Raw genomic sequence first — 66,347 nt, 5'->3', positions numbered from 1 at the left:
GAAATAGCCTGTGAGATTAATCACGTTGTCAGCAATTAAGTTTCTCTTTGCAGTTAATCAGTTTTCAGTCTAAGAAAGTTTGAACACAAGTACGAAGGTAAATATTGAAAGCTGTAAATAACACAGAGATTTTTACGTGGTTCGAAAAATACTTCCTACATCCACAGTCAGTTGATCAGACCGATAATTTCACTGGGCATGTGCTTACGGGTGCACAGCAAACCTGGGCGTGTGCTTACGGGTGCCCAGCAAACCTGGACAACTGAAGATCCTATCTTCAGTACCAACACACCTGGTTGGATTTCTCACTCTTAGCGCACACTGGGCACTAAGATCTATTCGGAGACAGTGCACTGGTCTGAACTCTTTACAACTCAAACTCTCGATTCGGTCGATTGAAAAGAGGTTCGAAAACTTGCCAACTAGATTACAAAGAACAAGTTTTCTGTAATCAGTTATACCTAGGCTTTGGATATATAATATTTGCCTAAGTTCTAAGAGAATGTATGTAATCAGCAGTGACTGATTTTTGGCTTTCTGATTCTCTTCTTCGATTCAAACTTTGGAAGGGCTTTGAATGCTGAGTGACGAATTCGGCAGCGTTTCAGCTTATGTAGTTGAATCGGTGAAGATTGAAGTGATCCTCGAGCTCTATTTATAGGAGACGTCTGGAATAGATCCGTTGGCTGAAATGGTCTTCAAGAATTCTTCCGTTAGAGAGTAATTTGAACTTGGGCTGAGGCTTCAATCTTCGAAGTTCCTTTGTTTGGTGAGAACGGCTACTTTGAGGAGCAGAAGATAGGTCTCTGAAAAGGTAGTCACCAAAAGGAGTGGCCTCTACAGAGAAAGGACGACCCTTGAGATCTCTGCATTTAATGCGGCTGTACTTCTAGAGTGCGTGGCTTCCTTTAAACTTTAGAGGTTCAGTCCGAGGAAGAATGTTTAACTGATACTTGACTTTAGTATCAGTCCGCTGAATCTATGTGACTCGCATTAAATAATCAGTCGTAACTTGATGAGGAGTAATATATGCAGAGCAAGGGAATGAGCTTTATCAGAAGGACGAACCTCACCAGAGGAACGGACTTTGCCAGGGGAACGGGTGTCGTCAGAGAAATGAGCCTTATCAGAGAAACGGTCTGCACCAGAGAAGCCATTCTCACCAGAGAAATGGTCTTCGCCAGAGAAATCACCAAAAGAGCGGGAAAATCTCCCGCTTGAGGGCAAAATTACCATGATGCCCTCGATCACGCAAGGCGCATGTTCCAACAGTGAAATTACCATTTTACCCTTAACGTGTAATCTATAAATAGCCATGAGCTTGTACCTTGTAAACACACGCTTACCTCACTTGCAATACAACAACAATCAAATTCTGGTGTTCTCAATTTTACCTTTCTCTCTCGCTTTTCCAAATAACACTAGGTATAATTCGTAATTCGATAACAAATCATCGAGTAAATCCATATACGTTCAATTATAATTCACCAGCTGGCGCCGTCTGTGGGAAATCTGGGCTAGGACGTGAGTTTTAATTGCCCGCGCATGCAGATCCGTAATTACGGTCGGATTTGCGTGCGCAGGCACCGATTGAGCCGATAATCTGATTACCCAAGCGAATCTGAACCAATATTCATGTTGTTTCTACTAATCTAGCCACGAGCCTTTGAGATCTGTAACTTTTTACGTTTTTCCCTGCATGTGCATGTTGGGAAGGCGATAGGCGTGGACAATCGGGTGTTAATCTGTGTTTATTTTTACGTAATCCTGATAATTGTGTGTGGTTGTAATGTCCTCTCGCATAATTTACGTTTTTCTCACGAATCTAACGTATTTCACTAACGATCTGTTGATTGGTGCTCTATTTTTGTGTTTTTTGGGTTTTCACGGTTATTTTGCCGGATAAAACGCTTTCTCTCACAAGTTTGACTCTGAATCCATGGGAAATATCCATCGTTCTCTTTGCTCACGTTTTAAACCGTGTCCTGGGTTTATTTCCCAGTACACGGGGGTGTTTCTCTTGGGATTTCTTAATGGCTTTCGTGCCACTGTGCGGGATGTTCTACATTTCGTAGTTCTCTGATAACGGACGGTCCGATCTATTCTTTACTCGAAATATTTTCTCACATTTTCCTTGTGTAGGTACTATGGACTCTTCCGAAGCTCGCCGCACTCTTGAGAAGGAGTTTGACAACGCAGGGCTCAGATCTGTTGCCCACACTACTGAGGTTCCCGTTTCACTGATTAACGGTTTGCCGGCCAGCACCGTCTTCACTGCACCACCAGGCTTTCACACCATCTCTGCCACCCCGCTGACGGGTCTAAACGCTAACACCCAGAGATCTGCTCTGGTGACCCCGGGCTCCGATATGCCAAGCTTGGTCCCCACATCTAGTGGTGTACCGCTGAATTTTATGTTGTCAGAGTAGATGATGGCTCTGCTCAATTACGCCGCTGTGTGACAGACGATGGGAACTCCCCTGTTGTCCACCGTCCCCGCCACGACTCCCCTGCTGGGAGGGCTCAACCCCCAGGGCACTGAAGCCCCGTCTCCCGCTGCTCTGGAGGTGAACAATCAACTCGCCGATAAACAAACCCCGCTGCCTAAGGAGACACAGAGATTCCCCGCTGAGAGGGAATTGGAGAGACGCCCAGAAGGGAGCCGCGCCCGTCTAGGAAGCATTGTCAGAAGGGAGGGGGTGGACGAATCCGATAGCCACTCTATCACTCCTATGTTTGAGGAGGAAAGACCAAGGGAGACCGCAAAACTGAAGAATCAGGTATCACAGCTGAAACATCAACTCAGGGATCTGGAGGACAGTCTGAAGGAGAAATCTCAGAGGGATGATAGGGTACATAGGTCAGAGAAATCATACCGAGCAGAGAAATCGCACCGATCAGAGAAGTCGCGTCAGACTCGGGGGTCAGAAGGACGGGACCAGGAGTACTCCTCTGGGAGGCAGGAACACAGGACCCACAAGCGTCATCATGCCCACGACGCACCGAAAGAAAGAAGGGAGCATGGGAAATATAAGAAAGATAAGCGGGCCAGAGCGTCAAGGGTCCCCACCACTGCCAGCCGGGGCCCCTTTTTCGTGGACATTCTAGCGGATACTCTGCCACGAAGCTACAAGCCTATTTCTCTAGACTATGATGGTACCACCGACCCGGAGGTACACCTCAACCGGTTTGAGGGACTAGTCACACTCCACATGTACACTGAGGGCAACAAGTGCCGGATTTTCTCTACCACGCTAACTGGATCTGCCCAATTATGGTTTGGGACGCTCACCCCAAATTCCATTCACTCGTTTGATGACTTACAGACTCGTTTCTTAAGACAGTTCGCAAGTTCGCGAAGGGTTGGGAAGTCAGCTCTCTCATTGATGGATATCAAGCAAGACCAGACCGAAACATTGCGAGAATACACTGCTAGATTCAACCTCGCTGCTCTGGAGGTGCCAGAGTGATGCAGCCCAAGGTTCGTTGGTGCAAGACCCGGTGCATGTCCCTGTTGGTCCGGTTACAAGAGCACGAGCCAAGAAGTTCAAGGAGAGCTTGATGAGCTTAGTTCAAGAAGTGTGGGCTCAAGAGTTGATGAAGAGACCTATTGAAGATGGTGGAGTCGGCCCAAGTCTAATTAATCTCATTACATGCGAGTGGGCCGAAGCTTGAAGATTTGATTTATTTTGAAGACTTCATTTATTTATTTTAGCTTTGTTATTTTCGCAGCCCATGAGTTTAAAGGGCCTTGTTATTTTCGGATTTTAGTAGTAAGGGCCTTGTTTGGCTTATTAGGGCTTGTTTTTAAGTTGTTTCCTTATTAGACTAGGTTTAGTTGTGCCTATATATAAGGCTACTATGTGTTGGACGAATTGTCAGCCCACCTTTAATCAAATTGTGAGTTTTTATTCTCTCTTGAGAGTTTCGAATTCTTCTTGATTTTTCCAAGACGAATTCAATTTATCGACGTAACGGCGAGATCAACCAACCCTCGTCGGGTGTCATTCAGCGTCCCCGAGTTGCTGCGTCAACTGCACGTTGGGGTTTAGGGATCCGTTCGCCTAAATCATTCCGTGGGTTAGATTCAGAGGTTTTGGGATTTCCATCATTTCCGTTCAAGTTCAGTCTTCCGCGTGCGTAGTGTTCGATCGATCGGCAAGGATCGTATCATTTGGCACCAGAGCCGCGTTTCGTATCCAGGTTTCGTTTTCGTTTCTGTGTCAAGGGTAGAATTTTAGGGTTTCCGTTTTCTGCGTTTTTAGGGTTCTCTACGTCCGAGTTTTCTGTTCCGTTTTCTGCGTCTGATTTTCTTCTGCTGTGATTTCAATACCATAATATCTTTTGAATTCAGTTATCTGCGTGGTCTGATTTACTCATAAACATACACGCTTATACACATCCATCATCATACGACTTACACACATCCATATAAATCCATACGTCATAATTTTCGTTTGGTTCTTGAATTTTCTTTTTTTTTCAGAACCTATAGTCTGTTAGGGTCCGAAAAAAAAAAAAAAAAAAAATTTTTCTGGAGTCCTTGGGTAGTATAGAGCCTTTCGGGACAGTTTCGACGTACTTTTTGGGACAGTTTCGAAAATTTTCTTACAGCATCTTGTTCCCATAGTTCACTGGCATCGTATAGATCCTTTTGGGGCAGTTTCTGCGTACTTTTTTCCCGGTTTTTGCTTATTTCTCGTTGTGTTTTCTGGAGTCCTTGGGTAGTATAGAGCCTTTCGGGACAGTTTCGACGTACACTTTTTTCCAGTTTTCGATTATTTCTCGTTGTGTTTTCTGAAATCCTTGGGTAGAATAGAGCGTTTTGAGCCTGTTTCTGCGCAGTACTTTTTGGGTTGTTCAGTCTGCGTTTCTGGTAGTTTTCGTTTTCGTTGGGGGTTTCCCACCTTTTCGTATCCGTTTAGTGTTGTTGGTGTGGTCTCTTGTGGGACGTTTCATTGAGTGCTCTCGTTGAGACAGTTTGGCAATCTCGTTGGTGCAGTTGGTTTTTGAGTTCAGTTGGTAGATCGAGGGAATTTGATTCCTTGAGAGAGAAATTGAGTGGAAAAAGGCACGAGAGAGTGAGATTATTAGAGTGAAAAAAGCCGTTGAATTGTGTGATACACGAGCGCTGAGTGATTTCATCTTGAGTGATACACGAGTGTTTGTGAGGTGGTGAGGTCCTTTTATTTTGTTTCACTAACCGTTTCTTGTTTTCTTTGTCACTATGTCTAAGAAAGATGAACAGGGTGCGGATTTGAGCGATAGCCCTGTTATGGATCCACAGTTAAAACTTGTGGTGGAGGCACTTCGTTCAGAATTTGGCAAGATGCTACACTCAGAAATCGAGGGAGTGTACGACAAGATCGAGCTGATGGAGCAGTCTCATTCTCGAGAGACCACTTTCACACGAGGAGGCCGACGCGGGCGAGGAGGCCGTGGTGGTGGAGGAGGTCGATTCCACCGTCAGTATGAGGAGCATGTAGATGATACAGGATTTGACGAAGAGGATGATGGCGGCAGAACGTGGCAAGATAACAATCTGGGCAACATCAAGATGAACGTTCCTCCCTTCCAAGGGAAGAATGACCCAGAATTGTATCTTGATTGGGAGAGAAAGGTGGAGCTTATGTTCGATTGCCACAACTATTCAGAGCTCAAGAAGGTGAAGTTGGCAGCAATTGAGTTCTCCGATTATGCACTTGTTTGGTGGGATCAGATGGTGACGAGTAGGAGGAGAAACAGTGAGCCACCTATTCAGACTTGGCAGGAGATGAAGGCTGTGATGAGGAAGCGTTTTGTGCCGAATCATTACTACCGCGAGCTTTTCAACAAGTTGCAGACTTTGAGGCAAGGCAGTCGGAGTGTGGATGAATATTATAAGGAGATGGAGGTTGCCATGATTCGAGCGAATGTGGTGGAGGAGCGAGAGGCGACCATGGCTAGATTCTTGACTGGTTTGCATTGGGATATTCGTGATAAGGTGGAGTTGCAGCACTACGTTGAGTTGGAGGACATGGTTCACATGGCCATCAAGATCGAGAATCAACTCAAGAGGAGGGGCAACAACAGCAGCAGCCAGCGCCAGAATCAGGGCAATTGGAGGCAATCGCAACCAGTTTCTAATGGTTCCTCATCAAAAGGGAATCAATGGAAAAAGGAGGCACCGCCGAGAGAGGAGAAGAAGCCGTTCGTTAGGTCCCGACCCGAGGGATCCGGTGCAGCAAATCAGGGCAGTCCGGCCGTTTCTGATGGTCGAAATCGAGATAAGAAGTGCTTCAAGTGCCAAGGCTTCGGGCATATTATGAGTGACTGCCCGAACAGGAGAATTATGATCATGAGAGATGACGGCGAAGTCGTGACAGATGGTGATGAGACCGATCCTGATATGCCGAAATTGGAGGATGGAGATGGTACCGATGATGAGGAGGAGTGTGAGGAGATTTTCGCGCCCAATGGACAGCTTTTTGTAGCTAGGAGAGCCTTGAGTGTCCAAACTCAACCCAATGAGCGAGAGCAGCGGGAGAACCTCTTTCACACGAGATGTCTTGTTCAAGACAAGGTATGTAGTGTGATCATTGATGGTGGGAGTTGCACGAATGTGGCTAGTAGAGCCATGGTTGAGAGATTGGGGCTGACCACGGAGAAGCATTCCAAGCCGTATCGTTTGCAGTGGCTGAATGAGACAGGCGTCATCAAAGTGACGAAGCAAGTGAAGGTTCCGTTTCGCATTGGGAAGTATGAGGATGAGGTTGTGTGTGATGTGATCCCTATGCAAGCGAGCCACATCCTGTTGGGGCGACCGTGGCAGTTTGATCGCCGTGTTATTCATGATGGCTTCACCAACAAATATTCATTTGAATACAAGCAGAAAAAGGTGTCGCTTGTTCCTCTTACTCCTAAACAAGTTTATGAGGATCAAGTGCAATTGCAAAAGGAGGCGGACAAGGTGAAGTCAAAGGAGCAGCCCGTGGAGAAGAAGGAGAATGGGTTGATTTATAAGTCCTTTCTTGCTCGGGCTAGTGATTTGAAGTGGTGTGTACAGGAGGAGAGGCCGATCATGCTGTTGCGATATCAGGAGAACTTGGTTATTACTAACGATCTCTCTTCTCTACCCCCTTCTATTCGTTCTGTTTTGCAGGAGTTTGATGATGTTTTTCCCGACGATACACCTGCCGGTTTACCACCAATTCGAGGGATTGAGCATCAGATTGACTTTGTGCCCGGCGCTACACTGCCGAACCGACCAGCTTACCGAACCAATCCGGAGGAGACAAAGGAGTTGGAGAGGCAAATTGGCGAGTTATTGGCCAAAGGGCATGTGAGGGAGAGTTTGAGTCCTTGTGCGGTACCCGTTCTACTTGTACCAAAGAAGGACTCGTCTTTGAGGATGTGCTGTGATTGCCGAGCCATCAATAACATCACGGTAAAGTATCGCCATCCTATCCCTCGTTTAGATGATATGCTCGATGAGTTGCATGGTTCTTGTGTCTTTTCTAAGATCGATTTGCGTAGTGGATACCATCAAATTAGGATTAAGGAAGGTGATGAATGGAAAACTGCTTTTAAGACAAAACTTGGTTTGTATGAGTGGTTAGTTATGCCTTTTGGTTTGACTAATGCGCCTAGTATGTTCATGCGTCTTATGAATCATGTTTTGCGTGCTTTCATTGGCAGATTTGTTGTTGTCTACTTTGATGATATCCTCATTTATAGCCAGAATCATGATGAGCATGTTGAACATTTGAGGTCTGTTATGGATGTGCTTCGAAAGGAAAAGTTGTTTGCTAACCTTAAGAAGTGCATTTTTGGCACGGACAAGCTTGTGTTTCTTGGTTTTGTTGTTAGTGCACAGGGTGTACAGGTTGATGACGAGAAGATACGAGCTATCCAAGAGTGGCCAACGCCGACGAACGTTGCAGCAGTTCGAAGCTTTCATGGACTTGCTAGTTTCTACAGGCGATTCGTGCCTCATTTTAGCAGTGTTGCAGCACCATTGACGGAAGTCATCAAGAAGAATGTGGAGTTTAAGTGGGGCAAGGCGCAAGAGGAGGCATTTCAACAGTTGAAATACAAATTGACCCACGCCCCGGTATTATCTCTTCCTAATTTCTCCAAATCTTTTGAGATTGAATGTGATGCTTCTGGTGTTGGCATTGGTGCAGTGTTGATGCAAGAGAGACGACCCATTGCGTACTTCAACGAGAAGCTAAACGGGGCGACGTTGAGTTATCCCACGTATGATAAGGAGCTGTACGCATTGGTGAGAGCTTTGCAAACGTGGCAGCACTACTTGTGGCCCAATGAGTTCGTCATTCACACGGATCACGAGTCGTTGAAACACTTGAAGGGGCAGCACAAGTTGAACAAGCGGCATGCGAGGTGGATGGAATTCATTGAGACGTTTCCCTACGTCATCAAATACAAGCAAGGTAAAGAGAATGTGGTGGCTGACGCACTTTCTCGGAGGTATGCCTTGATCTCTACCTTAGATGCTAAGTTGCTTGGTTTTGAGTGTATCAAGAGTTTGTATGAGCATGATGCTGATTTTGGTGAGATTTATCTAGCATGTGCGAGAGCTGCGAGTGGAGAGTATTTTAGGCATGATGACTATCTTTTTAGGAAGAATAAGTTATGTGTTCCTAAATGTTCTTTACGTGAGTTGTTATTGCTTGAGTCTCATGGTGGGGGTTTGATGGGACATTTTGGCATTGCTAAGACTTTAGCTGTTCTGCATGAGCATTTCTTTTGGCCTCATATGAAACGTGATGTTGAGAGAATTTGTGGTCGATGTGTTACATGTAAACAAGCTAAGTCTAGGGTGAGTTCCCATGGATTGTATACACCATTGCCTATTCCTACAGCACCTTGGATTGATATTTCTATGGATTTTGTGTTAGGTTTGCGTAGGACTAAGCGTGGTCGAGATTCCATCTTTGTGGTTGTTGATCGATTTTCTAAGATGGCACATTTCATTCCATGTCATAAATCTGATGATGCATCTCATGTAGCTGATCTATTCTTTAGAGAGATTGTTAGATTGCATGGCATGCCTAGGACTATTGTTTCTGACAGGGATTCGAAGTTCTTGAGTTACTTTTGGAAGACTTTGTGGTGTAAGTTGGGTACTAAACTTTTGTTTTCTACTACTTGTCATCCACAAACTGATGGTCAAACAGAGGTAGTGAATAGGACTTTGTCTACTTTGCTTAGAGCTATTATCAAAAAGAACATTAAGTCTTGGGAAGATTGTTTGCCTCATGTTGAGTTTGCTTATAATCGTTCTGTTCATTCTGCTACTCAATTTTCGCCATTTGAGATTGTGTATGGATTTAATCCTTTGACTCCATTGGATTTATCTCCCTTACCTGAGCATGAGTATACTAACCTTGATGGCAAGAAAAAAACTGATTTTGTGAAGCAGATTCATGAGAAGGCAAGGCTGAATATTGAGAGGCGCACGAAGCAGTATGCCGAGCAAGCCAACAAAGGACGTCGCAAAGTAGTGTTTGAGCCCGGTGATTGGGTATGGCTGCACATGCGCAAGGAAAGGTTTCCATTGCAGCGGAGATCCAAGTTACTTCCTAGAGGCGACGGGCCATTTCAAGTGTTGGAGCGCATCAATGACAATGCCTACAAGTTGGACTTACCAGGTGAGTATAATGTGAGTGCTTCTTTTAATGTGACTGATTTGAGTCCTTTTGATGTAGGTGATGCTTTGGATTTGAGGACAAATCCTCTTCAAGAGGAGGGGAATGATGCAGCCCAAGGTTCGTTGGTGCAAGACCCGGTGCATGTCCCTGTTGGTCCGGTTACAAGAGCACGAGCCAAGAAGTTCAAGGAGAGCTTGATGAGCTTAGTTCAAGAAGTGTGGGCTCAAGAGTTGATGAAGAGACCTATTGGAGATGGTGGAGTCGGCCCAAGTCTAATTAATCTCATTACATGCGAGTGGGCCGAAGCTTGAAGATTTGATTTATTTTGAAGACTTCATTTATTTATTTTAGCTTTGTTATTTTCGCAGCCCATGAGTTTAAAGGGCCTTGTTATTTTCGGATTTTAGTAGTAAGGGCCTTGTTTGGCTTATTAGGGCTTGTTTTTAAGTTGTTTCCTTATTAGACTAGGTTTAGTTGTGCCTATATATAAGGCTACTATGTGTTGGACGAATTGTCAGCCTACCTTTAATCAAATTGTGAGTTTTTATTCTCTCTTGAGAGTTTCGAATTCTTCTTGATTTTTCCAAGACGAATTCAATTTATCGACGTAACGGCGAGATCAACCAACCCTCGTCGGGTGTCATTCAGCGTCCCCGAGTTGCTGCGTCAACTGCACGTTGGGGTTTAGGGATCCGTTCGCCTAAATCATTCCGTGGGTTAGATTCAGAGGTTTTGGGATTTCCATCCTTTCCGTTCAAGTTCAGTCTTCCGCGTGCGTAGTGTTCGATCGATCGGCAAGGATCGTATCACAGAGACGGAATCACAAATCAAAAATTGTGCTTATGTCAGAGGACTAAAGCCGGGACTCTTCTTCGATGAGTTATAGATCAGACCGGCCAGGGACTTTGATGATATCATGGCTCGGTTGCCAGGATATTTTCAGTTGGAGGATGCCAGGATGGCATGAAAAGCTGAAAAATGACAAGCATAAGGCCAAGAGGGCCGAAGAGGCCCCGGAGCGGAACAACAGACACCAAGACAGGGCCCCCTTCAGAGGATTGCCCCCAAGGGTACCCCTACCCAGGCAGAGGGACCACCGCGCCAACAACGCACTGTAAATGAAGTAACTCGTTTTGACGAATACACTCCGCTGAACAAACCGCAAGAGGAGATCTTCCATCTGATCAAAAACCAGCCGTTCTTCAGGGCACCCGGGACCTACAGGGATGGGCAGCCACAGCAGGGCCCTAATAACAAGTTGTGCGAGTACCACAATTCTTATGGACATTTCACTAAGCACTGTGGACACCTTAAGCATCAACTGGAGCTTTTGGTACGCTAGGGAAACTTAGATCAATTCATAGCCCGGGGGAATGAGGGCCAGGGTCTGAGGCCAGAGCAGAGAAATAAGCCCCGACAGGACCAGGGAAACAACCGAGACCGAAGGCCAGAGGAAAATCGGGATAATCGCCGAGGAGGAGCAGAGGGTCGGGTACCTCCCTTCCCGTACCGAAGAGAGGTGCACATGATCTTTGGGGAAAATGGGACACTAACATCCAATAGGGCCAAGAAGCAGGTTGTACGCGCAGTAAAATTAGGGTACTACCCCAAACAAGTGATGGGAATCACGGGTGTAGTAGAGGAACCGGCCATCACCTTCGGATCAGAGGATCTGAGAACACTTATGTATCCACACGATGATGCATTGGTAATCACAGCTGACATCGCCGGCTGCATTGTTCATCGCGTCTTCGTAGACTTGGGCAGTGTAGTGAATATTTTATATCTGGAGTGCCTCCAGAACATGGGATTCGAAGCCCACATTGAACCAACAAACGCCCCGTTATTTGGGTTTGGGGGAGAAATGGTCATGCCAATAGGTATTTAATAATACAGAGAAAGGGAGGAGGCGCCAGTTTAGGGTAGGGGACGATTTTCTGGCTCTTCTGGGCTGGGAGACTTTGGGCCAGTCCAGGGACCAAATACAAGGAATAAAGATGGGCCTCAAATAAATTAATTTATCTATGGTCAGCCCAGACCATAATTAATTTATAAATATTAGTTCATTCCACTAGAGAACCAATATTGACTTACCCCTTTATTACCGGTGATGAGTCGGGGCTTGTATTTAGACTTATTAAATCCTCGTATTTAAAATATCTGACATCCATTAATTAATTAGAGCTCTGACAGCCTAAATTAATTAATATCTTTGTAATCCTTAAGCAGTACCACTCAAACCTTATTATTGCGCCTGAACTTAATCAACCTGCAGGGTTTAGCGCAATAAATATTATTGAGCTCCTTAAGGGGATGTCATTATCCTATACGGATACGAGTACCAATACAGATAATCAGATATCATATATTAACCGCTATCACCCAAGATACAGAGTACTCAAGTTACTATATAACTCTTGCTCATAGTAAGTCAAAGTGATAGACAAATCAACATATATATCTGACATCTTATTAGTATTAAGATCTTACAAGTCACCGAGATCTCTTATTCTTCACTTAAGTCAGATAGAAGAATATATCTCACTGTGGTCCTATCAATACGTATTACGTACCAGTATAGATAAGTAGTCAAGACAAACTACTTCCATCTATACCGCAACCTAAACCAATAACTTGTCCTAGAGTTATTTCGGTTGTGATCATATTATATCTCTTAAGGTTAATCCAATTATATGGTCTTCTGTGATCTACAACATACCATATAATCTACTTATATAGAGATAAAGAACATACATATGCAATCATGAACCCAATCAGATAGGAGATTAAATAGTGAAAACAGGAATCATTGTATACAAGCATAAAACGTTCTTGCTTTCAGCATACAAATCCAACAGCGGGAGTCGGGAGTGGGGATGTTGTGGATTATTTGAGAGTTGGGCAAGTCATCCTCAATATCCACCACCGGAATGGCGGATTTCCCCTGGGTTTGGCCAGAGCCAGAGCCCCCTGCCCTCTGGCTGTCCGGGCTGAACATGGTCAGCACCTCCATGTCCTTCCCCTTGCCTGGGGGGAAGTGCTGCACAGGAGTGGTCTCCCCAGGGGCAACATGTATCAGCTGGGAAACATCCACCCCGGGGTCCACAGGCTGCCCAGAGCCCTGTCCCTCCTCGCCAGAGGGACGGGCAGACGCGAGATCGGCTCTGCACTTCTGCCTCCACGACATCCCTGCAAACAGATACAAATGTCATCAAGGAAACCAAGGTAATAAGCAATTCACACATATCTACTAACGCCTAATTTTACCTATGGATCCAGGAGGATACAAGGGAAACAGGCCGGTGGCAGCTAGGGCCGAGTTATCTTCAGTTAGCTTCTTACATGGGAGGGAAGCATCTTTATTGAGGGAATTAAGGAAATCTATTATACTCAAGTTAATAGCGGAGGGCTTCCCCATAGCAGGAGGTTTATAGGCAGTCCGAGATTCATGCCATTGTAGCTCTTGGGCATCGTATTGACGCCAGGAGCCACGGTTGGTCTTCACGTAGCAATAAAAGGACACGAAGCCCTTGTCGTGGGAGTTGAGGGAGTTGAGGAAGCTGGTGGGGTAGGATTTGCGGGCGGCAAAGCTGTACAGAGGGTGGCCCTGAAATCTAAGGGTCTGGGTCTGAAGGAACAGCTCGGCGGTGTCTTGAACACCGTGGGCTGTGCAGAGAATATGGAAGGCAAATAACCTCCGAAGGGCGGAGGGGAGTACTTGGAAGAAAGGGATGCGGAAATGGTTGCAGACTCGTAATAGGAGGGGAGGAGGTGGAAGCCTAAGGCCAGCGTCCACCTGGGCTAGGAAGAGGGGGATCTTATTCATGTGGAGTTTGGTAAAGGGCTCCGAAGCCTTGGAATAAGGCTTAAAGGTCAAGCCCTCCGGGCGTTTACACCTGTCAAACATCCTCTGCATCTCCGCTACACCCAGGCAGGATGGATGAATGGTCTTGGGGGATTTGGGAGTGGAAGGTTGAGGCTCAGACGAAGCTGGGGAATCTTGGGGTGAACTAGGGTTGGAACGAGGGGGAGAGTTAGTCGGAGAAGCTAGAGGAGAAGGAGAAGGGGAGGAGGAGAAAGCAGGTTGGGCACCGGAGGAAGAGGCCATGACCGTAAAAACTTGAAAAAAAAAGAGAGAGAGAAGAAGAAGAAAAGCTAGGGTTCAACGCTCAATCAGAGCACCAACACAACAAATAACTAATCCACGCCAAATACAAGCACCAGGAGAGGGATATGCAAGTTACCTAAGTCAAGTAAGATCGACGGAAAAGACTGGAACGGAAGGATTGTGAGATATACGCCGGAATAGAGAACATGAAATCGCCGAAAATCGCAGTCGAAAGGGTTCGGAGAAAAAGTGAAGAAGATGAATAGTGAGAATTCAAACCGCCCAAGTATAATGTACGCGGGCAACTACCAACTAGCGGGATGAGCGACACGTGGCACCGGGGAGATAATCAACGGTTAAGGATCTTTATGGGGAGGCGAAAGGACGCGAGGATTAAAAAATAACCTCGAAATACGGGAAAGTACACTGTGAAAGGACGGGCAGTTAATGCGAATGACGTCAGCTACGCGGGCGAACACTCTGACTAGACTACTCTGCTCCAGAGCGAACTAGTCAGACCAGAGGGGGGAGTAGCTGATGAGGAGTAATATATGCAGAGCAAGGGAATGAGCTTTATCAGAAGGACGAACCTCACCAGAGGAACGGACTTTGCCAGGGGAACGGGTGTCGTCAGAGAAATGAGCCTTATCAGAGAAACGGTCTGCACCAGAGAAGCCATTCTCACCAGAGAAATGGTCTTCGCCAGAGAAATCACCGAAAGAGCGGGAAAATCTCCCGCTTGAGGGCAAAATTACCATGATGCCCCCGATCACGCAAGGCGCATGTTCCAATAGTGAAATTACCATTTTACCCTTAACGTGTAATCTATAAATAGCCATGAGCTTGTACCTTGTAAACACACGCTTACCTCACTTGCAATACAACAGCAATCAAATTCTGGTGTTCTCAATTTTACCTTTCTCTCTCGCTTTTCCAAATAACACTAGGTGTAATTCGTAATTCGATAACAAATCATCGAGTAAATCCATATACGTTCAATTATAATTCACCATAACTGATTCTTGGACTGGTTAGTCAAATATCAGTATTTGACTCTGCCTTAAGTCTTCAGTCTTCAGAACACTATCTAAACTAGAAAAAGAACTCTAACACTTGAGTTCGAACAGTTCTAGTCTATTACAAGTAAAGCCTAATGATTTTGGTATCATCAAAACTAGGATTAGGGTATTTCATTAAGTTCCCAACAATCAAGCACGCGGATCACGTGCTGGGTCGGGTTAGGCACTTATGACACTAATAGTGCCATAAGTGCCAAGATTTTACTTGATTTTATTTTGAATTTTCGTTAGCACTTTTGGCACTATTAGTTCCATAAGTGCCAACAGAAATCCAAAATAAAACCAAGTAAAATGGTCCTTTTGGCACTTATGGCACTAATAGTGCCATAACTGCCATACATGCAACACAAATATAGAAACAACAACAATAGAATCAAGAAATCATGATGTGAAGAAGATGAAGCACATGAAACAAACAAACAAACAAAAAACCCTAAATAGATCATCTGAACCCTAAATGTATAATCTAAACCATAAATGGCACATCTAAACCCTACGGGGAAGTGTTTAAAATGGTCCTTTTGGCACAAATAAAATCAAATAAAATGATCCTGTTGGCACTTATGGCGCTGGCTTTTCCCCGCGAGCGCGCAACTCACCCATAAGCTTTCGGCGGCCGCACAATCACCCAGCGGTCGCGCTATTCACGCACGAGCACCCCGCGAGTGCTCAAAGTCCCCAGCGGCTGAGTAAAAATGGTATATTAGGCATACCGCCTAATTAATGGCCAGATTTTGTGGTTTGAAGATTAGAGGCCAAAAATTGATTTTCACTCTTCATTATTGCCATCCGACTACATTGTTTCTTTTTTCAATATACATTTAGGAGATTGATTAATATATATATATATATATATAATTAATTTATTTATTTATTTAAAAAAATTATATTTAAACTAATTACCCAACTCAATTTAGTGTCAATCAAATAAATTTTTAATTTAATAATTTATATAGATATTCGCATACATATGGGCATATATTAAAATATGGTTGTAAAATTAAATATATATAATTTCAATATAATTTGTGCAACTAAATCAATAACATGATGATATATTGGTAGCATAATTATTTTCCCACCTAAACTAAAATTGTGAATTCTATTTTTTTTTAATCAAAATCACTTATAATTTCAGAAAAAAATAAATTGTGAAATGCATATTTATAAAAAGTAATTAAAAGTTTCAAACACTCGTTATAGATTAATAGAAAATATGAATGAAAAAAATATCTAGATATTTTAGTGGGTATTTTAAATAGATAATAATAATCATTAAATAATTTTTTTTTCAAGAGCTTGATCATTCATTTGATACGCCTCCAACTATATATAAGATGATTTCATCTTCATTTAACACTATTATTTTTATTCGTGCTATTTTATGGAGTATATTATAAGAAACTTATGAAATTTTATTTTTAAAATATAATATACTCCCTCCGTCCACGAAATAAACTCTCATTTGCCCTTAAATTTCTGTCCACCAAATAAATTCTTATTCTGCTTTTTGGACATATATACCCTTCCTTCTTTTTTAGTTTTACTACCTTTTACCCTTAATTTATTTTAACCACACTTAATTAAATCCTCTCAACCCCTAATTAATTAGTCTACCTACCCACCCTATTATTTACTCCTTATTCGACCTTTACTATCCTAGGGTTTCCTATGTGATTTATTCCCTTTTTGGGAAAACCTAGCATCTCTCGGTAGACCTCTCCGTCGTTCTTCACTTCCAATCTCTGTTCTCCGTCGATCTTCTTCTTCTCCGTCCACATATTTCTGATTCACTGATGTCTAAATTTTTTTTGTGAGAAAATGATTCGGGATTCACCGTCCTACCTAGAATCGGTGGCAAAATCCTATGCCGCCTTCCTTGGGTGTGTGGTGCCAAAAACCGAGTCGATGGTGCCTGAAATCGAGTCCATGGTGCCGAAAACTAAATTCCTCCACATGCAGAGCGATTCTCTTGATAAGTCACAACCGCCGACGCCCACTCTTGAAGCTAGGGTTCCGCCGCCACGATCTACTCTCCATTTGGTTCCGGCGACTAGATATACTATGGATCAGATCCCGACGACGCGAACTATTCAAGCTAGGGTTCCGAAACCCGGATCTTTGGATAAGAAAGAGTTCTTTAACTTCGCCCAATTTGAGAATGCAAAATACACTCAATGGGTGGGCATCTCTGAGGCGATAATGTCCGATGGTGGATACGACGCTTAGCTTGCTAGCGGTGGCCGGAGCGTGGATGAATTGCCATCGCCGCCGTCCGTGCAAAAGGAGCCAGAGTCCTCTGTCCATACTCGGAGGTTGCAAACCCTAGGAATTTACTATCCTAGTGTCCTATCTCTACTGTAAACAGGTGAAATCGTTCTTTGTGGATTTTCTAAGGGTTTTTATGAACAATTGCTGTTGTGAATACTTTCCCTATCTATATGTGATTTTTCATTGTGTTTGGGGGCTGGTGATGCCATTTGTTGGTTATGTGTGGTGAATGTGGGCTGGTGATGCCATTTTTGGTTATTGAACTGATATTGGTATAATGATACTGCACTTAGCCTTGAGGAAACCCTATTGTTAGGTCTGGAGGGTCTCAAATAGGTGTATGGGGGGGGGAATACACCTATAGGCTATTTTTGATCTTTACAAGAGATCAAAACGAAACTTCAAACACAAACTCAAACACATGTTTACTGAAAAGGGTTTTGACCAAAACAGGGTTGATGACTGATACTGAATACTCTTCAGTAAGGAGTTATCAGTTAAGTTAAAAGACCTTAACGGATACACGTAAGGCTTCAGTCGAGTTTGATAAAAAGAGATGTTATGAATCTCACTGACTATCAGAAGATAGATCAGTCAGACTGATAACACACGCAACGGAAGACTTTTGTTTCGCAATAGCCTATGAGTTAAGCACGTTGTTAGTCTTTAGATTTCTCTTTGTTGTTAATCAGTTTTCAGTTAACGAAAGGAAGAGCACAAGTAATAAAGTAAATACTGAAAGCTGTAAATAACACAGAGATTTTTACGTGGTTCAGAAAATACTTCCTACATCCACGGTCGGTTGATCAGTCCAACAACTTCACTGGGCAAGTGCTTACGGGTGCACTGCAAACCTGAACATGTGCTTACGGGTGCACATAACCGAAACAACCGAAGATCCAATCTTCAGTACCAACACACCTTGTTGGGTTTCTCACTCCTAGCACGCACTGGGCACTAGGATCTCACGGAGACAGAACACCTTTCTGAACTCCTTAGCAACACAAACACTCAATTCAGAAGGTTGAATGGAGGTTTGAAAACTTGCCAACTAAACTTCAAAGAACAAGTTCTTTGCAGTTAGTTTGACCTAGGCTTTGGATAAACAAGGTTTGCCTAAGGTCTAAGAGAATTTATGTAATCAGCAGTGACTGATTTTTGGCTTTGGGATTCTCTTCTTCGATTCAAACTTTGGAGAGTCTGGGCTTTAGCTGAGAAACAATTTTGGCAGCGTTTCAACTTATGTCGTTGAATCGGTGAAGATTGAAGTGATCCTCGAGCGCTATTTATAGGAGAAGTCTTGAATAGATCCGTTGGCGGAGAAGGTCTTCAAGATTTCTTCCGTTAGAGAGTAATTTGAACTTGGGCTGAGGCTTCAATCTTCGAGGTTCCTTGTTTGGTGAGAACGATTAAGTTGAGGAGCAGGAGATGCGACATCTCTGAAAAGGTAATCACCAAAGAGGAATGACCTCTGGAGAGAAAGGACGATCCTGATATCTCTGTATTTAATGCGGCTGTACTTCTGGAGTGCGTGGCTTCCTTTGAACGTTGGAGGTTCAATCTGAGGAAGAATGTTTAACTGATACTTGACTTTAGTATCAGTCCGCTGATTCTACGTGGCACGCATTAGGTAATCAGTCAAAACTGAATCTTCGACTGATGCTTCAGTCAGCAACTTCAGTCTTCAGTCTTCAGTCCTTCGTTCTTCAAGCTTCAGTCTTCAGAACAGCAACTAAACTAGAAAAAGAACTCTAACACTTGAGTTCAAGCAGTTCTAGTCTATTACAAAAGAAACCTATTGATTTTGGTATCATCAAAACAAGGATTATGATATTTCATTAAGTTCCCAACAATTTCCCCCTTTTTGATGATGCCAAAACCACACAACAGTTCTAAGTAAGAAAAAGACTGAACTCAAAGCATAAGTTGTAAAACAGGGTGAATACTATTCCCCCTTAACAATAGAACCTAAAACTTGTACTTCAAAGGAAGAACATAATAGTTCAACAGAACAGAACAATGACAAGACAGAAAAACATTAATCAGAGCCTGGACAAAAAGTTATTGTCTTCAGGTTGTGATAAAAAAGAAGTTCTTTTTCATTTAGAGAATAACTGATGAGAAATCAGTTGAGGTACAGAGCAAGACATACAAGGGAGCAAAAACAACAAAGAAAACACATGGGAAACCTATGGACTCCAGCAGTCTGCTTGTCTGCGCCTTGAACTTCTTGATCTTCATTTTCAATCTTCATGTTCCTAAGCTTGTTCCTTTCACACTTATTTTTCATTGACTTGAGGACTTTACTGAAACGTCATCCTTAAAACTTCTGGTGATCCTTTTGCTTTACCATCTTCAATCTTTCGAGAAGATGCAGGGAACTACCTTTGAGAAGGTTTTTCTTCTGACTTCTACTTTTCCCCTTTTTGGCAACATCAAAAAGAGAGCTGATGATGGAAGCTATGATCGGATAGAACTCAACTCCTAGTCTCAAAAACTCGTGAGAGGACTTGAGAAGAGGATGAGTCCAGAGATACAAAAGAGGAAGACGCTAGTGGGAAGGGAGACATGAGAAGGGAGACGGAGAAGTGAAGGAGACGGAGATAATGAGGGAGACGGGAAGATGAAGGAGGCTGCTTTAGAAAAAGGAGAAGGCTGCCTTGGAGGGAGAAAGAGAGGCTTAAGAAGAAGAGAGAGGGGACGGGGATGGAGAAAGAGGGAGAGTACGGGAAAAGGGCGTGAGAAGGAAAAATCAAAACAGCGTTAGTCGTGAGGACTAGCAATGTCGATATCCCAGCACTGGATTCATCAAGAGATGACCATGTGCAGTGGGTTGCGCCGGTTGACAACGAGCTACTGCTCATTGTTGTTGCACACCATGGAAGCTTCACAAAACATGTGAGAGAAGCCTGAAGGCCGGGTGAAGTCCTCTTTGGAAGAGGGACTTCAAACCGTATCCTTGAGAATCGAAAAGGCTTCTTGGTACAAGGCATGAGGATGGAAGACACTCGCGTCGCTGGATATAAGTGAGGGTAGAAACAAGCTTGACGTCGGAGAGACGTTGAGATCCAGTGGAAGGGTCCGGTGAAGAACAAGTATGTGAGCGTCATTATCCCATTCCATGACTTTGTAGTCATTGAATTCTCCTTTGTTGGAACGAAATTTTTGTCTGCAACTTTTTGAAAGATTGAGAGTTTCTCACAGAGAAGGCTGTGGAAAGATGTTAGTTGATGCAGAAAACAAATGAAGACATCGAGGCATATATAGACCATATTACCAAGAAAGAATATGAAAAAGTTTTTCGAAAACTGTGCCTAAAACATTTTTGAAGAAAAGTTTCACGTCCGCCGTCACTGCAGAGGACGGAAGCTTCAAAATGTGAGAAAGATCATTGCACTTTGTCAAATCAATGAGATTCTCAAGATTTTCATTTCAGAGGCAAAAGGTTGGAAATATTTTGAGTAAAGATCAGGACAAGTTAAATCAAAATTTTAAATCCTCTTAAAAGTACTTGTCATTCACGGATATTTCTTTTTCCAACAATCAGTTAAAGATTTTGAAACAAACTGATCAGTTAGAGAAAGCTTTTAAAAACAAACAAAAGACTCATAACTGAAATAACTGATTTTCAGAGTGTAAGTTGAAGATACTTACTGATCGACTGGTCATTGTAGTTAGCCGATACCACTGATTCTGGTTGACTTATCAGAATAAGTTCCCTTCTGATGAAGACTTGTCTTCATCGATTTCCACGTCAGTAGTTGAGGAGCACCAGTTGGCTGAGCAACAGTCATCGCGACTGTTAAAAAAATATTCAAACACATCATCACTCTTCTGGGTTGATGAGGCTGGTCCTTCCACACAGATCGTTGAACCTTTCTTCAGGAAGAACTTTGGTCAGCAAGTCCGCTCTCTGAACTGCGATCGGAATCCATTCAACAGAGATATTCTTCTTTTCAACGTGATCACGAATGAAGTGATGTCGGATTGCAATATGCTCGACTCTGGTGTGATGAACTGGATTCTGTGAGATTGCAATAGCACAAGAGCTGTCGCAAAAGATTGGGACTTCCTTTTCTTCGATCCCATAGTCCTTCAGTTGTTGGACTAGCCATAGGAGTTGTGAACATCAGCTTCCCGCAGCAACATATTCAGCTTCAGTTGTGGAAGTGGCGACTGAAGTCTGCTTCTTTGAAAACCATGAGATAAGTTTGTTGCCTAGGAATTGACAAGTTCCTGAAGTTGATTTGCGATCAATTTTGCATCCTGCAAAATCTGAGTCTGAATATCCGGTGAGCTTGAAGTCATCGTCAGCTAGGTACCACAATCCTAAGTTGGGTGTGCCTTTGAGATATCGCAAAATTCGTTTTGCTGCATCCATATGAGCTTACTTTGGATCTGACTGATATCTTGCACAAATCCCGACTGCATACGCGATATCTGGTCTGCTAGCAGTCAAATACAGCAATGACCCAATGATTTCTTTGTATTTGGTTGAAGATACAGATTTTCCTTCTGATCCTGGATCTACCTTCTAGTTTGTGTTCATTGGAATCTTGACTGATTTCATGTGCTGAATACCGAACTTGGCGATCAGTTCCTTGGCGTACTTCGACTAATTGATCAGTATTCCTTCGCTGGTCTGCCTGACTTGTAATCCAAGAAAGAAATTCATTTCTCCCATCATGGACATCTGAAACTTATTAGTCATGATATCAACAAACTTCTTGCACATGCGTTCGGATTTGGATCCGAAGATTATGTCATCGACATAAATCTGAACAAGTAGGAGATCTTCTCCTTCTTTGAGAGTGAACAAGGTTCTGTCCACTGATCCTTTCTTGAACCCTTGTTCTACAAGATACTCAGAAAGAGTATCATACCATGCTCTTGGTGCTTGTTTCAATCTATAGAGCGCTTTCTTCAGCTTGTACACCTTTTCTGGTCCTGCAACCTCAAAACCTGGAGGTTGTTCCATGTAGACTTCATCGGTGAGCACTCCATTGAGAAATGCGCACTTCACATCCATTTGGTGTACTTTGAATCCCTTGTGAGCGGCAAAGGCTAAGAAGAGCCTGACTGCTTCCAATCTGGCAACTGGAGCAAAAGTTTCATCGTAGTCGATTCTTTCTTCTTGACTGTATCCTTTTGCTACTAGCCTTGCTTTGTTTCTCACTACGTTACCTTCTTCGTCTTTCTTGTTTTTGAAAATCCATTTCAAACCAATTATTTTTGCATATTCTGGTCGATCCACAAGTTCCCAAACTAAATTCTGGTTGAATTCATTGAGTTCTTCTTGCATTGCGATGACCCATTGAGTGGACTTCAGAGCTTCTTCAACGTCCTTGGGCTCTGTAGATGATGAGAAACAACTGAAGTTCTTATCTTCGTTGATGCAGTTTTGGTTGATGTCAAAGACGAGGTTGTATATTGATCTTCGAGTCTTCACACCTTCTGATGGTTCTCCGATGATGTTCTTCTTTGAGTGGAGTTCAAACCATCTTCGATACTTCTTGATCTCTTCTGGTGATGGTGGAGGTTCTTCAGTCAGTATTGTTCTGAGTCCTTCAGCAGTTTCTCGAGCAGGGGAGTGTTGAACTGGTGTTGCTTCAGCATGTTCAACTCGTTCTTCGGCTATCGGAGTTCCCCCTTGACTGATGCCATCTGCAGTGGCTCCAGTATGAGCTTCAGACCTTTGACTGATCTTCTGATACTGGAGCTTTTCATTATCCTCTTCTTTTCCTGGTCCCCACACCAAGACTGTAGAAGGTTCGGTGTTCTTCATTTCAGTTCTGGAAACTTCAGTGTTCTCAACACTTCTTTCAGTTTCCTGTTTCCTGAAATCATCAGTAGACTCATAAAAAACAACATGTGGTGTTTCCTCAACACAAAGAGTTTGAGAATTAAACACTCGATAGGCTTTGCTGGATCGTTCAGTTCCAAAGTATCCAAGAAAGATTCCTGGATCAGCCTTGCTATCAAATATGTTTAATTTCCTTTTTGTCATTGTTGTGAATGAAACATCGAGAACCGAAAGCATGAAAATATGAAATTGGAGGCTTCTTGTTCTTCCATAGCTCGTATGGAATTTTCCCATGTCTTTGAGTGAGGAAGGAGCAATTTTGCGTGTAGCATGCGTTGTTGACTGCTTCGGCCCAAAACTTCAGAGGGAGTTTTGATTCGGCTAGCATCGTCCTTGCTGCTTCCTTCAAAGACTTGTTTCTTCTTTCTGCTACTCCGTTTTGCTGAGGAGTTCTTGCTGCAGAAGTTTGATGACTGATTCCTCGTTCCTCGCAGTAGTCACGAATGATGGCATTGAGGAATTCAGTCCCTCGATCTGATGCTGATGCTGATGATGTTGACTTCCTTTTCAACGCTTAGTCTTCTCAGCAGCTTTGGCAATTTCAGCAGTGTCTCTCTCTCTTGTTGTAGAGAAAGATGACCCAAATATATCGAGAATAATCATCCATGACAACTAAGGTATACTTCCTACCGTTGTAACTTCTGGGAGAGATTGGGCCAAACAGATCCATGTGAAGTAGTTGAAGAATTCTTCCAGAGGAGTGTCCTGACTTTGACTTGAATGACGTCCTGGTTTGTTTTCCTCTTTGACATGCTTCACATTCTTGCTTCTTTTGGAACACAATAGAGGGTAAGCCCTCTACCAGTTGATGCTTAGCAAGTTTGTTGATCATTTTGAAGTTGAGGTGGTTGAGTCTCATGTGCCACAGCCAGTTGAGCTCTGAGCTACTTTTGCTGATGAGACATGTTTATGGAGGGCTATCTTCCCATGAGACGACGTAGAGACTTCCTTATATGATCCCTCTCACAACCACCTTCCTCTGACTGTTTCTGATAGTGAATTCATCCTTTATGATCTTCACTGCGAATTCGCTGTCACAAAATTGACTCACAGACAATAAATTATGTTTTAGTCCAGAAACATAGCTAACATTACTGATACTGGCGTTACCCATGTCGAGTACACTATAGCCTTTTGTTTCTCCAATTGAGTTGTCTCCGAATGCAACTTTTGATCCAGCTTTCTCAACATATTGAGTTAGATATTCTTTGTAGCCCGTCATGTGCTTCGAACAGCCGCTATCCAGGTACCAAGTTCTGATTGAGGCTTTAACTTCTTTCTTCTTTTTGTGTTTCATGTTTTTGCCCTGCAAGGAAGAGTTAATTTAGGTACCCAATCAATGTTTGGGTCCTTCATTGTTAGTTCGTGTTCCTTTTGGAACCCATATATGCTTCAGAACAGATCTTGGTGCTGATCTCTTTCGCTTTGCTGGTTGTCTGACTAAAGTAGTCGGTACTTCATTTGGCACATGAGCGATCTTCTGTTGAGCTTTCCTTTTGGGAGCCTCACTCTTGTAGAAGCTTTGTCTGGTGAGGTGTTGAGGTCTCCTTTGCTCTAATGGGTATCTCCTCTGAGATACGTGAGTCATTCTTGAATGATGGAGACTTGACTGATGTTGTGGAACATGAGTCATATGATGTCCAGTTGTATGCTGTCGAAAACCCAATGTATTTGAATTCGCTAATTACTCAAAAGACGGTAGTTTGGACATATTAAAACAACATCGTTTATGTTTATAATTAACATATAATTAAATTAGAACATAAACTAAGAATCAAATCTTGAAGTTGATGAAAGAATGAGAAAGGCTTGAAGTAGACGAGAGAAAATTAGGGGAAAACGCAAGAGGGAGAAAACAACAAGAGATAAAGCAAGAGAAGGGCAGAGGAGATAGAACGAGAGATTTAGGGCTAATTTTAATTATTTGTTGCAAAAATGTCATTTTTATCCAATTAAACAATACAACGTCATTTCTATTCTTTTACACGAGCATATTTATGCCATGTCACCACATTGGAATCCAATGAAATAGCAAATTGAGAAAAAAATAAATAATAATTGAATAATTTTAATGCATACTTTTATAAATTTTATCTTTATTAATAATTGAATATGTTATTTTACTATTTTATATAGTATTTTTCTTTTTTGCATTATTTGAATTTTCTTTGTGTATTAATTAGTTATTTATTTATTTTATATAGCATTTTTCTTTTTTGCATTATTTATTTATTTATTTATTTATTTTTCTTTATCTTTGTGTATTAATTATTCATATACAAAATTTTATACATTTTTAAACTGTGGGTACAACACTAGTAATGCATGACAATGACATACAAAACTTAACAAAGGCATAACTAAAAAGAATAGACTGAGATTTTCCTCCACAATTTTTGTCCCAGCATCGTGGGATAAAGGGTATGGACAATTATAATTTTCTTTCGCTTTAAAACTCATAAAGAAAGTGATAAATAATGAAAGTTTTTATGTGGAAAATAAATTAACCAACCAAGACCTATGGCAAATGCACATATCTCAAACTTTCAAATCTAAAAAAATGTGGCTCGATAGCAAATAAAACTTAATTTAAATTTTAAAACATACCAACACAACATTCTTAAGCACGAATCAACTGATATTCCAATTCGACAAACACAAAGTTCACACAACATTAGTTCATAAAGTGACCCAGATAGAACCTCACTTGAGATTTCCATAGCTCTTTTATATCCCCTAAAGTGCGAAATACGAGCCACTAAAAAGGTTAAACAGAGCACACAAATCCATCTACCTTGCTTAAAGGAATTGAAGATACATTAGGTTAATACTAGGACGACGCCACATAGTTAAGGACAGCAACAACACCACCTCTCATCATCACCCCATGGCATATTTCTATGTCCAGCTGTGAGCAGTGGACTCGTATTTCACCCTGTCAGTCTTGTACATGTGAGCTATCTCAGGTATAAGTGGATCATCAGGATTTGAATCCGTCAGCAATAAACAAATTGAAAGCAGCACCTGGTTCAAAGGAAAAACATTCAAAACCGCCATTATTGAACATCGGAGTATGTATTGGAATGTAGTGGGAGGAAGATTTAGAGTTCTAAGGCAACTTTGAGATTGTGCAAGGCATCAATTTGAAACTTGAAAGTAATGTAAATAGCTCAACTCAAGTGCCTGAACCCCACGGATGCATTAGCACCCATCAACTCTCCTAGTTGTGTTTGTTATACGCATTTTTACCTACCAAGCATGAGCAATGTCGTAGAAGAACAAAAACCTTGGCAAGGATTTTTACAATCAATATGATATTCATCCATTGATGGAAGGAAGCAAAACATAAATCTTTTAGATTGGAAGGTATAGAAAGCATTATACCTTCGAGATGGTTAGTGCTGGGCTCCATTGTTCTTTCAGGATATCAAGGCAGATGCTTCCATTGCTATTGATATTAGGGTGGAAAACCTTTGTCTTAAATGCAACCTACAAAGTGCACAATATTAGAACTCAGGTAAAAAGAAAAGAGATTTTAAAGGGCATGAAAAAGCACACATCAATACTCATTTTGTGCTTATTACTCTAAAAATATATTTGATCTCACCTCCTTCAGGAGGCTATCTACAAGAGGCACTTACAAAATACTATAAGCATAACATTTGACTACTCATAATCGTTAAACATTGCATACACTAGCTACATATTGATAGAAAACAGATACTCACTACAAACATCATTTTAAGCAGCACTTGTTGTCAACCTAAACTGATTTTGGAACTGGTTACATCCTTTTTACTTCAGTTATTCGTCTATGTTGTTGCATTGACTAATCGAGCAAAGCTACTGCAAATTTTGTCTATGCCACTAAAAGAGTTCATTTTAATCAAAAACCAACAGGCATATGCATAAAGACAGAGTGCGAAACACCTTAAGTGGCTTGAAAGGATAATCCGGAGGGAAGTGGATCGTAACAAAGAATACGTCTCTAGAATACAGACTGTCTGTGGGTCCCATGATGGTTGCTTGCCAGTGAAACATATCTTTAACAACAGGTCTTGCAACAAGTAGAATCCATCCTAGATGGTAAGAAAACAAAGCGGCTACTCCGGAACGAGAATATCACACAACATGACAAAACAACAAGCTCATACTGAACAATAACTCAGAGAAAGAAGAAGTTAAATACTGAATCCACTGAGTATACATAATTGCCTAATCGTTGCATGACCACATTGATAATTTTTTACCCATTATACTCAAACATGATCCCTTTTCATCTCAAGAATCAAATGAAACAAAGTGCAGCAGCCCACTCAATCCAACTAGATACTCAGTAATTCCAACTTAGGAGCAAAATACATAACCGACAACAGTACACACACACTACGCCAGATTCGCTCATAGATAACGGATTTTATCCGTTATCTGTGTGCGAAAACATCCGTAATGTATAGTGGTGTAATGTATGTGAAGTTCATACATAACGAAAATTTAAGCGTTATTTATTCTATTATACATAACGGTTTTTCATAAATATATAATGCTTATAATCCATTATCTAAATAATTATACATAATGGTTCCAACCCGTCAAGAAAGTTAAACTTCACCGTTATGTATATACATATAAATAACGGTTGTTTATATATAAGTAACATTTTATATCCGTTATCTATAATATTATACATAATGATTTTAACCGTTATCTTTGTCATAATACATAACAGTTTTTTACCATTATGTATGCCAACTATAACTTTTAGCATATTTTTAATATTTTTTCTCAATTTTTCTGTTATTTATCTAAAAAATGAATAAATGAACTTAAAACAACAAAATGAGAAAACCATCAATAACATATATTATATACATCACAAAACATCCATACATAATGTTTTGAGCCCAACTAAAAAAAAAAAATAGGGCTTTTGTTGCCTTCTAAAACCAACACCTCTCTATAAGCTCTATAATCTTGTATCTTGTCCTTCAACTATATAACTGTTGAGCTGCTCGCGACCGCAGAGTGAAGAGTACCGCCTGAAGCTAGAAATATACAGCTGCACAGAAATAAACAAAAAAATGAGAGATGATAAAATTAAGCAATTCTTGCAACTGTTATAAAAACACATTTCTAAAAACCTTACGTACATCTCCATATAAACATCAATGGTGGAAAATAAACATCTAAATTCATTAAGTAATCACAACCATTAAAAAAGAATAATGAAAGAATTGACTATAAGATGAATTTCGCAGTATATGTGATCCCAATATTTATGATCATGTCAAATACAGAATTCTTCTAGCTCAAGTTTAATCACCTACAAAGTGTCAGCCGCCTTTTTTAGATCAAGTTCACCATCCTCTGCATGCTTTATCAAAGTGATAAATTTCTTAATCAATAGACCTGAGAAGCACCGCGCATACCAATCATCATTAAACTTGTATGGCAACAATCAAAAAATATCTAAAGTATTTAATTAATTAAGAAGTTCTTGGTTTCTACATTTTTTTTGTTAGTTCATGCTGTCGTAGAATAGATAGCTCACTCCTCAAATGTTCTCTAGCTAAATGACTTTTAATTGACACAAGGCTAATAAGAAAGTAGATTTACTAGCTTGTGATACAACATAGTGCCTACAAGTCAACTAGCAATGATCCTCATCTAGCTCACTTTGTGCCTACACTCAACCAAATATTATCTTAACAACAATCACATACTCAAGCATCTTTGACCGAGCTTTCCATATTAATTAGATCTATCAAAAATAGTAATGACAACATTTTCAAAGATACTCACCTCATCACCATCATCATTGTCGTCATCATCTTTTACCTCTGGTCCCATTCCTTCGGCCACTCCATTCCTTCCACTGAAATCTTTACGATCCTCAAACTCCACTGCTTCACTGAACTCATTCTGCCCATCATCACTATCGTCTTCTTGAATACCAAGCCCTCCCTATTGCTCCTGTAATTTACTCACTCCATCATCTGCTGACAAGTAACCAATGTCACTTCCTGTTTGGGCCAGCCATAGCATCATATTGTGTAACACCCCGTACTTTTCCTCATGTTGTGAGATAGTGTCTTAACACTATTGAGAGTACTGAGATGTCGAGATACGAGACTACTTTTTTTTTATGAGCAGATAAGACAGATTGTCTTTTAAATAGAAATACGAGTGAATAAACCGATGATGGAATTAGAGTGATGAGATTTGAGAAATGAGTTGAGATAGAGATGCTGATTGAATTGAGCTGAGATTTTATTTTATTTCCAACTACCGGGAATAGAATTACCGGATACCGAATTATCAGAGTTGGACTATCCTATTAAGAAAAATGGGAATAATGAGTTGGAAATAGAGTCGAGGAAGAAAGAGTGAGAAACCTTGATAAATAGAGTCGGTCTGAGAGACGTTTAGTCTGTTTGTGTTTGCCGACTACTTTGATGTGATGATATGTGAATTTACGTGACTGATTGATTATGTGATTTTGTTACGTGAGTCATTTTTTAACCAAGTTATTATGATTTTTATTTGAGACATTAGCACTTGGAATTTTTATTAAGTTTGCAAAGCAAGTGCAGTTTATTTTTACCGGGAAATCGAATGATGCCGGTTTATGGAAATTTTTTCCAAGCATAATATTTTTTTAAATTATTTTCCTATGATGAGGAATATTATAATTGAGTGAGTGCACTAATATTAGTGCTATAATTATTTTATTTGATCACATGAATAATTATGCTATGGTATTTTATTAATGAGTAATTTTTCCATAATTATTGTGATTATTAATTGATCACCCTTCTCACACTTTATTTTAATTTCTCTACCATATGATTATTTCCCACATTTTGCCAAGTGTAGAGATTAATTGAGAGAGTAGAGATTGAGAGTGTAGAGATTGAGAGTGTAGAGATTAGAGAGAGAGAGATCAAGGCATTAATGCCAAATATTCCCTTAGATATCAAATCTTTACTTAAGATTTACAAATCTTTAGAAGATTAGCAAAATCCTCATAAATCTAGCAAAATCTATCTCTCTCCTCACTCCCTCATTTTCGATCACCACCTTCTCTCCCTCATCTCTCACTTCACCTCCATTGACAACCATTAACAAGACCTTCGGAGCTTCACAAAATCACACCAAAAACACAAATCACCCTCTAAATCCACCTTAAACACCTTCCATCTCCTTAGATTCAAGAAGATCCATGGAGATTCAATCTTGAAGTTAGAGAGAGAAAGTTTGGTTTTGGGTGTAAGTTTGGGTAAGTGAGCTATGAATTCATAGATATAACTTGTATGATGATATATATGGGTATATTTGAAGGATTGAAGCAAGAAATCACCCCCTCTCTTATTCTTCACAATTTTCGAAAATATGGGTCTCATACCCTTCAAAAAAATTTCTTTTTCTTTCCTTGAATTGGGGTGAGAAAAATGATCTATGATATGTTTGGTGATGATTGATGTGTGTTTTGAAAAGCTATGCTTTGAGATTCAAATTTTGAATGAGTTTAGTTTACCCAAAATTGGGAATTTTTGAGTGGATGTTTTAAATGATGAATTGATGATGTATATGAGTCTATGAGATGTATATGATGATGATTGATGGATTAAATTGAGTATATGATGTCAAATGATGATTTTGAGATGAGTTAGTTTACTAAAATTAGGGATATGTTTATCTATGCTCTAATTTGTAAATTGATGGAATATATGTGAGTTTATATGATTAAAATTGATAGATATCTGATGAGATTAAAGATCCATGTGTGTTTATAAAATTTCAAAGAGTTTAGTTTAGTAATAAATTAGGACTTTCTTGTCTATGTGTCTATTAAGTGTTTTAGCTTAAGATATATGTTATTGAGCATGAAATTAGTGACTAAACATGTTTGATTAAGTCTTTTATTGGCTAAGTAAAATTTTGACTTGAGTTAGTTTATGAGAGTTTTTGAGTTTTCATATTTTGAGAAGTCAATGATTGATAACATGAGGTCTAATTTGCTTATGACCATTATGTGAAAGTTGTCATGTTTTTGTTGAGAGTTTATGTGGATATATATGAGTTGTCATTAGAGTTTAGTTTACATGATAAAAGGAGATTTATATGTGTAAAATGAGTTATATGAGGTATGAGGTTATTAATGAATGATGGAGTGTTTTTGAGCATGAGAATGAAAAGAGGATTGAATTGATACGTTTGTAGAAACGTTTTCCTTGAGATTTGAGTTTATGATGTAAAAGAGGAGAGTTAATTTGAGTATGATGAGTATTTTAATGTGCTTGAATGTTTTTGAGTGATATATGTGTTTAAAATGAGCTTTGATTGGTTTTCTTTGAAGGATTGTTGAATTGAACATTTAAGAGTTTGAGATGAGTTTTGGTGATTTTCGTAGGCCTACTGACCTACTGTGATCGACGGTTTGTCGATGTTAAAAAGCTTTGAAAATTTTATAGAAAGTCCCTACATGAGTCTTGAGCACCCCTGTAACATTTCAAGTCGTTTGGACTTGATTTACTATTTTTATAAAATTCAAAACTAAATCTGCACATTTCTACGGGGAATTGCAGAGAACAGGGGACAAAGTCATTCATTTCAGTAGCTTCCTGTGCTATCTAGCTTTCCAAATTTTTATGGTATCAACCTTACTGTATGGGCTAGATATCGACCAAATTTGAGCTCAGTTTGACAACATTTACTATTTTTTAAAAATCAAAGTTTTCGATTACTCAAAACTGCCGAATATGGTAGACTGTGGTAAAAACGCCATATCTCCCAAACCACTTGGAGTTTTTGACTATACTTTTTTTTATATGAAACTAGACTCAAAGACCTTTCTTTTGGTATGAGTCTGGAGTCCAGGGGATGTCGGAGTCAGAACGTGTTAAATTTTGAAGTTGAGTCAGTGTGAAAACAGAACATGTTTTGATGATGTTTGATTGTGTTTTCTTATGTGCCTTATGTGATTGTGTTGCCTAAGTGTTTGAATGAGATTTGACGAGTCTTATATGAGAGATAAATCGAGACTTAGAACCATGATTTTCTTGAAACCTATCCTTGAGCTTAAGGATTTAAGATGAGTGGAGAGTCTACATAGAGTTGAATAAGGAAATAGAATATGAGATAGAGCATGAGTTAAGGCATGAGATTTTGCCAATGAGTTTCTAATCGAGATTCATTTTCTGACATGAACCTTCGATGATGACGATGATCCCTGAAGACACAAGCAGAGCAAGGGAGTAAGTACCTCCGCCTTGACGGGAGATTTTGAGTAAGGTCTTCAGGTGGGCAATATTTTGAGTATATGTTTATCCTATGAGCTTTCTAAAATGCTGTGATGATGTTATGAGATTAACAAATGTTTTGAGATAAATAATGTTTGAGAACTGTTTGACTTGCCAATTCTTGATGTTAAGCTTGTGTGTTACCCTCTACTGATGAGACGAATTCGGTCCTGCCACAAGCGGGATTTTGTGCACAGAGGTGACTGTGAGCCGTCTTCGGGTCGGCCGGTCACGGTACTTGAGAGGGAGGCCTACTTCTCAGTACCTTAATTATGATGATGAGTTGTAGATGCAGTACATACATGTCGATTACTTTGTCTGCAGACACTTATTTATGATGTTGATTATGAAAACTGCATGCACAGATTCATTTATGCTAACTTATTTCTGTGTATTGCTGAGATGTAGCAAGCTTCAAACTTATAGCTCTAAGAGCACCTTTCTTGTTTTTCGGTGTTTGCCCACTGAGTATTATGTACTCACGCCCTGCATGTATTTCTAAATGTGCAGGCTAAGCAAGGAGTGAGATTGGTCTGGTGCTGGTGGGGGATCGTTAGATGACGAATTTACTTTATCGTATTTCCTTTTTATCGATAAAGTCTTGATGTGGAATTACTTTGAATATGAATCAAGTAATATACTCACGGTTATGTGTCTTCATACATATAATCGGTTCGCCTTTTGCTGCGATACTCTGCATATTATGCTTCCTTATGAAAAATGAGCTATACCCGTTTTGTTTTTGTTTGTGAAATTCCTGATAAATAAAAAGTTATAACGACGTTGACGATTTTACCCTTGGGTTCCTTTATGATGATTTTCCTTAGCATGCTTTAATGCGAGCTTCCGCTTGATGTTCGACCTATTCTTCTTATCTTTTATTCTTTTAAAAATAGTCGTATCGATACTCGTACCCCACTATCACTAGTGTCGGGAATCGGGCTGCGACATATTGATCCGGCCAAAAGAATTCCAGTACTGTTGTAAACCCTAACCAGTAACTATAAAATGCTGTGACCTGCATTATTAATTACTTTTGAATACAATCATGATTCATTCCTATCCAATCCAATCATAAATTTTCAATTTCATAAAGGAAAAGATGGAATTATAACAGAGAGCCAATCAATCTACATGTAAGAAATTAGGAGCACCATAACACAACAAAATCAGAATAATTTTCAATTAATCTTGACATGAATCTCATCTAAACTAACCACAAATTTAAAGGATAATTCAATAAAAATAGAATGTCAAATGCTAAAGTATCTTAACATTCAAACTAATTGTCACAGAGGATACAAGTTCTTCACTAAATATTGGACCATTACTAGAGATATCTAGTTATCATTAACCAACATAATTTGCAATTAACTAGTACAAACTGACTCTCCAGCTAGATACACACTAGTAAGAACTTATTTTGACAACATACTTCATTATCATCTCGAATAACATCACAAAAAGATCAAAAAACAAGTAAGATTAGCACATTTATGGGCATCCAACATAATTTGCAATTAACTAGTACAAACTGACTCTCCAGCTAGATACACAATTACTAGAGATATCTAGTTATCATTAACTAACATAATTTGCAATTAACTAGTACAAACTGACTCTCCAGCTAGATACACACTAGTAAGAACTTATTTTGACAACATACTTTATTATCATCTCGAATAACATCACAAAAAGATCAAAAAACAAGTAAGATTAGCACATTTATGGGCATCCAAATCATTTCCTGCCCACAACAGGTAATAATCCATCTAAATTCTTACACAGATAGATTAGGGTTAATCGGCCACAAATACGAAGATCCAGCAGCTTAAAAAAGGGGCAATTGAACTGGCAGCAATAATTCAAGGGTTTCCCATCAAAATCAAGATTTCGAACCATTTCTTCAATAAATGATCTAACTACCAATTGATTCATTAATTCAGAAAGGAAGAGTTGATATCCACATACCTTTTTGAGTGAAGTCTTGTTGGAGAGCAGGGATGGAGCTCGAGTGAAGAAATGGAAGGGAAAGAGGAAAAATCGAATCTATATATTAGTATGGAGGGAAGCGGTGAAGGCGGCGGGGATTCATAGCGGCTGCTCATCGGAGTCGAGAGGGAGACGGTGATAGAGGCTTGAGAGATGAGGGAGGATGACGGCGGTCCGGCTGACCGTTGCTGTCGAATGAAGAAGAAAAGGGTGGTTCAGGCGGTAATCTCGTCGGAAATTGAAAGGGAAGAAAGCTAGGGATTTTTGGGGATTTTTCATGATTTAGAGAGGGAACGAGAGGCAGGCAGATGCGAGGCCTACAGAGGGGATACCGTGGCAGTGGTGGCTGGCGGCGACAATAGCCGTCGGGTTTGAAGGGAGTAAGGCGGTGGCAGAGAGAAGAAGAAGATAGGAGTACGGCGAGAGAGAGAGAGAGAGTGGTGGGTGAGACTTCAAACTTTGGAGAAGAAGGTGAATTATGTAATTAGGGTTTTTATTTTTTATAATATTATTAAAGTTAAAATTAAAAATAAATATAAAAAGTAATCATAACAGTATTTAAGCGCTCATACATAACGGTTAAAACAACCGTTATAAAAATACGCTCACAGATAACGGTTATCTTAACGGTTCGATAACACCGTTATGTATGCACCTAATAGATAACGCTTATTCATAACGAATTACTTCGTACCGTTATCTATGCTTATGAGTAACACTACATAGATAACGGATTTCTGTAAAAACCGTTGTCTTTTATAAAAATGCACTCATACATAACGGTTTTTTAAAAAAACCGTTATGTATGCAGTGTTATGTATGTGTATTTTTGTAGTAGTGACATACGGAGACAATGGAAAGAACGGAAAGTACCGGCACTGCAAGAAGTAGGAGGATCCTTCTGCAGATCCTTGAGTTCCTTCAAAATACGCTTTGAAGCCATTGCTAGTCAACACAAGTGCTCTGCTGCCCCCAATGCCTATAAATACATAATGAAACTAGGAACATAAATCAACTGTTAGGTCCGGGGGGTCTCGAATAGGTGTATGGGGGGGGGAATACACCTATAGACTATTTTTTTTTCAACAATCTACTGACCTCAATCAGAGGGATCTCAGTCAGAGATTGAAACGAAACTTTGCACGCAAACAAGGACTACTGTTTTTACTGAAAACAGTTTTGACCAACAGGATTGACGACTGATACTGAAAGCTCTTCAGTAATGAGTTATCAGTTAAGTTGCTGGAACTTAACTGATCCAAGTAAGGGCTTCAGTCGTGTTTGCTAAGATAGAGATGATATCACTCTTCCTTACTATCAGAGGATAGTTCAGTCAGATTGATATCATACGCAGCGGAAATTAAACTTAGTTTCGTAATAGCCTCGGTGGAGCAGGTTGTTGGATTAAGGTTTCTCTTTGCTGTTAGTCAGTGTTCAGTTTTATCAATTGAAATTGCACAAGTAAGAATATAAAACTGAAAGCTGTAAATAACACAGAGACTTTTACGTGGTTCGGAAAAACCCTTTCCTACATCCACGGCTGGTTGATCAGACCAACAATCCACTCCGCAAGTGCTTCACTGGTGCACTGCAAACCGTACCCGTGTGCTTGCCTGGTGCACACAACCGTAAACTGAAGATAACCCCTCTTCAGCACCCACACACCTCGCGTAGGATTTCCCTGCTAAGCACACCTCATGCTCAGACTTTTCACTCAGAGTTCAGAGTACCTTCCTGAACTCCGAATCACTCAAACACTCTTATGGGGGAGAGGTTTAAACGAGTGCCAACTATACTTACAAAGAACAAGTTCTTTGAAGCAAGTTTGACCTTTGGCTTCTGGGTAAACAGATATATGCCTAGGGTCTAAGAGAATGTATGTAATCAGCAGTGACTGATTTTGGCTTTGGAATTCTCTTCTTCGATTCAAGCTTTGGGCTGAGTAGCAATTTCGGCAGAGCTTCAGCTTATGTCGTTGAATCGGTGAAGATTGAAGTGATCCTCGAGCGCTATTTGTAGGAGAACTCTTGAATAGATCCGTTGGCGTAAATCGTCCTCAAGATTTCTTCCGTTGGAGAGCAATTCGAATTTAGGCTGAGACTTCAATCTTCGAGGTTCCTTGTCTGTGTGGAAACGGCTCTCTTTGATGGACAGGAGATGTGACATCTCTGAAAAGTAACCACCAGATAGGAATGACCTCTGCAGAGATAAGATATTCTGAGATCTCTGCATTTAATGCGGCTGTACTTGTGCGTACGTGGATTCCTCTGAACGTTGGAAGATCAGTCCTAGGAGGAATGTTTAACTGATACTTGACTTTAGTATCAGTCCTTTGCGCGCATTAAATAATCAGTCTTCAACTGATTCTTCAACTGATACTTCAGTTGGTAACTGCAGTCTTCAGTCTTCGTTCTTCAGTCTTCAGTCTTCGGTCTTCGACACCGCAACTAAACTAGAAACGAACTCTAACACTTGAGTTCAAAACGATTCTAGTCTATTTCATATAAGTCCTATGAATTTTGGTATCATCAAAACAAGGGTTAGGATATTCCACAAGGTTCCCAACAATTTCCCCCTTTTTGATGATGCCAAAACCACACAGCAGTTCTAGACAGCAAAAAGACTGAACTCACAGTACAAGTTCTAAACAAGGGGTGAAAGCAGTTCCCCCTTAACAATAGATCCTAAAAACTTGTACTTAGAGCAAGAACGAAAATAGTTCTAAAAACAGAACTAAAAGAAGACAGAAAAACCATAATCAGAGCCTGGACAAAGAGTCATTGTCTTCAGGTTGAGATCAATAGGAAGTTGTTCTTTTTATTTAAGAAAAGACTGATAAATCATCAGTCTAAATTACATCTTGAAAACAGAAAAAGAACATTACAGAGGACAACCAACTGACTCAAGGTTTCTGATTGTAGAGTTTGAAGACTGCTCCCCATACCTTTCTGGCATTATCGGAGTCTGGATGAAAGTTCCAAATCCTGCAAACGGTTCTGACTTCTTTCTTGATCTTTTCTCTATCGACTCCATTTTTGATCGTTGGTGGAGTCACTGCTTTCTTCTGCGGGTCAGGAATGCCTTGTCCATATTCCTTCTGAGCGTCCAGCATTCGACGAACAAGATCTCGTTCTTCCAAATGCATGAGGAAGTACTTCCAGGCTTCATACCTGCGCTCCTTGTCGCCTTGGATACTTGCAAACACTATCCATTTGGTGTAGCGTTCCTTGATTTGCTCCCACCAATCATTCAATTCTGACGGTATCCATTTATCTGGTCGCTCAAACTTTTCCAGATGAGATACAATCAATCCATTCTTGAGATAATGTTCAAGCTTTTGAACTTCATTTAGAGTTGAAATGAAGTCGATAGTTTTCTTCTTCTTCAGTTCTGATTCATTTGAGGAGCTTTCTCTGCTTCTCTTTCTGTTGGCTTCAACTGAGGCGAAAGTGGGGGCAACCCTTGCAGTGATTTCCTCAGCCCTGTTTTCCACCCTTTTGAAGACAGAGGGGAGCATTTCCGCTTCTTTTTGCATACGCCTCAATATATCCTCTTCTCCCTTTTTGGCATCAGCTGGAGGAAGTCTGCTTTGTAGCTCTTGAAGATAATTGAGCATCTTCTGAACGAGAGCGGAGTCAGGAGATTCTTTGGTTTGTTGGAGTTGTTTTTCCACCTGTGCTAGTCGTTCCAGGATAGGCTGTACTGTCGTTGCAACGAGTTCCCTGACCTCGGTTCTCGGCATGAACGTCTTTAGGAACTCAAGTTCCAATTCCTGGATCTTTGTAGTTAGACCAACGTACTGTGTCTTCCTTTCAATCTCTGATTCGAGAAAGAGGGTGTGCAGTTCCGTGTGATCCTTCCGAATTTTGGGGATACCAGTCTTTGGATCAAGCATTTCAATCTTATAATTGATCAGGGCTCTTTTCTCTGCCTTTATCCGCTGTTTGAGCCTATCAATCAATCCGGCATGATAGACCATGTCTGCTGTTGCCTGTTTCTCGACTTCTTTGAGCTTCTTCACGAACTTTTTACCATAGATTTGCTGTAGTTCGAGCTCATGCTTGAGTGAGTCGATTTCAAACCGTTGATCAGCAAGCTGGTTTAGCAGTACATCCATTGGTCTTTCTTCATTATCAGAGATCCGTATAGATGTCTGCGCGGCCGATTATGTTTCCAGACGGTGAGGCGCTCATCAGTTTCAGCATCCGAATCAAATAGAACAGGTCCTTCTGCGCGAGGAAGCTCGACGTGTTCTATTGGAACATCTGATTCGGCAGGAGAATTCTGTTCTTGCTGACGCTCTTTGTTGGTTTTGGATGTGGAGGCCTCGGCTTGATTGGTTGAGGCAGGGCGATCTGTTCTTTCTTCAACAGATTGTGGAACTGCTTGCGCTTGACTGATATCGTGGCCTTCAGGTGGAATAGCAACAACTTCAGGGATACTAGTCCATTCTGCTTCAGCAAAATTTGTTGGAGGCGTAGATGGCAAATCCGGTTGACTGGTCGAATCAGTCATTGGTTGTTCAGCAGCAGGATCAGCAATTGATTCTGCTGGTTGATCAGTGTCACCAAATGGAGAGCTAAGAACAACAGTTACTTGTTCTATTGTGAGAGGCTCTTCAGTCGTCTTTGGCGTTTCAGCATCAGCGTTGATTGACATGTACAAGTAATTCATGGCAAATTTGTCAAAGTCATGAATTACACCCCAAACACTTTCAATATGAAAGAGGCTAATTAGGGAAGCCTCTTCCATTTCGAACGAATCTTCGGCTTCAGGGCTGTGAAAACTGCTGATTCTTGGGCATGGCGCCGTTTTCAGGAATGTATACGTCAGAAGTCTATGAAGGTTCCGGTAGACTTTTGATGACGTATCAACATCACCAACTATACGTCGGAGGTGATCTGTAGCATTTTGTTGAGCTTCGGTCTGAAGTTCAACCTCTTCCTGAGTTTCTTTTGAATAAAGGATGGGGGTTGAAGCTGGGACAGTTTCCAAAACTGCTTTGCCTTTGGATTTTGGAGAGAGTTTCCAAGGCATCTCAGTAGGTCTTTTGGAGGGTCTTTTAGGGAGATTGGTACGAACTCAGCGTGGCACAGTTGTGCGAGCAGGATAATTTGATGGCGATGAATCAGGTGTATCATCAGAGTCAGATGAGGGAGGAGAAGAGATGTCAATTACCTTCGCCTTCGAGGAAGGTTTGGGATCTCTTCTAGCCAGTTTGAAGAGACGCAGGCTGTCTGTGAATTCGATCATCTTAGGCCATTGCACATATTTGTGCTTCTTTGTCCCCTCGATGATGATCTGGGATACCATGTTCCCCTGTCGTACCATCGCCGCAGGCCTTGTGTTGTGAGCTTCATTGTAAAGAAGCTTCAGGTAAGCTTCTTCCCAGTTGTAGCATTCTTTCTCCATAAGAGCAGCCATGACATTCTTCTGCGGTTGAGAAGCTTTGTCGGGAGTCCCTGTAACACCTATCCAGCATTTCTGGATAATTTTACCCAACATGGCAAACTCTGGATGAAGATGAGAAAGAGTGACTTGACTCTTTGTTGATTCAGATTTATCCTTCAGTGCAGACTTGAGAGATTCATTTGCTTCATCATCAGTCAATGAGGAGAGGAGATATCCGCTGTTTGGGAGATTGAACAATTCCCTGACAGTCTTAGAGACGTTGAGAGTCTCTTTAATGCACTTTGCTCCGATGATGATACTGACTTTAGAGATCAATTCTTCGGAATCGTTGAACTTGAGATTTCTGTAGAATTCTCTGACAGTGTCGTCGAGTAGATACTTCAGTTCACTGGTGATAAATTTCATCCATCCGTTCCGGTGAAGAATTTCTGAGACCTTTGTATATTTCGGTTTTTTTTCAAAGGATTCCTTATGCACCGTCTGTTCATATCTGACTTCTTTCTCTATTGAAGCTTCCTTCTCGTTATCAACCTTCTTCATGGTAGTTTTGGCCATCTTGAATAGGAAATCTGTAAAGAGAATTTTGCAGAGAGTGATCTCACAGTAGAGTGCTGTGGATTTTGAATGTTAGATAGAGAGAGAGCAGAGGTGAAGGAGAATTGAGGAATGGCAGTAATGGAGAAAGTGTGATAGTGGGAGATGAACAGTTTCCTAGGGCAATTGAAAAGACGCGGGGGGTTTGAAATCTGCGCGCCAAATTAATTACAATAATTTTTTACGTCCGTAATAAATGCCCGTCAGATAAGTGCCTAGAAAAATGAAATATAAACTGATATAGAATATTTGTCATGATCTCTTGCCGAAAATAGGCGGCGTATGGTGCATGCAATGATTTGAAAAGATATGTACAAAAAGAGATTTTGTAAAATGAAAACCCAAAACAGAACGCAATGTCATCAGTTAAACAAAATCACTCATAGCCCCTAATACCATTACTAGTCCAAGTCATAGAGGATACGAACAAGTTCCCAAACAATCAGTAAGGACAATAGTTAGGCATCAAAGAAAAACTAAAACAGTGTTCCCCCTAAATTAAATAACCCATAATCATTAAGAGTAAGTCAGGCAAAGGGAACAAAGACTGAATAAACATGAATATGCTTAAACTCAGTGAAGAACGATATATCAAACAAAAGTGTGGAATAACTTAATAAGGAAGAACGAACTAATACACTCTAAGAACATCATATCAAAATAATGAGTTTCTGTTTAGATGACATTCCTTGATCTTCATTAGTCCTTAGTTGATGCGGAGTTGTTTGCTTGGCTTCCTTGGTGGACTTCCTTTTGGTTCTTCAGTCAGCTTCCCTTTTCCTTTTCTGTCATCTTCTCGTTTGTCCTTATCATCAGACTCAGGGACCTCGCTGAATTTATTCTGGGTTTCCAGTTGCTGTTGAAGGTGAGTGACTGTTGATTCAAGAATTGCAATCTTGACTCTCAGCTCATATGAAACTTCTTCTTGAATGAGCAGTCTCTCTTCCAGCATCTGAACTCTTTCATCAGTGGTAATTTCAGCAGGTTCTTGTTCTTCAGCTGGCGTCCCTTCTTCTGTTGCTTTGGCTGGAGCAGTCTGGTGCGGTGGAGATTCATGATGGACTTCGAAGTCCTCAGTATTATCTTCTTTGAGAAGACCTCTGGAAGTGAGGTACAGTCTGAAGTTGGGTGCCCAGTCGTGGATGCCATCCCAAACATTTGTGACTCTGAACTTCTCAAAGATGCAATTCTCCAAGGCTTCCATCTCTCTTTCAGTGAGAACTTCATCAATCTCCTTGTATTGGGATTTGGGTAGGGTTTTGACGAAGATAAAGAAGAAATAGCTGACAAGAGCTTGGAACTCTTCAGGATTCAGGGAGGCTAAGACAGTGGGAAAAAGGGTTGTGACACAGTGTTCGGACAGTTGTGTCACGGAGTTTTTGAGAAGGGCAGTTTGATTGACAAAGGTTGAGGATGAGGATGCGGCATTGACGTCAGTGACTTCATCAAACTTTGCCTTCTTGTTGAACCCTTCAATACAGTAATGGAAGAAACCTCTGAGAGGAAGTTCTTCAGAATCAGTTTCTCTGTCATTGGTTGCTTGTGTTTCCTCTGTTGTTTGATTTCCTTCATCTGCTGGAGGGACAGACGGAGCCTGTTGTTGAGGAGTTTCCGTACTTGGCATTGGAACTTCTTCAGAAGATTTTGGTGCATCTTCTTCATGTTCCTCATTGTGAGATTTCTAAGGAGTGTCCAGCGAGATCTTGACTGGAAACGATACGCTGTTGAACTTTCTTTTGGTTGAGCCTCAAGTCTTGTATCGTGGCTCAGAAGTGAGGAGAGGAATTTCAGTCGAGATACTGAAATTCCCTCTGAGTGAACTTTTCTGTTTTTCAAACAGATGGATGGTGGAAGACACTTGAGTAGTGTTCTTCCAGAAGCAAGGTGTCTCCTTAGCACAATAAAGAATGAGTGCTGAGACTCTTGTTCCTTGACGCAGATGTTTGGTGGAGTGAGATTCCTTCTTCTCTTCAGCGAGAATCTGAATGTAGGCCTTCTCCCAGTTGAATGGGCCTTTCTGCATTAGGGCGATCAACACTAATTTATGTGGTCTTGAGAGATGACCAGGGGATCCAAGAGTGCCGAACCAGCATTTCTTGATCATTTTGGCAATGGGTCTGAGATGAAGATGAATTCTTGAAATGCTCAGAACATTGGTGATGACGCGATCGGTAGATGCATTGCTCGTCAGTGCTTTTCTCATGTGCTCTGTGGCTTCTTCATCGGTGAAGAATGGAGCTGGTCCATTAGTTGGGAGATTGATCATATCTCTCACTGCTTTAGATATGTTGATGGACATCTTGGTTGACTCTGAAAAGCCTTAATTCGTGAAAACAGAAATCTCTGTTTTGAGTTCACCAGTCGATTCATCTGCTTTGATGTTGTCGTAGAATTCTCGGATGATCGACTCGTCGAGAAGAAACCTAGGTGAGCATTGGACGAACTTCATCCATCCATGTCGTTCTAAGATCTCGTTGATCTTGTTGAAATCAGCAAATAGTTGGAGTGACTCCAATGTAGCAATAGATTCGTAACAAACAACTTGTTCCGATGCTGATTTTCCCATTTAAATCTTTGAGAGGTTTTCTGCAAAAGTCTGATGATCGATTCTCACAGAGATAGAACTGTGGATTCTTACTGTTAGTCTTGCAGAAAAAGGTATTCTCAAGAAATTTGGCACACAAAGATTTCTCTGAGATTGAGTAAATCTTTAGTCGAAGATGAAACGTTTTTGAAGAGAGTGTGAAAGATCGTGCAAAAGGTGGTTTCAATAATCGTTTGAAATCCGTGCAAATGGAGTCGTGCCACGTGGATCACTCCGCTTGTTAGTAAAAAGGGCGGGTTCGTGTGATCGTGTGACAACCGTTTTAAAATAAATGTGCACGTGTCTATTTCATAGAATAAAGATAGTAGGCATATAGACACGTCAGACTAATCACAATGCAGCCGAAAAATGATTAAGAAAAACAGTCATAGATACAAGTGATATTGTTGAGAGAAGCTTACACAGTGATTATCACTAATTTCATCATTGATTGAAGCGTTATTTCCCCCTGAGTTTTATGACTGATTCTCCCTTGATTTCAAGTTCGTTGGCTGTTGCTGCACGCTCCTTTCACGTTCCATCTTTCTTCTATGCTGTAGTGATTCCTCATGAATCACTCTTTCAAAAACTTCTGACGCCATTTTGAATTTTGTCTCTTCTTCCTTGAGACGTAGTAGAAGTTCTTGTTTCTGAGACTGAAGAAGTTTCAGTCTGTTGATCAGTCTGCGCTCCTTTACTTCTCTTTTGTCAGATTCGTCTTCATCTGAAATGAAGTGGCGCATGACGATCCTTCGAGCATCTTGCACACGATCAGTCTCTTTGATGATCTGTTTGTGCTCCCTAAGGAGATCTTCAAATCTCGTTCTTAGGTGTTGATACTCTAGTCGAGTTTGATCATATATGCTCGTTGCTTCTGATTGTGAGTGGGTTGGACTCTGGTTTTCTTCTGGAAAAATGATCCTTTCTTCTTCATCAGAATCCAATGATCCCATCTCAAGTCCACTGATTCCTCGAAAGTATGTATAAATATAATCGTTGGAGGAATCTTTCTTGTTCCTGTACATTGTTAGAGAAAGTAGGAAGAAGCATACAGGAAACAGGAACGAACACAGAGCAAGCAATCTCAAGAGTAATCTTGAGAAAAGAATTTTTGATAAAAAACAACAATTCCCCAAAAGGATCTAGTTCAATTAGAACCTAGTCAGAGACAGATAGTTCTTGCGAACAACCTGCTCTGATACCAATTGTTAGGTCCGGGGGGTCTCGAATAGGTGTATGGGGGGGGGGGCGGAATACACCTATAGGCTATTTTTTTTTCAACAATCTACTGACCTCAATCAGAGGGATCTCAGTCAGAGATTGAAACGAAACTTTGCACGCAAACAAGGACTCCTGTTTTTACTGAAAACAGTTTTGACCAACAGGGTTGACGACTGATACTGAAAGCTCTTCAGTAATGAGTTATCAGTTAAGTTGCTGGAACTTAACTGATCCAAGTAAGGGCTTCAGTCGTGTTTGCTAAGATAGAGATGATATCACTCTTCCTTACTATCAGAGGATAGTTCAGTCAGATTGATATCATACGCAGCGGAAATTAAACTTAGTTTCGTAATAACACGGTGGAGCAGGTTGTTGGATTAAGGTTTCTCTTTGCTGTTAGTCAGTGTTCAGTTTTATCAATTGAAATTGCACAAGTAAGAATATAAAACTGAAAGCTGTAAATAACACAGAGACTTTTACGTGGTTCGGAAAAACCCTTTCCTACATCCACGGCTGGTTGATCAGACCAACAATCCACTCCGCAAGTGCTTCACTGGTGCACTGCAAACCGTACCCGTGTGCTTGCCTGGTGCACACAACCGTAAACTGAAGATAACCCCTCTTCAGCACCCACACACCTCGCGTAGGATTTCCCTGCTAAGCACACCTCATGCTCAGACTTTTCACTCAGAGTTCAGAGTACCTTCCTGAACTCCGAATCTCTCAAACACTCTTATGGGGGAGAGGTTTAAACGAGTGCCAACTATACTTACAAAGAACAAGTTCTTTGAAGCAAGTTTGACCTTTGGCTTCTGGGTAAACAGATATATGCCTAGGGTCTAAAGAATGTATGTAATCAGCAGTGACTGATTTTGGCTTTGGAATTCTCTTCTTCGATTCAAGCTTTGGGCGGTTAAGCTTTGGGCTGAGTAGCAATTTCGGCAGAGCTTCAGCTTATGTCGTTGAATCGGTGAAGATTGAAGTGATCCTCGAGCGCTATTTGTAGGAGAACTCTTGAATAGATCCGTTGGCGTAAATCGTCCTCAAGATTTCTTCCGTTGGAGAGCAATTCGAATTTGGGCTGAGACTTCAATCTTCGAGGTTCCTTGTCTGTGTGGAAACGGCTCTCTTTGATGGACAGGAGATGTGACATCTCTGAAAAGTAACCACCAGATAGGAATGACCTCTGCAGAGATAAGATATTCTGAGATCTCTGCATTTAATGCGGCTGTACTTGTGCGTACGTGGATTCCTCTGAACGTTGGAAGATCAGTCCTAGGAGGAATGTTTAACTGATACTTGACTTTAGTATCAGTCCTTTGCGCGCATTAAATAATCAGTCTTCAACTGATTCTTCAACTGATACTTCAGTTGGTAACTGCAGTCTTCAGTCTTCAGTCTTCGTTCTTCAGTCTTCAGTCTTCGGTCTTCGACACCGCAACTAAACTAGAAACGAACTCTAACACTTGAGTTCAAAACGATTCTAGTCTATTACATATAAGTCCTATGAATTTTGGTATCATCAAAACAAGGGTTAGGATATTCCACAAGGTTCCCAACATCAACAACACAAAATATGCTGTTGAAGCTGATAGAATATTGCATAAATAACAAAAAAAACCCCTAAATCTGAAAAGACACGGTACCAAAGATTAGGGCGAAAGCGCGGATTGCAGGGATGAGAGCGGGGGTGAAGTCGAAAATTGAGCAAGCTTAACCCAAAACCCCTCGATTTATCTACCTGGATTAGGGCTGTATACGAACCGAGCCGAGCCGAATACCTCCAGGCTCGGGCTCGGTTCGTGAAGATTTGGTTCGGCTTGAGCTCGAATTCGAGCCTAAAAATGAGCTGGAGCTCGGCTCGCTTATATAATACCAAGCTCGAGTTTGGTTCGAATTCGGCTCGCTAATTATTCGTTTATCTCGAGCTCGAGCTTGGCTCGTTAATTATTCGTTTATCTCGAGCTTGGCTCGTTAATTATTCGTTTATCTCGAGCTCGGCTCAAATTTCAAGCTCGAATTCGAGCTCGGTTCGAATTATTTATATATTGAGGTTTCATTAAAATAAAAAAATTATATTTGTTCATATATTACTAAACTATTTATGAATCATAATTTGTAATTTATTTTTAACAGATAATTTATCAAGTTAGTAGTATTTTTTTTTAATTATGAGTATTATTTTTATTATTTAAAAAATATCTAACAAATAAAATATATAAAATTATTATTTAATGAACCTATTCGCGAACATATTCGTGAGCCTATTCACAAACATATTCGCGAATAGGCTCGCGAATAGGTTCAAGCCGAACTTGTTTGCGAGCTCATGAGCCGAACATGCACAGGCTCGAGTTCGGCTCGTTTAGAAAACGAACGAATTTCGAACGAGCTTTTTTTGAGCCGAGCCCCAAATAGTTTGCGAGCGACTTGGTTCGTTTACACCCCTAACGTGGATCACTCTCCTCTTCTCCCTTCGTCTTGTCGCACTGCAAGTGTTGGTGATTCTGTTTTCTCCTTTCTGCCCCTGGATCGGGTTTATTGCTATCAAAATTATTTATTTTTATGTTCACGCAAATTAGGTTTGTAATAAACTTATTATTAATATTATTAGGCCCAGTATTCTTCCCAATTAATAACAAAATATTTTTCACAAAAACAAAGAAATTTATGAATAACATTCACTACACCATATTTTTTAAATATTATTTTATATTTATTTGGTGTCGACAAAGTGAAACGTAAAAGTACCTGCAAAATGAAGGCAAATGCCGTTTGAAGCAAAATCTCGTTACCACTTCCAGCAAAATCTAACTCAGAATTATTCAGAGGCCTCACTTGCAAGCAATAACTGACTCAACTCCAGAATCTAGCCAAAAGTTTTTTCATTTCGTGTGAGTTTCTGTATTTTCTTTTTCTTGTTTAAATTCCAGTATGTATTGCGTCAATCCATTCAGCCTTCAATTTTATTACGATTGGTTCCTGATTTTATCATCCAATTTAATGTCTCCGCTGATTGGAATTGCTCGAATTTACAGCATTCATCTTACTATGGGGCGGGGGTAATGCTGTGCATTTGATGTTTGTTCGTAATTTCACAATCGAAACTGATTTGGTCGACTCATTTTTGATCTGATTTATGTTCGAGTCGTATAGCTCTTGGAACTGGAAGGTTTAGCTATTACTTGGCTTGTTGGATCTGATTCTGGTTAATTATGAGCTCAGTATTATTTCTCTGTAAAAACCAAATGTATCTGTATGGTCATTGAAATGCCATTTCGACTCACATTTCTGTTTTTTTGTTTTTTCTCTGGTTTTGACTTTGTTGCTTATGTGCCAGATAATGCATTTCGGATTTTACAATTTTTTGTTCACATTCCGGGAGGATAAATCATGAATAGTTTTGATGATGAGTTTATTCTTTCTTCTTAAAAACTATTATTTCCTGGTAGCTGTTTGAGCCTGTTCAAGTTTGGCTTAGTTCTTTACCCCTTTCATTTTTCAGTATCTGACGTATTCACTAATGGAGGATGACAAGAAGAAGAGGAAGAAGAACAAAAAGAAGAAGAATAAGCAAGCCAACGAACCAACTGAAAGTGACAAACTTGATGCTAAGGAATCAACTTCTGATAGTCAGAGCCATGTGCAGGAGATAGGAGAGAATTGTGACATTCAAGTGTCAGAGATTGTAGATGCGTCAAATGATACTATAGGGCACATAACTGCAGATGGCAATGGATGTCTTGTCAATGGCACTGAAGTAGTAAGTTTATTTTGATCACCACATGTGATGTCATGGGTATACATGATTTGGAGTTGCTGAAACTGTGATTGTATTGAATCTTTCATCTATCTTCCCTTGCACCAACTTTGTTTACAGACAAACCTGGCTGAAGCGGAGAAACAGCATTGGCTGGATAGAGAGGTAAGGACATGGTTGTACTAACTATTGGTGTGAGTCATTTTAGTACGTGATTTCTTGTTTTCAACATTTTTGAGGAAGAACTGCTAATATGAAGGATCATACAGGCCACTCTTGAAGGAAAAGTTAACAAACTTCAGGCTGAAAAAAATGCTCAAGTACAAAAAGAGGTTGTCTGAACTAAGATTTTTTGACATTTTAGTACTTTTGAACTTTTATTTTCACTATATGTACATATGCTTGACTATTTGTAATTATCTCATGTAAAAATGCCCCTTTCGTGTACAGGCTTGCCTTGAGGAGAGAATCAAGCAGTTGATGGAGGAACACGATGGAAATTTAGAAAAAGTGGTATTTGCATTTGGGTTATTAGTAAATGCATTTGTTTAGAGTTGTTAATAGCTCTTTCAGTGGTATCATGTTCCATCTTCTTTTTCTTTCATTCCGTGGATCAGATCATGACTATTTTGCTTTGACAGGCTAGTCAAAGTGAAAAAATTAAGCAGTTAGAGGACGAAAAGAATGCATCTTTGCAGAACGAGGTAGTGGAATTTTTTCACAGAAACTAGCTTTCTTTAAATTTTTTACTGTGGATGCATTCAGTTTCAAACTTCTTTTATTTGGAGAAGGAACTTAGAAGGGTAGTGTGTGATAATGTTGGCTTGTACAGGCCAGGTTAAAGGAGAGACTGGCAGAATTGGAAAATGAAAAAGATTCATTGATCCAGAAAGAGGTAATCTTATATCATAAAATGTAGGGACTTTGGTGAATTTTTTATTTTCATGTGTGATTTTTATAGTTCTATAATAGCTATTGATAAATTCTATGCCTTTTACAGGGTAGTTGTGAACAGAAAATTCAAGAATTACAAAGGGAAATGAATTCTCAACTGCAGAAAGAGGTAATACTACATTCTTAGATTTTTCTAAGGGTGGAAGGTTTATGGTTACCAAAAGTCTCAAGTACATGCTCTCTTCTTGTTATTTATTTACTATTATTTTTCTTTTGAGTCTGCTTTACATTTTCATCTGTTTTCTTTTTGGGTTTTTGCAAGGAGTTTGATCTATCCTGATGATTTTCTGTAATTTTTACTTTTTAGGCTAGTCTGCAGAAGGAAATTCTACAACTGAAGGGTGAAAAGGATTCCTGGGCCCAGACAGAGGTGACCCTCATCAAATATTCATACTGTGCTGATTTCTTAAGTTTGGGACTCTGCATAAGTTACATTAAAATAAATTCTCTTTGGTAGCAATTTTAGTGTTCAATATTTTCTAAATAGCACAACCACTTTCTTCACAAATACAGTTTCATTTCATAAATTCTGTATGTTGATATTAAAACTTCTTTCATGCAGGCCGGTTTTGGGCCAAAGTTTAATCAGATGGTGGATGAGGCTTCATTATTAAATCTGAAAGTGGTAAAACTGAGTTTTAGCTAACATAAAAATTAATAATAGTATTCCTCATTAAACTTGAGATGTTGAGGTCTTTGTCTGAAATCAAATGAGGAACTAGGGTTGTTTGAATAAGTCAACTTACAGCTTGAACACAACAGGTGAGCCTAGAAGAAACCGTAAAAGAGATGGAAAGAGATGGAGATTCCTGGATCCTAAAAGAGGTACGCTCTGCTTTTATCTCAACTGTTTTACTTGCTCTCTGCTTTAGCTGTTGCATTCTGAAAATTATGTTGCGAAGAAATGCTCCTCTACACCTGTAAACATAAGCAAGGATGGAACTAACCTAACCTGATAGCTTTAAATTAGTTTGGTAGCCGTGAAGCTTTTCAGACCGTGGCTGTTCTAATGATAAATAAATATAAAGATACATCAATCAGTGTCTACATTTGTTGTATAGAAACCCTGATCTCCAAAAGCACGAGACATGAGATGAAAAAATTTGTAGATCACTGTACTCTTGAATACTCAATCTTTGTATATATCAACTTGTTTTTTCTTTTTTCATTATGATAAAGGAAATAAGTTTGACTCAGTGAATGCTAGATGGCAAGGACTGTTGCTTCATTGACTTGTCCATTATATTAATCTTTCAATCATCCATGGTGATAACTTTCAGAGACATTAATATTTTATATGGCTCTTGCACTGTGACAGAACTCAGCACAGGAATCTATTGCCAGCTTGACTGCTGCTAACGCCAAATTAAGAGCTCAGGTACCAGTCTTAGTGACATATATTAATTTGGGTTAAGGTGCAGATAGGCCCCTCAAGTGGAGGCCCTTAGAGCGTTTCAGTCCCCTTACTAACTGTGTGTGCAAATTGGCCCCCGAACTCAAAAAAACGGTGCAGATCGGCCCCTCTGACTTAACACCGTTATGGGCCGTTAGTCAAGGGGGCGATCTGCACCGTTTTTTCGGAGTTCAGGGGCTAATCTGCACCTTTTAACTTTTTAATTAATTCATCTCTCTCGCTCAAAATTTGATCGTCGTTGTCGCTGATTCAAGCTTCGGCGAGGCCGGCGGAGGGCGCCGCCCCTTTCTTTCTCTCTTGGGCCCTAAACCCCGGAGCTCGCTCGACTGCACACGCTTAGCGTCAAGGATGAGCCCTAATTCTCCCATTCCGTCGGAAATCGCCGCCGCAATATCCGGTGAACCCACCGCCTGGCTTTTTTCGATGAGGAGTCGCCTAGCTTTTCTCGATAAGGAGTCGCCTCTTTCTCTCAAATCCGGCGAAATTCGGTGATAAAGGCCGACGATGCCCGTCGCCATCTACACTATCGGCGTGCTGTTGAAGAAGGACGCCTGATCAGATCCGGACCGGTAATTATGGAGTTTCACCGGAAAACACAAGCATTAAACGTAAAGGATATGGAAATCACCGATCTAATTGATTTGTAAGCGGAAGACTGAAAATGAACGGATAAAATTTAAAAGACAGATAAAGGATGAAATGTCTCTAAACCTCTGAATCTAACCCACGAAATGATTTAGGCGAACGAATCCCTAAACCCCAACGTGCAGTTGACGCAGCAACTCGGAGACGCTGAATGACACACGGCGAGGGATGATGAACTCGTCGATTCGTCGATAGGATGGAAGTAGAAGATGGAAGTCCCAAAACCTCTGAATCTAACCCACGAAATGATTTAGGCGAACGAATCCCTAAACCCCAACGTGCAGTTGACGCAGCAACTCGGGGACGATGAATGACACACGACGAGGGATGATGAACCCGCCGATAGGTTGGATTTGCTTGGGCAAAATCCAGGAAGAACTCGAACTTCTCAAGAGAGAATAATCTCACAAATTTCATATATCATCAAAGTTAGTTTTTGTTCCATACAGCCGCCATATATATAGGCAAAATAAAACCTTAATTTAACGAAGGACATAACCGTAAAAACAAGGAAACAAAAGAAACTTGTTCAGCAAGCTAAAATAACCCTAGCGAGAAAACCAGCTCCGTACGCTCTGCTCTTTACGTCCGCTCCTCTCCTCTGGAAAGCCGGGGTTCCTCTGGCGGGAGGATTCCTCTGGCAAAGCCGACTCCGCTGCGCTGGCATTTTGATTCCTCTGGCTAGTCGACTCCGCTGCGCTGGCATTTGATTCCTCTGGCTAGTCGACTCCGCTGCGCTGGCATTTTGATTCCTCTGGCTAGTCAACTCCGCTGCGCTGTCATTTGGATTCCTCTGCCCTGCTTGATTCCGCTGGCGAGCTTGATTCCGCTGCTCTGGCGCGGAACTCATCTCTGCTCTGGCGCGAGCGTAGCTCTGTTCGGGCTGCATCAGTAGCTCTGTTCGGGCTGCATCAACGCCTCCAAATCAGAGACCATGGCCAACATGATCTCGATCTCGATTGGGGTCACGATCACCGCCTACGGCGAGGCGAAGTTCGATTCGTTGGGGGTGATTCTGCAATTGGGGGGCGGTGACGTTCGAGGGAGAATTCGAGTTTTCATTTCGATTATGTGATTTTCGGGAGCAATGACGCCGATTTGGAATTCTCGATTTGGGGCTTGGGAACTTGATTTCGTGATTTTCCTCATCTGACGGCGATTGACGCCGGAAAAGTTGGTCGGAGAAGATGAGATGTGATTTTTTTTAATGAACGGTGTGCAGATTAGCCCCCGAACTCCGAAAAGGGAAAAGGTGCAGATTAGCCCCTGAACTCCAAAAAAACGGTGCAGATCGCCCCCTCTGACTAACGGCCCATAACGGTGTTAAGTCAGAGGGGGCGATCTGCACCATTTTTTTGAGTTCGAGGGCCAATCTGCACACACAGCTAGTAAGGGGACTGAAACGCTCTAAGGGCCTCCACTTGAGGGGCCTATCTGCACCTTAACCCTATTAATTTTAATGAAATAGCTAAAAGCAACTTTGTTTGACAACGTGAGGATATCTTTACTTGCAGAATCAGTTAGGCCCTCGATATTTTATTGAATTTCGTTCAGATATGACTTCTCTAAGATTGAAAGTGTAGTTTAGAAGAGAAAAGATGACTTCTTATTGGAACATTACAATGCATGTAAGATCTAAGTGTGAAAGACTAATTTTTCATGTTTAGTATTCCTCCAATTTTGATAAATTTATTTTGTGGAAATCCTGCTAATGAGTAGAATGTTGCTGCTCAACGAACATGCAACCCCTTAGCACTAATTACTCATAATGTCCAATTTATTCTGATAGTAGAAATTAAAATCAGAGCATGGCAGGTGGAGGAGCTGGAGCTATCCAGGGACAGTCTCTTTAGTGAAACACAACAGTTGAAAGAAGTCATTTCCAGTCTACAATTACAAATTAACACCCTTGAGATGGACAAACAGGTATCAAGATGTCTTCTCTGATCTTGCTACTCAATATCTGTTCCTTACCTTGGTATCTCATATTTCTAGAAGGAACTCATTTTTTCATTTCGGTTTGTTATCAGTAAAAATTCTGTAAATACTGTCGCTATGGATAAGCTTTTATTTTGTGATTCAGACTCCAGAAGATGGTCGTGCAAACTATGAGGCAGAAGCTGCTAGCGCACTGGTTGAGAAATTGGTTGCAGAAAATTCAGAGCTTGTTGAAAAGGTATGTTACCTATCTATCGAAATTGTCATGGTTTCAACTGTGATAGGATGATTTATGTCTCTGGCTGTTCTTCAGGTTAATGAATTGTACGCTGAGCTTGAACAGAGCGGTGCAAGAAACGAACAATTTCCCAATGTTGCTGGGGCTGTAACTGCTCAATCTGCTGCAGCTCTTATGCCTGATTTGGCTGACAGGCACGTAACGGAGAAGGCCATATCGGAAGCTAGCAAGATGATCTCTGTCTCGGACAGCATCCAGTCTTTGGAAGATGTCATGGCCAAAGATGAGAGGAATGGTGAGCTCGTGAATGTGAAACCTGGTGTCGCAAATTCTTCAGAAATAATAGAGGAAGATGAAATTGTGCAAATCCCATTGGATGAGAATGAAGTAGTGAAGGAATCTAATATGGAGGCAGCTCAAAATGATGACGACGTGGATGTCTCGCTCACTGATGCACCGTTGGTTGGTGCTCCATTCCGTTTGATATCCTTTGTAGCTAGATATGTTAGTGGAGCTGATTTAGTGAATACCAACGCTGGAAGATCAGGCTAGGCAGACTGCAACAAAGATTGCCTTTTTTTGATATAGAGAGAGATATACAACCGTAGCAGTTTTCTAGGGAGAGCTAGTCACATTTATACACTTTTAAACCTTACTACAAATCTAATGTCAGCCTCTTTTCTGTTATGTAGATTAACAATGTAGAGTGATTAACGATTGATTATTGTTTACTGTTATTGACTTGTTACATATGGATATCTAATAGAAATCAAAATGAGAAAGGATTATCACTGTCTTCTTGCATTAATTCTACATGATTGAACAAATAAGCTGCAACTCCTTTGGCTAGTGGTGCCATATATGGAGATGCAATGAATGATTACAATAATGTGGGACTAGTGCTGGACGACGGCTGGTTCCCGGAACCCGATAGCTGCCGGAGTTCCTCGATCATCCTGACGACTTCATCCATCGCAGGTCTCATCTCCGGCACCTTGGCCACACAGGTCATTGCAATCTGGAGCATCTGCACCATTTCTTCTTCAACACTAGCCTGGTACTTGATCAGATCAGCGTCGAAAACCTCAGCCGTCCATTCCTCTCTCACGACGGATTGGACCCATCGCGGCAGATCCATGACATCTTCTTGCCCCAGTGTCTGAATTGGTGCTTTGCCTGTGAGCAATTCCAGGAGCAGAACACCAAAGCTGTAGACATCTGACTTCTGAGTGTGTCTCCCCGTCTCAACAAGCTCGGGTGCCCGGTATCCAGCACCTCTGGGTGGAGTTGTAGGGACTCCCATTAGAGGAGTGAGGCCAAAATCTGCAACACAAGCATTTGAGTCATGGCTGAGAAGGACATTGGAAGACTTGATGTTTCCATGAGTAAGTCTGGTTCCAGCAGTTGAATGAATATGTGCTACCCCTTTGGCCACTCCTAAGCAAATCTTGACTCTAGTTTCCCAATCAAGAATCCTTCCATTTTCTTTGTTCCCTGCATAGATAACAACATCACTGAGTAAAAAACTTGAACTGATATTTTTTAACACTGTTTCTTGCATTCTGCAGGTACCATGGAGTCGGGTGGAGAGGCTGCCAGCGGGTACGTGGTCGTATACTAGGAGCTTCTCGTCTTTGGAATGGTAGTAAGCGCGAAGGGGGACAACGTTGGGGTGAGGCTGCACATTGCCAATGGCCTTCATCTGCTGCTCAAACTCTCTCTTCCCGGAGAGCACTTCTCTGAGGCGCTTCACCACCACCGTGGTTCCTTCCTCCAAGACGGCCGTGTAGGTTGTGCCGTAGGTTCCTTTCCCCAGCACCTCGGCCGAGGCTCGCAACAAGTCCTCAAGATTGAAGCTATAGGAACTGCCTTGAAAGAATATGAGGTTGTTCTTCTCTGCCTCTTGCACTCCACTCCCAAACTCTTCCTTAGGCGCCTCGCCTCTTCTCCCCTCAGCCCTGTTTCCTTTGAGCGATCCTCCTCCAGCTGCTCGCCTCCGCTTCAAACAGAAAACTAACAATGCCGAGGCTGCAACTGCTGCCACTGCAGCACCACCCACTCCCAGAGCAACTATACTTGATGTGCCTAAACTTTTGCTGGATTTGTGAGCTTCAGGAACTGTTGGGGAAAATGGGGTCTGTGCAGAAGGAGATGGCGGGGGGAGAGCTTGAGATGGAGGAGGAGGAGGCGAAGGAGAAGGCGCAGGCGAAGGAGAAGGTGAAGGGGAAGGAGAAGGAGGAGGTGATGCTACATGGCAGCTTTGCAGGGGCTTCCCACACAACTTAGAGTTTCCATTGAATGAAGAAGCAGAGAACCTCTGCAGGTGAGATGGGACAGAGCCATTGAGATTGTTATTGCTAAAATTCAACTGCTTGAGTTCTGGAAGGTTGAGGTCAGGTATGAAGCCAGAGAGAGAGTTGTTTTGAAGGAATAAAGCAGTGAGGCGTGTGAGATTCTGGAGTGTTTGAGGGATGTTCCCTGTCAATGAGTTGAAGGAGAAATCAACAACATTGAGCAGAGGAGATTGGAAGGAAGGAATGTCACCGGTGAATCTGTTTTGCTGGAGATTGACATAGCGCAGGGAATCAAGAGAGAGAAGGTCGGATGGAAGGGTGCCATTGAGGTAGTTTGATCTGAGGCTGAGAGTGGTGAGGGAATCCAACCTTGCCAAGGTGTTCTCCGGGAGAGGGCCGAGCAGTCCGTAGGCGGGCAGGCGGAGGGCCACCACCCGGCTGCCGTCTGAAGAGCAAGTGACTCCAGCCCAAGAGGTGCAAAGTGTGGAAGCGTTTCTCCAGTTGAGTCTCCTCGCATGAGTCATGGCGGAGGCGAAATCAAGAAGGGCGTCGCGGTCCGAGCTGAGATCACTACTCATCATAGTCACCATGTAGAAGAAGAAGAAGAAGAAGAAGAAGAAGCAACATGTTGAGAATGAGGAATGTTGCAGCTTCATCATTGGTGATTGGAAGATTAATGGAGGCCTCTTTTCAGCATTTGGTTTCTTTCATTCTTTCTCCTGCAGGCATATGGTACTATATATATATATATATATATAAAACAAATCATTCATTCAATCTATGGAGTCAACATAAACTCTCAACTCCAATAACATTGTTTTCTGGTTGAGCTAATTGAATGCATCTAAAAAACTAGACTGATTAAGATCACACTTTTCTGTTAAAACAGTTGATGAGTATGGAAGCACAGAGAGACAGCATGCAGATTTTGAGATCAACAAATCAGACAAACTCACAGTGAGAGAAGGAAGGGAACTGAACAGTACCTTCAGTGGTGAGGTGGGATGAAACAAGACATCATGGAAGCTTTAAAGTAGGTTAAGAGAGAGAGAGAGAGGGAATATTATGAAATGGGAAGAGAATTCCTCTCTAACACAACGTCCAGCAACGGCATTATTATTCTACTTTTGCACATTCTTTCCTTTTGTAGCATCTCTTTTCTTGTTGGCGTTGATAAAGAAGAAGATGAAAGTTGAGGAGAATTTGTGGGAGCAAATTGAAAAAAGAAAAGAGAAGAAAAAAAGTGTTGGTTGTGTTTGTGTGGAGATATATATTTTGTTGAGATTAGTTCAAGAATTAGTTGTCTCCGTCAAGCCAACGTAGTCTGCTCGCACCAATCTCGATATCCCTTTTTCTCTTTATTGTGGAATCGATTAACGTAAGAATAAGATGCAACCACTTCTCAACTAATATTAATTCAGTCAAAATGGTTATGAATTATATTTGGTTAGGTTGTTCAACATTATTGCACTTAGTAGCCACTCCACCGCAAATACGACCTTCTTTTTAATTTTGCAGGTGGACGAACAAGAAAGAAAATTAAATTAATTAAAGCATACATATATAATAAATGCAAAAAAGAGAGTAATCAATCATGCAGATGAGATGACCTAATCATTAAGCAACAAATAAAGAAATGCCCATTTGTTGCTGTTTGGTTATGATTTAGTAAAAAGAAAAATAGTTTGTGGCGTTGACAAAAGTATGGGCAGTTGAGGTTTGGTGTAAATCTGATCGCTTAAGTGAGATTCTCCACATAAAAGAATACTAGTATGATTGCATGAGAATACAAAAATAGTGTTGGGGTGGAAGACAAAATTTTATTTGGAATTTTTTACTTACTCAAACTCCAGCTGACAAATTGAATTTTTGAATTGGAAATAATATGTAATTTTACAGTAACATTTTCTCATTTACCAGCTCTTCTCTGCAACATCTTCAAAGATGATCAAGACTGGTAGAGGAGAAGAGAAATCCCAACGGTTGATTTGGTTGTCACATGGGCTCCAATTATAACAACCCAAATAAGAAAAGCCCATAAAAGATTATGGTATTTTTTTCTTTTTCTTTTGTCTATGAGGATCAATAATGGTTCTCCAATCCCCACCCTTGGTAACTCGAAATACCGACCTAATGGTTGGAGTGGAAACGTCTTACCAATTGAGCTGCGCTTCATTGTCACGTTAGCAACAATAAAACAAAAATTTTCATGTAATGGATTACTATGCAAAATTAGACAGTCGTAGAAAACATCCAAACAAAATAAAAGTCTGGTGAATTTACGCATAATCAAGACTAAAACATAGTAATAAATTAAAAAGAAAATTGAAGAATGCATCTAGACAAGAATCCTTGAAATAGTTTGGTTATTCCTTGGTCTTTTTCTTGGTGCTTTTCTTGGTGTTTTTGTGTTTGAGTATAAAGGGAATGAAGGATTTAGAGGTCATGTATGGTCGAAGAACCTCTGGTATCTCCAGCCCATCCTCCTTCTGGTTGTTCTCAATGAGGGCACACATGGTCCTCTCCGTTGCTGTCAGTGTCGAGTTTAACATGTGTACATACTCTTTACTCTTGCTGCCGTTGCTCTGCAACACATAACACTACACTCAATATATCTGAATATAAACAATTAAGCCAGACCAGCTCTACCTATACCTTTTTGTGTCCATATCGTATTTCTAATCTTCTCGACTGATAGTCTGTGCAATTTGAACAGGAAACGAATTCTCTATAAGTCTGCGACGCTGGAAACCATCCTTCCAAGTCATACTTCTTTGCAGCAGCATCATTCAGAGACAACTCGATACGGAATATTAAGCTGAGTATATAATTTCACAAAAGCATCTAAGTTTAGGCAAATAAAATTGATGAAAAGAGGAGGGGCCAAAACAAACATACCAGCTGGTAAAAATCCTCTGAATTTTTGAGCATTTCTTCATGCATTTGCCATGAATCATTTGCGTTTGGACTAGTCATACACAACTGTTCAATCTTTTCAAACTGATGATTACGGAAAAGTCCAAGAGTATCTCGACCGTGCGAACCAGCTTCTTCCTGAAGCACGGAGAAAATCCTGCATATCTAAAACAAAACCAAACATCAAAACAGGTAGCATAAACCAACATAACAAGACAAGCAAATTGTTTTCATAGACACCTCAAAGGCAGTTGGGTAGGATGAATCCAATCGTTTCGATGATAAGCGCAAAGCGGCTGTTCAGCAGTAGCTATTAGATATTTGTCGTCTCCTTCTACCTGTTACACACAGTATTAATTAATTAAGGTATAAGCTATTGGAGGAGAAGAAAAGGTTACCTTGTAAAGCTCGTCATGAAATTGAGCCAACTGGGCACACTCAGCCATAATATATTGCCGCATGAAGAAAGGAGGCTGCTTCCCCTTAAATCCCCTCTTTCTCAAAAAATCAAGACCAAACATGATTAGTGCTTGATTAAGCTCTAGTCCATTATCTTCCAGATAGAAACCTCTACCTCCCGCAACATCTGCACCTAAAATATTCAAATATATATGCTTGATCAATTTCACTTGCAAAATGTATTTTAATTTTAATATAAAGTGAGTACCTCTGCAATTTCTAGAAGCTCAACAAGCTCCACGTGATTCTTGAGTTTTGGCTCCATCCTCTTCTCTCCCCATGACCTTATAACAACGTTGTTATCCTGACACTACAAAAAAACGCGAAAATAGCGGCCAAAATTACCGACGGCGGCGCCGCCGCCGGCAATTACCGACGGCACGGCGGCGGCAAAAAAGGCGACCCGCCTTTTGACTATTACCGGCGCATTACCGACGGCAAATGGGCCGCCGCTAATTAGCGGCGGTTACGCCGCCGCTAATTTAAATATATATTAATATAAATATATATTATTTATTACCGACGGCAATTGCCGTCGGTATTTACCGGCGGCAACCGGCCGCTGCTAATCACCACCGCCGGTGACATCCGGCGATAGCACCACCACCGTCCGGCCAAAATTACCGACGGCATTTTTCCGCCGCTAATTACCGACGGCAAATGTTAATTACCGAGGGCAAATGCCGTCGGTAATTTATTTATTTTTTTTTAATTTTTTTTTTATTTATTTTTTATTTTTTTTTCATTTTTTTTTTTCATTTATCATCTAATAAATTGATCAAAGATAAAAATACAAAAACATTAAAATCAAATATATATTGAAATACAAGTGAATTTAAACATTGATTATTACTAATCTAAGATTATTACTAAGAATTCAAGATTCTTAGTAAGAAACTTATAATTATAACTTAAGAATGTTAATTTGATTAGTGATTCACTCATCAATCATCACTAATCCAAGATTATTACCAAAAATTTAAGATTCTTAGTAAGAATCTTATAATTATAACTTAAGAATGTTAATTTGATTAGTGATTCACTCATCAATCATCACTAATCTAATATTATTACTAAGAATTCAAGATTCTTAGTAAGTAACTTATAATTATAACTTAAGAATGTTAATTTGATTAGTAATTCACTCATCAATCATCACTAAGAATTCAAGATTCTTAGTAAGAATTTTATAATTATAACTTAAGAATGTTAATTTGATTAGTGATTCACTCATCAATCATCACTAATCCAAGATTATTACTAAGAATTCAAGATTCTTAGTAAGAAACTTATAATTATAACTTAAGAATGTTAATTTGATTAGTGATTCACTCATCAATCATCACTAATCCAAGATTATTACTAAGAATTCAAGATTCTTAGTAAGAAACTTATAATTATAACTTAAGAATGTTAATTTGATTAGTGATTCACTCATCAATCATCACTAATCCAAGATTATTACTAAGAATTCAAGATTCTTAGTAAGAATCTTATAATTATAACTTAAGAATGCTAATTTGATTAGTGATTCACTCATCAATCATCACTAATCCAAGATTATTACTAAGAATTCAAGATTCTGAGTAAGAATCTTATAATTATAACTTAAGAATGTTAATTTGATTAGTGATTTACTCATCAATCATCACTAATCCAAGATTATTACTAAGAATTCAAGATTCTTAGTAAGAATCTTATAATTATAACTTAAGAATGTTAATTTGATTAGTGATTCACTCATCAATCATCACTAATCTAATATTATTACTAAGAATTCAAGATTCTTAGTAAGTAACTTATAATTATAATTTAAGAATGTTAATTTGATTAGTGATTCACTCATCAATCAACACTAAGGTTATGAATGGTGTATAAACTAGATTGATAAAAAAAAAAAAAAAAAAATCGAAAATTAATAATAAATTAATTAATAAATATTTTTCCGACATAAAAATAAGAACGGAAACGAGCCCAATCCGTAATTAACAACATTTTTTGTATATCATCTCGACATATTCTAAGGTTATGAATATATATGATATTGTATATTGAAGTAGACTTTAAATGAATTAATAGATACTATATATATCAATAATACGAGTGTTCTGTACTGGTGACCATTCGAAAAGAACTTCAAGGTTAAGCGTGCTTGACTTAGAGCACAACTAAGATGGGTGACCGACTGGGAAGTTCGTCTAAATTATGCAATACTGTATAAATACCGAAATAAATTGTGGATATACAATAAAATAAATAAATAAATAAAATAAATAAATAAAAAAAATAAAATAAAAAAAATAAATTAAAAAATATTACCGAGGGCAAAATGCCGTCGGTAATTACCGACGGCATTTTGCCCTCGGTAATATCGTGAACAACTCCGGCGTGTGCGCCACCACCGTCCGGTGGAAATTACCGACGGTGATCTCGCCGCCGCTAATTACCGACGGCAAACGCCGTCGGTAATTTTCCGGCAACTCTCCGCCGTTCAACGGCGGTATTTAACGGTGGAAATGCCGGCGGCTTCGCCGCCGTTAATTGCCGGCGGCGGCCGATCGCCGTCGGTAATGGCGTTGCCGACGAACCGTTTAGCGACGGCGAGTTGCCGCCGGTAACGCCGCCGGTAACACTATTTACCGGCGGCCGTCTTTTGTTACCGACGGCATTTCGCCGTCGGTAATTCACGATTTTTTTGTAGTGTGAGAAAATGTCACATTTCATTGAAAATCCAGGCATGAACAAAGACCTCAAAGGCTCAAACACACCTCATTATTGTCAACAGGGACAGAATCATGCACTAGGTTTCCAATGTTTCGTAATCTAGAGTGCAATGCTGTTAGAGCCTCCTGCACCTCCGCCTCATTTTCTACAATCCCTTGTTTGTTTTTATCTCTACTTTCAATCAAATGTCGTGTATCTTCTTCGGCCTTTCAATCAAACAAAGGTTGAGGTTTTCAGTATATAGCCTGATGCAGCCCAAGGTTCGTCTGTGCAAGACCCGGTGCATGTTCCTGTTGGTCCAGTTACAAGAGCTAGAGCCAAGAAGTTCAAGGAGAGCTTGATGATCTTAGTTGAAGAAATTTGGAAGCAAGAATTGATGAAGAAGCCAATTGGAGATTGTGGAGTTGGCGAGTTGAGCCCATGTTTGATTAATCTTATTACTTGCGAGTGGGCCGAAGTTTGAAAGACTTCTTTTTATTTATTTAGCTTTGTTTTCGCAACCCATTATCCTTAGGGCTTGTTATTTTCGGATTTTAGTAGTAAGGGCCTTGTTTGGCTTATTAGGGCTTGTTTTTAAGCTATTTCCTTATTAGATTAGGTTTAGCCTTTGCCTATATAAGGCTCCCTATGTGTTGGACGAAAATTAGCCTACTTTTATCAATAAACTTGTGAGTTTTATTTCTCTCTTGAGAATTCTGAATTCCTCTTGATTATTCCAAGACGAATTCAATTATCGACGTAACGGCGAGTCAACCAACCCTCGTCGGGTGTCATTCAGCGTCCCCGAGTTGCTGCGTCAACCTCACGTTGGGGTTTAGGGATTCGTTCGCCTAGATCATTCCGTGGGTTAGATTCAGAAGTTTTGGGATTCCATCTTCTGTTCGTTTTCCAAGTCTTCCGTTTGCGTGGTGTTCGATAGATCGGCAAGGATCGTATCATTTGGTATCAGAGCCGCGTTTCGTATCCAGGTTTCGTCTTTTCGTTTCTGTGTCAAGGGTAGAATTTTAGGGTTTCCGTTTTCTGCGTTTTAGTTTCTCTACGTCCGAGTTTCTGTTCCGCTTTCTGCGGTAGTTTTAATTCCTAGGGTTTCAATTTTACCTAGGTCTGATTTTGTTCTGCTGTGATTTCTGCGTGGTCTGAATTACTCATAAACATACACGCTTATACACATCTATCATCATACGACTTACACATCCATATAAAAATCCATACGTTATAACTTTGTTTGGTTCTTGATTTTTTTTTTCAGATCCTATAGTCCGTTAGGGATCAAAAAAAAAGTATAGAATTTTCGAAAATTTTCTTACAGCATCTTGTTCCTACAGTTCATTGGCATCGTATAGAGCCTTTTGGGGCCGTTTCTGCGTACATTTTTTTCGGTTTTTGATTATTTCTCGTTGTGTTTTCTGGAGTCCTTGGGTAGTATAGAACCTTTCGGGGCAGTTTCGGCGTACACTTTTTCCGATTTTCGTTTACGTCTCGTTGTGTTTTCTGGAATCCTTGGGTAGTATAGAGCGTTTTGAGCCTATTTCTGCGCAGTACTTTTTGGGTTGTTCAGTCTGCGTTTCTGGTTGTCTTCGATTTCGTTTAGGGGTTTTCCCACTTTTTCGTGTCCGTTTAGTGTTGTTGGTGTGGTCTCTTGTGGGGCGTTTCGTTGAGTGCTCTCGTTGAGACAGTTTGGCAATCTCGTTGGTGCAGTTGGTTTTTGAGTTCAGTTGGTAGATTGAGGGAATTTGATTCCTTGAGAGAGAAATTGAGCGGAAAAAGGCAAGAGTGGTGAGACTATTAGAGGGAAAAAGCCGTGATTTGTGTGATACACGAGCGCTGAGTGATTTCATCTTGAGTGATACACGAGTGTTTGTGAGGTGGTGAGGTCCTTTTATTTCACTAACCGTTTCTTGTTTTCTGTCTGTGTCACTATGTCTAAGAAAGATGAACAGGGTGCAGATTTGAGCGATAGCCCTGTTATGGATCCAAAGTTTAAACTCGTGTTGGAGGCACTTCGCTCAGAATTTGGCAAGATGCTACAATCAAAAATGGAGGGAGTGTACGACAAGATCGAACAGATGGAGCAGTCTCATTCTTGAGAGATCAATTTCACACGAGGAGGCCGAGGCGGGCGAGGAGGCCGTGATGGTAGAGGAGGTCGATTCCACCGTCCGTATGAGGAGCATGTAGATGATACAGAATTTGAGGAAGAGGACGATGGCGGCAGAACGTGGAAAGATAACAATCTGGGCAACATCAAGATGAACATTCCTCCCTTCCAAGGGAAGAATGACCCCGAATTGTATCTTGATTGGGAGAAAAAGGTGGAGCTTATGTTCGAGTACCACAACTATTCAGAGCTCAAGAAGGTGAAGTTGGCAGCGATTGAGTTCTTAGATTATGCACTTGTTTGGTGGGATCAGATGGTGACGAGTAGGAGGATAAAAACAGTGAGCCACCTATTCAGACTTGGCAGGAGATGAAGGTTGTGATGAGGAAGCGTTTTGTGCCGAATCATTACTACCGCGAGCTTTTCAACAAGTTGCAGACTTTGAGGCAAGGCAGTCGGAGTGTGGATGAGTATTATAAGGAGATGGAGGTTGCCATGATTCGAGCCAATGTGGTGGAGGAGCGAGAGGCGACCATGGCGAGATTCTTGACTGGTTTGCATTGGGATATTCGTGATAAGGTGGAGTTGCAGCACTACGTTGAGTTGGAGGACATGGTTCACATGGCCATAAAGATCGAGAATCAACGCAAGAGGAGGGGCAACAACAGCAGCAACCAGCGCCAGAATCAGGGCAATTGGAGACAATCGCAACCAGTTTCTAGTGGTTCCTCGTCAAAAGGGAATCAATGGAAAAAGGAGGCACCGCCGAGAGAGGAGAAGAAGCAGTTCGTTAGGTCCCGACCCGAGGGATCCGGTGCAGCAAATCAGGGCATTCCGGTCGTTTCCGATGGTCAAAATCGAGATAAGAAGTGCTTCAAGTGCCAAGGCTTCGGGCATATTATGAGTGACTGCCCGAACAGGAGAATTATGATCATGAGAGATGACGGCGAAGTCGTGACGGATGGTGATGAGACCGATCCTGATATGCCGAAATTGGAGGATGTAGATGGTACCGATGATGAGGAGTGATAAACATGCATTTTTACCTCTTGGTGTGTCATTTTTGATGTTTAGTTATGAGGATTTTGTGTGTTTGTTGATTTATTTTGAGCTTATATTGGTTTTTGGTCAAGAACTTGTCACTCGCTTGTGTTTGAACGTATTTTCAGAAATAAAGAAGCCGAATTTGGAAGATTGGGTGAAATACAAGTTGTAGTTCATCTCAAGAGGAGTTCGTGAGCGCAAACGGTTCATAAATCAGAGTTCGGACGAGGGAGAACGAGCCAAAACAAAATTACTGTGCAAGGCCGCGCGAGGTCGCGCGGTCCAGACGCGCGGCCGCGCGACCCAGCCGCGCGACGGAGCAGAAGTTGCTGGAGCACCGCGCGGGCTAGGCGCGCGGGTGCGCGAGCAGGCCACGCGAGTTCATGCGGTCTCGGCGCGCGGCCGCGCGACCCGGCCGCGCGAGACGCCGTTTTCTCGCCCAGTTTTCGAATTTTTCACTAAAAGCGCGTTTTTGGAGTATTTTCTGGCTTAGACGATCTAGGGCATATAAATACCACCCAATAGCTTATTCCAAACACTTTTTATCATATTCTGACTTTTCCTGAGAGCTGTGAGACACGGAGCAAGAGCAAGACTGAAGATCATCGACTTCTCTACGGTTTTTCATTGTTTAATGTTCATTTGTTCTATTGAGATTGTGATTGTTAGTGATATGTCTATGTGTGGCTAAATCCCTTTTTCCCAGGGTTTAGGGAGTAAACATGATTCAAAATTCTGACTGTTGATTTAATTAATTGAGATTTATATTCCTTTCTATGTTCTTGTTATAACTGTTTGCTTTATTGCTTGATCACCAATTTAGCATTATCATAGGTTTTAATTTGAGATCGGGAGATGATAATTAATACCTGAACTAAGAACATAAAACACATTTATTTTAATTCTAAAGGGAATTAATAATTGTGAAGGCTTTAATCCTAGGAACTTTTAGGAGTTACATGATAGAAGCGTGATCCAGGGATGGTAACCTTGCATGTAATCAACGATTTGTATGCCACGGGAGTGGGTATGAATTAATTTTGAGATTGCCTTAGGAATTATCTCATTAATTGAATCAAACATGTTAGTTAGGAGAATCTGTTGAAACCTTTGCCTTGGGAAACTCTCTTTCTTCTGTTACTTCGCATTTTCACAGCTTGATTTACTTTCAGTATTTCTTAATTTTAATTTAATTTTGTTTTCCAAAATCAAACCTTTAAAATTCGTTTTTCCAGATAGAGTAAAGTAGTTGAGAATAGGCATTGATAACTATTAGTCCCTGTGGATTCGACCTTGTCACTGCTATACACAATTGCACCCGTACACTTGCGGCGTGTCAAATAAATTAGCGAACAAGTTTTTGGCGCCGTTGCCGGGGACTGATTTTTATCAGTACTATTCTGTTAATTGTTTGATACTACTCTGGATTTTTTTATTTCTGTTATTTATTTTTCTGTTCTTTATTTTTCCTGCGGTTCTGATTCTTGCGTTGGAGTTTTCTAGGTAGTGCATGAACACGCGATCTCAGAAGCTTCCTCTTGAAGATTTTGACCCTGAGATTGAAGCTACGCTCCGCCGCAAGAACAGCCAAGCAAAGCAAGATAATTTGGATTCTATGGCTACCGCAGAAGAAGTTCGTGTTCTAAAGGAGCAACTGCAACGTTTGATTGAGGCGCAGGAAAGCCACGAGGCGCAGAAGCAGCCTCCGATCAATGAGGCGTTCACTCCGCAGTACCAGTATTACGAGCCTCCAAGAGTCAACGCAAATAATTTTGAGCTCAAGA

General features: G+C 40.7%; 3 protein-coding genes, 1 long non-coding RNA gene and 1 pseudogene across 15 annotated transcripts; 2 read left to right on the top strand and 3 right to left on the bottom strand.

The window, feature by feature from the left end:
* Nucleotides 1–25,872: 25,872 nt before the first annotated feature.
* Nucleotides 25,873–35,211, bottom strand: LOC131019825 (ubiquitin-conjugating enzyme E2 28-like). Of its 3 annotated transcripts, XM_057948438.1 has the most exons (6): nt 35,142–35,211; nt 28,552–28,593; nt 27,322–27,351; nt 26,905–27,077; nt 26,359–26,463; nt 25,873–25,998 (listed from the first exon to the last, which is right to left on the bottom strand). In XM_057948438.1, the coding sequence occupies exons 1-6, from the start codon at nt 35,209–35,211 to the stop codon at nt 25,873–25,875; spliced, it is 546 nt and encodes a 181-aa protein (XP_057804421.1). The 3 variants fall into 3 exon arrangements, with proteins under 3 accessions (XP_057804421.1, XP_057804422.1, XP_057804423.1); XM_057948439.1 differs by lacking the exons at nt 27,322–27,351; nt 28,552–28,593 and having other exon boundaries at nt 25,873–26,009; nt 26,355–26,463; nt 26,905–27,053; XM_057948440.1 differs by lacking the exons at nt 27,322–27,351; nt 28,552–28,593 and having other exon boundaries at nt 26,905–27,053.
* On the top strand, nt 29,998–33,071 carry LOC131019830 (uncharacterized). Its single transcript, XR_009100469.1, has 3 exons — nt 29,998–30,253; nt 32,213–32,276; nt 32,787–33,071. It is a non-coding gene; the product is annotated as an uncharacterized LOC131019830 (long non-coding RNA).
* An 11,583-nt stretch (nt 35,212–46,794) lies between the features above and the next one.
* Nucleotides 46,795–53,778, top strand: LOC131019800 (uncharacterized). Of its 6 annotated transcripts, none has more exons than XM_057948387.1 (15): nt 46,796–46,973; nt 47,585–47,842; nt 47,960–48,004; nt 48,109–48,171; nt 48,290–48,349; nt 48,481–48,543; nt 48,672–48,734; nt 48,840–48,902; nt 49,101–49,163; nt 49,356–49,418; nt 49,556–49,618; nt 50,112–50,171; nt 52,668–52,778; nt 52,936–53,028; nt 53,104–53,778. In XM_057948387.1, the coding sequence occupies exons 2-15, from the start codon at nt 47,603–47,605 to the stop codon at nt 53,578–53,580; spliced, it is 1,527 nt and encodes a 508-aa protein (XP_057804370.1). In that variant the 5' UTR covers nt 46,796–46,973; nt 47,585–47,602; the 3' UTR covers nt 53,581–53,778. The 6 variants fall into 6 exon arrangements, with proteins under 6 accessions (XP_057804373.1, XP_057804370.1, XP_057804371.1 ...); XM_057948385.1 differs by having other exon boundaries at nt 46,798–46,973; nt 48,290–48,352; XM_057948386.1 differs by lacking the exon at nt 46,796–46,973 and adding an exon at nt 47,020–47,141 and having other exon boundaries at nt 48,290–48,352.
* Nucleotides 53,779–53,803: 25 nt separating this feature from the next.
* Nucleotides 53,804–56,967, bottom strand: LOC131019795 (probable inactive receptor kinase At5g58300). Of its 5 annotated transcripts, none has more exons than XM_057948376.1 (3): nt 56,309–56,967; nt 54,601–56,041; nt 53,804–54,522 (listed from the first exon to the last, which is right to left on the bottom strand). In XM_057948376.1, exons 2-3 carry the CDS (start codon nt 55,979–55,981, stop codon nt 53,909–53,911), a joined length of 1,995 nt encoding a protein of 664 aa, XP_057804359.1. In that variant the 5' UTR covers nt 55,982–56,041; nt 56,309–56,967; the 3' UTR covers nt 53,804–53,908. The 5 variants fall into 5 exon arrangements, with proteins under 5 accessions (XP_057804359.1, XP_057804360.1, XP_057804357.1 ...); XM_057948377.1 differs by having other exon boundaries at nt 56,279–56,682; XM_057948374.1 differs by having other exon boundaries at nt 54,601–56,057; nt 56,309–56,682.
* A 548-nt stretch (nt 56,968–57,515) lies between these two features.
* Nucleotides 57,516–61,661, bottom strand: LOC131019816 (serine--tRNA ligase, cytoplasmic-like; annotated as a pseudogene).
* Nucleotides 61,662–66,347: the final 4,686 nt, after the last annotated feature.

Source organism: Salvia miltiorrhiza, chromosome 4 (assembly GCF_028751815.1).
Source record: "Salvia miltiorrhiza cultivar Shanhuang (shh) chromosome 4, IMPLAD_Smil_shh, whole genome shotgun sequence".
In the NCBI taxonomy this organism is placed as follows: Eukaryota; Viridiplantae; Streptophyta; class Magnoliopsida; order Lamiales; family Lamiaceae; genus Salvia; species Salvia miltiorrhiza.
The sequence above is the reverse complement of the archived record's forward strand: the minus strand, read 5'-3'. Positions and strand labels throughout refer to the sequence as shown.

Excerpts from the sequence above, each read along its gene's own strand:
- LOC131019825 (XM_057948438.1), bottom strand. The coding sequence starts at position 35,211 with ATGGCTTCAAAGCGTATTTTGAAGGAACTCAAGGATCTGCAGAAGGAT. Across the intron at positions 28,594-35,141 it reads TCCTACTTCTTGCAGTGCCG|CTAGTAAATCTACTTTCTTA; the intron begins GTACTTTCCGTT and ends TTGTATCACAAG. Across the intron at positions 25,999-26,358 it reads CAGCACTAACCATCTCGAAG|GTGCTGCTTTCAATTTGTTT; the intron begins GTATAATGCTTT and ends CCTTTGAACCAG.
- LOC131019800 (XM_057948385.1), top strand. The coding sequence starts at position 47,603 with ATGGAGGATGACAAGAAGAAGAGGAAGAAGAACAAAAAGAAGAAGAAT. Across the intron at positions 50,172-52,667 it reads ACGCCAAATTAAGAGCTCAG|GTGGAGGAGCTGGAGCTATC; the intron begins GTACCAGTCTTA and ends AGAGCATGGCAG. Across the intron at positions 53,029-53,103 it reads ATTCAGAGCTTGTTGAAAAG|GTTAATGAATTGTACGCTGA; the intron begins GTATGTTACCTA and ends GCTGTTCTTCAG.
- LOC131019795 (XM_057948372.1), bottom strand. The coding sequence starts at position 55,981 with ATGATGAAGCTGCAACATTCCTCATTCTCAACATGTTGCTTCTTCTTC.